We start from the raw sequence: 72,089 nt of genomic DNA, 5'->3' as shown, positions 1-72,089 counted from the left end.
TTTTGCTTTTTGCTGTTTCTCCAACCTGGAATGTTGCTCTTCACTTGCTACCTAGCTAAGTGTACTTCATCCATCACTCACCTTTTCCTGAAGATTCTCCAGGTTTTATTCTAGCTCACAGTACTCCACCCCTCACACATCTGACAAATAATAACATCACATGTTTTATTAGGATATGTCCCATGTTATTGTTTTGTTATATGCTGATGTCTTGTGACTGCAATTCCTTGAGGGTGGGGAACATGTTTTATGTGTTTTTGTATCTTCTGTTTGTTATTTAATGACAACAACAACAGTAATAGCTAACATCGGTTGATCATTTATGCGTGTGTTGAGTCCTTTATACTCATTATCTTTCTTAATACTCAAAACGACTCTATGTAATGAGTAGTATTACTATTTCCATTCTTCAAATGGGGAAAATGAAGCTTAGAAATGCTAAGTAATTTACATTCAGTTGTCTAGAAAGCGATGGAATCTAGCTCAGTTTTTACATATAGTTGTTGTTGGTTGCTGTTGTTTTGGCTCCAACTCATGGCTACCCCATTTACAACAGAACAAAACATTGCTCTATCTTGCACCATCTTCATAGTCACTTGTATGCTAGAGTCTGTTGTTGTGGCCACTGTGTGTTTTGAGCACTTTCCAACCTACAAGGCTCATCTTCCAACACTATATCATACAATATTCTGGTATGATCCATAGAGTTTTCACTGGTTAATTTTCAGAAGTAGATTGTCAGGCTTTTCCTCCTAATCTGTCTTAGTCTGGAAGCTCTACTGAAACCTGTTCACTATGGGTGACCTTGCTGGTGTTTGAAATGCCAGTAGCATAGCTTCCAGCATCGTAACAACATGCAAGCCACCACAGTACAACGAATTGACAATTGAATAATTAATTATCAGGGGATGTGTCTTGTGTTTTTTCCTCCAACTGGCTGAAGCAAAGGTGTTGATACGTTAGACAGTTTTAGCTTCGGCACCAGAACAACCTTGGGGAGATTTTGGAGAAGCCAGTAGCAAGCAGAGCAGTAGGCCTGCCAGTGAGGGTTAAAAGATTGCAAGACAGAAAAAAAGATGTTTCAGAATCAAATAGACCCTTATCTGGGAGAATAACAAAACGTAAAAATGATCAATAATCTATGATTATTGATCTATTACTGATGAAATATATCAATAATCTATGACAAAGGAGGAATTTTGGAATGTACATTACTGCCAGACAAAGTTTCTATGTTTGTTTAGCTAGGATATTGGGTAGCTTAGAAAGTTTTCAGTTAGATTTTGAGGAGTAAGCATCTTAGTTAAAATTAAGACAATACTTTGTAATGGTAAAATTCTAACTGTATGTAATATGATCCAATTACAAGGATTATGTTGTATATGATGGTGTAATGTGTCTAGGGCATAAGAGGGTAGTTCAGATCACATTCTGGGTTCACTCTTGCCCTTGGGAACCACAAAGTAGGAACAATAAACTTCTACTTTCTATCCAAAAATACCTACCAGGAGTCTACAAAAACTGCTCAGGGTGGGATAATGATAACAGAGATTGAAAAGACTAATAATTTCAGGACTTGAATGAAGCATTCTCCTTGATGGAAGGGACCCGCTGTGGCTTTCAAAGCCACAGTCCCTTGGTCTCTTCTGGCATTGTGACAACTGACACCCAGGTTACAACTCACCAAAGGATGCAACCTTAGGGAGCCAGGAGCCCACCAGTCTCTTTGCTCTGGAAATGGAGGAGGCAATCATAATCACAGGTTTTGGTCAACTACCTGGGAGGGAGCTCAAAGTCTAAAACCAAGGAGTCATGAACTACAAGGGATGGCAATGAACACTTAATGAGCACACAGGCTATGCAACAGTGCAGTGTTTGCTAGTTTATACACTCCATCTCATTTAATGTTCACACCCCATGAGGAAACAACTCAGGGAAGTTAAGTAACTTATGCAAAGCCACACACCTAAGAAGTGGCAGAGCAGAAATTCACAGCCTTGACTCTGAAGTCCATCTATGTTATTTTCTACTTACCAAGAAGTAGACCCTACTCTCTGGGCTCTAACACCAGCTCTGGTACTAACTGACTCTGTGGCCTTGGTAAGCCACTTAAAGAGATGATGTTGACTAAGGTTGCTTCCAACATTTCAAATCTTTTTCTGATTATATTACCTAATGAAGGAATGGGAAAGAATCCAAGTGCTAGGAAGCAATAGTGCACCCAGTCCCAATCTGATCACTCAATCTAAATATTTGTACCATTGGGATCAGATATCAGGGCATAGAAAGAATCATGAGAGAGAGTTCATGGGAAGCCAAATCCCAGAGGAGCAAAACAGATAATTTTCATGTAGATAAATACACAAAGACCTTACCCAGCAGACTTAAGAAGTGCTAACTTCTTCTAATCTGGCCTGTCCTCCCATGTGTGCTGGAACAGACCTGGGATCTTTGGGGCCTTTTGCCATTGATTTATAAATGGGTGATATAGTCCCAAGCCATTTGGCCTGAGAACTCAAAACAACATGGAATCCTTAAAAAATACAATATTGATTGTTCTCACATAGGGGCTGCAATAATTATACGGGAATCATTATTAACAAGAAGAGCTAATAAGACAAACATGGGAGAGGATATTCAATGGTGATGACATCTTTCACGAGTTTGAATTAGTTTTATCTTAAGTTGAGGTAAATGAAGTACTGATACCTGCTACACTTGGATGGACTTTGAAAACGTTATACCATGTGAAAGAAGCCTGACACAAAAGGCTGTATATTGTATGATTTCATTTATATGAAATTTTCAGGATAGGCAAATCCATAGGAAGTAGATTAATGATTTCCGGGGGATGGAGGAAGGAGGTAGGATCTAAAATAAACCCGTATACATGGGGTGAATGAGTAGGGACTGCTAATGGATATTGAGCTTCTTTTGGGGGTGATGAAAACCAAAATTAGATAGTACTGAAGGTTACACAACTCTGTGAATATGCTAAAAACCATTGAATTGTACAGTTTAAATGGATGAAATTTATGGTAGATGAACTATATCTTAATAAAACTATTATTTAAAAAGTCAATGTATGTATTTACTTGTAGATATGAGTTATTTACACAATTGCTATAGATAAATGATAATAAAAAGGCTAAAGGTATAGTAGAAAAAAGAATGGATTATATAACCAGATTGATCTGGCTTGGGATCTTAGATCTTTCTCTTAGTAGCTGTATGATCCTGAGCATTTACTTATTGGCTCTGCACCTTTATTTTGTCATCGGTAACAAGGGAGGATAATCATGGCTACCTCATAGAATTTTTGTGAGGAGGAAATGGGGTGATCTGTGTAAAACACTTAGCATTTACTGGTACACAGTAAGTTTTCAGTCAATGATAGCTATGCCACTACAATTCTATCATGATTGCTACTACTTCTGTAAGTGAGAACGTATATGAAAGGACCTCCTTCACAGTGTCTAGCTTATGGTACCATTAAAAAAAAAAATTGCCTTTGAGTGAACTCTAACTCATGGCGACCCCACGTGTGTCAGAGTAAACTGTGCTCAGTAGGGTTTCAATGGCTGCTTTTTCGGAGGTAGATTATGAGACCTTTCTTCCAAGGCACCTCTGAGTGGACTTGAACATCCAACCTTTTGGTTAGTAGCTGAGTGCATCGATCGTTTTCACCATCTAGGTACTCCATGGTAGACTCAATAAAATGTGAGTATCCTTTCTCCTAGTGAGAATTGTGTTCTTTCCTTTTTGTTGGAAAATATAATAAGTAAAAGCCATTTATACTAGCAAAACAGGCACATCAAAACTCCCATCCTCACACTAATTCATCCAACTGAAATGGAAACATTATTAAAATAAATCAGAGGGCTGTTTCAATAGGTAATTTTTCCTTTTCTAAGAAAACACATGTTACCCCCTTCCTCTTGTCCTGGAATGGCCTCAGTTCAGTGACTGTATCCAGAACTAAGGACAAATGGAAGCACTCATCCTGGTCATGATGTTACAGAAACCACCTGCTTGGTTTATCTGGAAATTTATGTTATTTTTCTTTAAAAGCTTTTCTGTTATAGACCACATGGTTCCTGATTTAGTCAAGTTTCAGTTCCTTAATAATTTAAAAGCTTTTGATTCAACCAAAGTTAATCATGTGGGAGGCCTCCCCCTTCTACTCAGTAAAATCCCCAAAGAAGTCACCAGCTTTTGTTGATTTTATTGTAGACCATTTATCTTGCTGTTTACTGGAAGAAAGAAAACTACTGAAGATTTGATCCAGGAAACAAGATGGTTAAGACTTTTGCTTCTCCAGTTCAAGTTTCAGCAGTTTATTATCTTTGTATTTCCAACCCAGAAAGCAGGTATTAAGTACCTTTAGTTGCGAGAGACCTGCTTTCAGAGAGCTTTACATGGGAGTTCAGACAAGTTAGATAAAATATGTGACACATTTAATACCCAGAGGATATAAAAAAAGTGCATGGATAATAGAGAGTGGAGGCTCATTGCCCCCTCACTGCTTGTTTGTTATTGCTTTCAGAACTCTGATTTCGGTAGCTGTGGTCATATGAGGTCTTAGAAGTAATTGAAAGAAAGCGAAAACTGTTGTGACTTACAGAATCTTTGGATATTTTATTGATTTCTGAATATTTGGCTAGACCGTATGGCGGACAAGGGTCATGGGCAACCCCATCCTGGCTCTAAATAGACAAAATGAACAGAGGTTTACATGAGAGAGAGAGATCCTTTCCTCCATCTTGCCACACCAGCCTGCATTCTTCATTGGGCTTTTGGTTCTGTGACATCTCCTCTTTTTTGCTTGTGATTTCTTGGCGTTTTGTGTCATTCAGCTTGGTCTCATGTCTAGACTTAAAAGGTTAAAGGTATCAGAGAGGGAAACATGTATCTTTATTTTTCTCTATTTATATGCTTCTCTTATCTACTCCATATTCACAGAGTTGTGATTAATAGCACTCAAGCTGTCTGTCTCTAGAACTCAAAGGAAAGAAACCACACAGAAGTTGTTACATAAACAGAGTAATAGAATCACTTCATTTCAGGAAAGTATCCTGCACAAAGGAGTATAGAAGTGGGAATAGTGTTGGACATCTCCCATCTATGGCATATGCTATGGTTACTTAGTGTACAAAAAAAACCAAACCCATTGCCATTGGTCAATTCTGACTCATAGCGACCTTATAGGACAGAGTAGAACTGCTCCAGAGGGTTCCAAGGAACGGCTAGTGAATTGGAACTGTTGACCTTTTGCTTAAAGACAAACGCTTAACCACTGTGCCACCAGGGTACTAATTAAGACAACTTTAATCTCCCAAACACTATTGATTCTCCATTACAACTTGGATCTTTCTTTTTCTTCCTATTCCCAATGCCAATAATGTAGTTCAGAATCTTATCAGTTAGGACTTACACTGGCTCAGTAACCCCTATCTATTCATCCTTACTCTTGTCCTTAACTCCTCCTATAGGTAGAGGCCATGTTAAAATTCCTCGAATATGGTTTTCATTATATTGAGCCCTGGTGGCACAGTGGTTAAGAGCTCAGCTGCTAACCAAAAGGTCAGCAGTTTGAATCCACCAGCCACTCCTTGGAAATCTTATGAGGCAGTTCTACTCTGTCCTATAGGGCCGGTATGAGTTGGAATCTGCTCAAAGGCAACGGGTTATTTCACTTGCTGTTCATGAAGTAAAACCACCAAATCAAACCAAACCTATTGCTGTCGACTCAGTTCTGACTCATAGCAACCATATAGGACGTAGTAAAACTGCCCCGTAGAGTTTCCAAGAACCAGCTGGTGGATTTGAACTGCCTACATTTTGGTGAGCAGCCGAACTCTTAACCACTGCACCACCAGGGCTCCTGTTCATGAAATGTTGTTGTTGTTAAGCACCGTTAAGTTGGTTCCAACTCACAGTAACCCTATGCACCCCAGAACAAAACACTGCCCAGTCCTGTGCCATCCTCACAACAGTTGTTATGCTTGAGCCCATCATTGCAGCCACCGTGTCAATCCACCTCGTTGAGGGTCTTCCTCTTTTCCGCTGATACTATACTTTACTAAGCATGATGTCCTTCTTCAGGGACTGATTCCTCCTGACAATATGTACAAAGTATGTAAGATGCAGTCTCACCATCCTTGCTTCTAAGGAGCATTCTGGTTGTGTTTCTTCCAAGATAGATTTGTTCGTTCTTTTGGTAGCCCATGGTATATTCAATATTCTTTGCCAACACCACAATTCAAAGGTGTCAGTTTTCTTCAGTCTTCCTTATTCATTGTCCAGCTTTTGTATGCGTATGATGCAATTGAAAATACCATGGCTTTGGTCAGGTGCACCTTAGTCTTCACGGTGACGTCTTTGCATTTCAACACTTTAAAGAGGTCCTTTACAGGAGATTTGCCCAATGCAATTTGTCTTTTGATTTCTTGTGTCTTCGTTATGTAGTGCTACCATATCAGAAATACCACATGTGAATGGCTTTAACAAAGAGAAATTTATTTTCTCACAATCTAGTAGGTTACAAGTCCAAATCCAGGGTGTCGGCTCCCGGGGAAGGCTTTCTTTTCCTGTTGGCTCTGGAGGAAAGTCCTTGTCCTCAATCTTCCCCTGGTTGAGGAGCTTCTCAGGTGCAGGGACCCCATGTCCAAAGGATGAGCTCTGCTCCTGGTACTGCTTTCTTGGTGGCATGAGGTCCCCTAATTCTCTGCTTGCCTCCCTTTCATTTTTTCTCTTGAGAGATAAAAGGTGGTGCAGGTCACACCCCAGGGAAACTCCCTTTATGTTGGATCAGGGAGGTGACCTGAGTAAGGGTGGTGTTACAATCCTCTTAACATAAAATTACGATCACAAAATGGAGGACAACCACACATGGCCTAACCAGGTTGATACACAGATTTTGGGGGGGGGTGCATAATTCAATCCATGACGCCTTGACTGCTGCTTCCATGGGTGTTGATTGTGGATCCAAGTAAAATGAAATCCTTGACAACTTCAATCTTTTCTCCATTTATCATGATGTTGCTTATTGGTCCAGTTGTCAGGATTTTTGTTTTATTTTTATGTAATCCATACTGAAGGCTGTGGTCTTTGATCTTCATCAGTAAGTGCTTCAAGCCCTCTTCATATTCAGCAAGCAAAGTTGTGTCATCTGCATAATGCAGGTTGTTAGTGAGTCTTCTTCCAATCCTGATGCCCCATTCTTCTTCATATAGTCTAGTTTCTGGGATTATTTGCTCAGCATACAGATTGAATAAGTATGGTGGAATGATATAATCCTGACACACACCTTTCCTGACTTCAAACCACACAGTATTCCCTTGTTCTGTCCAAACAGCTGCCTCTTGATCTATGTACAACTAAGTGTTCTGGAATCCCATGCTTCACAATGTTATCCATAATTTGTTATGATCCACACAGTCGAATGCCTCTGCAGAGTCAATAAAACACAGGTAAGCATCTTTCAGGTATTCTCTGCTTTTAGCCAGGATCCATCTGACATCAGTAATATCCCTGGTTCCACACCATTTTCTAAATGTGGCCTGAATTTCTAGCAGTTCCTTGTTGATGTACTGCTGCAGCCACTTTTGAATGATCTTCAGCAAAATTTTGCTTGTGTGTGATATTAATGATATTGTAATATTAATGATATTGTTCGAGAATTCCTGCATTCAGTTGGATCACCTTTCTTGAGAATAAGCACAATTATGGATTTCTTCCAGTTGGTTGGCCAGGCAGCTCTCTTCCAAATTTCTTGGCGTAGACAAGTCAGCACTTCTAGCATTGCATCTGTCTGTCGAAACATCTTGATTGATATTCTTTCAATTCCTGGAGCCTTCTTTTTCATCAATGCTGTCAGTGCAGCTTGGACTTCTTCCTTCAGTACCATCAGTTTCTGATCATATGCTACCTCTTGAAATGACTGAAACATCGACCAGTTTTTTTGGCATAATGGCTCTGTGTATTCTTTCCACCTTTTTTTGATGCTTCCTTCATTGTTTAATATTTTCCTCTTAGAATCCTTCCTGCTGCAACTTGAGGCTTGAACTTTTTCTTCAGTTCTTTTAGCTTGAGAAAAGTTGAGAGTGTTCTTCCGTTTTGGTTTTCTGTCTTTGCACATGTCATTATAATACTTTGTCTTCTTGAGCTGCCCTTTGAAATCTTCTTTTCAGTTCTTTTACTTCATCATTTCTTCCATTTGCTTTAGCTGCTTGATGTTCAAGGGCAAGTTTCAGAGTCTCTTCTGACATCCACTTTGGTCTTTTCTTTCTTTCCTGTCTTTTTAATCACATCTTGCTTTCTTTACATATGATGTCCTTCCACAATTCGTCTGGTCTTTGGTCATTAGTGTTCAACGCTCAAGTCTATTCTAGAGATGGTCTCTAAATTCAGGTGGGATATGCTCAAAGTCGAACTTTGGCTTTTATGAACTTTTTCTAGTTTTCTTTAGCTTAAGCTTAAACTTGCGTATGAGTGATTGATGGTCTGTTCCACAGTCGGCCCCTGGCCTTGTTCTGACTAATGATATTGAGCTTTTCCATCATCTCTTTCCACAAATGTAGTTGATTTGATTCCTGTGTATTTTCTCTGACGAGGTCCATGTGTGTAGTGGCTGTTTATGTTTGTGAAAAAAGGTATTAGCAATGAAGAAGTTGTTGGTCTTGCAAAATTCTATCACTCCATCTCCAGCATCTTTTCTATTACCAAGGCCATATTTTCCAACTACCAACCCTTCTTCTTTGTTTCCAACTTTTGAATTCCAATCACCAGTAATTATTAATGCATCCCGATTGTGTGTTTGATCAATTTCAGGCTGCAGAAGCTGGTAAAAATCTTCAATTTCTTCATCTTTGGCCTTGGTGGTTGGTGCGTAAATTTGAATAATGGTCATAATAACTGGTCTTCCTGGTAGGTGTATGGATATTATCCTATCACTGACAGTGTTGTACTTCAGGATAGATCTTGAAATGTTTTTTTGACAATGAATACAATGCCATTCCTCCTCAAGTAGTCATTCCCAGCATAGTAGACCATATGATTGATTCAAAATGGCCAGTACCAGTCCATTTCAGCTCACTAATGCCTAGGGTATCGACCTTTATGTGTTCCATTTCATTTTTGATGATTTCCAATTTTCTTAGATTCATACTTCATACATTCCACATTCCGATTATTAATGGATGTTTGCAACTGTTTCTTCTTATTTTGAGTCGTACCACATCAGCAAATGAAGGTCCTGAAAGTTTGACTCCATCCATGTAATTAAAATCAACTCTACTTTGAGGAGGCAGCTCTTCCCCAATCGTCTTTGAAGTGTCTTCTAAGCTGGGGGGCTCATCTTCCGGCACTATATCAAACAATGTTCCACTGTTATTCATAAGGTTTTCACTCGCTAATTCTTTTCAGGAGTAGACTGCCGGGTCCTTCTTCCTAGTCTGTCTTAGTCTGGAAGCTCAGCTGAAACCTGTCCACTATGGGTGACTCTGCTGGTATATGAATACTGGTGGCATAACTTCCAGTATCACAGCAACATGCAATCTCCCCCAGTATGACAAACTGATAGACACATGGAGGTTCATGAAATAGAGCCCTGCTATTCTCCTGTTTATGAACCTAGAATGAATCTCCAGTATCCAAGCACTTTAGACTGACATTCAAGGCTCATCATAATTTTGCTCCAGCTATCTTTCTAGATTTTTTTCCTTATTGTTTTCTTAACCTTTAAAAAGCCTTCTCTTCAGCATTATTGATTTAGTCACCATCATCCTACCCCCAGTACCATTTACTTTCTACTTCTATGCCTTTGGCATTGTTTTTCTTCCTTCTTGGAAGCCTGATGCTCTTCTCTATGTATCCAAATGTCATCTATTCTTCAAGGCTCAGCTCAAATCCCACCACCTCTTCAGAAGCCTTTCCTGACCACCTGTACTTCGTCAGATCTTGTATAAAACTTAATCATTGTTTGCTCTTTTTTAAATAGGTATTTTATTATTTTGAAGAAGAAGGAAGAGGAATTGTGGTTATCACAATGGCTACTCCTTTTTACTTGAAAGAAATTTCATTCTGAATCTCTCTGGTAGTTCTGGAAGAAGAGAAGACTTCCAAAAAATGGGACAGTGGGAGCATGCTGAATCTAAAAACTAGATTTAAAAAAGAAGGAATAAATTTTAATTTATTTACCTTCATCTTCTCAGGGATATTTATCTTATCTCCCTGACTAGAACATAAGCTCCCTGAGGGTTGTGGCCATGTCTTACAGTGCCTAGCATTCCTCACAATTTTAGCACTACTAGGTAAAGGTAAAGGTAGGTGTGAGTTCTTGCTATATCATCTATCTATCTTTATCTATATCTTTATTTATTTATCTATCTGTCATGGATTGAATTTTGTCCCTCAAAAATATTTGTCAACTTGGTTAGACCATTATTCCCAGTATTGTGTTGCTGTCCTCCATTTTGTGATTGTTGTAATTTTTCCTGTTATAAATCCTAATCTCTGCCTGCGGTTAATGAGGCAAGATTAGATTATGTTAGAGGATTCGGGTGGGATTGTAACACCCTTACTAACGTCACATTCCTGATCCAACATAAAGGGAGTTTCTCTGTGGTATGGCCTGCACCACCTTTTATCTTACAAGAGATAAAAGGAAAGGGAAGCAAGCAGAGAGTGGGGGACCTCATACCACCAATAAAGCAGCACTGGGAGCAGAGCATGTCCTTTGGACTTGGGGTCCCTGCACCTGAGAAGCTCCTTGACCAGAGGAAGATTGATGACAGGAATCTTTGTCCAGAGCCAACAAAGAAAGTCTTCCCCTGAAGTTGACGCCCAGAATTTGGAATTGTAGCCTACTTTACTGTAAGGAAATAAATTTCTCTTTGTTAAAGCCATTCACTTGTAGTACTTCTGTTATAGCAGCACTAGATAATTAAGATACTATCTATCTGTAATCTATACCCATCACTCATCTGTCAGTTTGTTATACTCTGGTGGCTTGTATTTTGCTCTGGTGCTGGAAGCTATGCCACTGGTATTTCAAACACCAGTAGGGTTACCCACGGTGGACAGGTTTCAGTGGAGCTTTCAGATAAGACAGACTAGGAAGAAGGACATGGCAGTCTACTTCTAAAAAAATTGGTCAATGAAGACCTTATGAATAGCAGCAGAATGTTGTCTGATAAAGTGCCAGAAGTTGAGTCCCTCAGGTTTAAAGGCACTCAAAATATGACTGGGGAAGGGCTGCCTCATCAAAGTAGTGTCAACTTTAGTGATGTGGATGGAGTCAAGCTTTTGGGACCTTCATTTGCTGATGTGGCATGACTCAAAATGAGAAGAAAGAGCTGCAAGCAACCATTAATAATCAGAATGTTGAAGGTATGAAGTATGAATCTAGGAAAATTGGAAGTTGTCAAAAATGAAATGGAATGACTAAGATGGATATCCTAGGCATTAGTGAGCTGAAATGGACTAGTGTTGGTCATTTTGAATCGGACAATCATATGATCTACTATGCTGGGAATGACAAATTGAAGAGGAATGGCATCACATTCATTGTCAAAAAAACATTTCAAGATCTATTCTGAAGTACAACAACACTGTCAATGACAGGAAAATATCCATATACTGACAAGAAAGACTAGTTAATAAAACTATTATTCAAATTTATGCAAGACATAAATTTAGTAAGGGTTTTATGTCAAAGATGAAGAAATTGAAGATTTTTACCAACTTCTGCAGTCTGAAATTGATCAAACATGAAACCAAGATGCATTAATAATTATTAGTGATTGGAATTTGAAAGTTGTAAACAAAGAAGGATCGGTAGACGAAAAATATGGGCTTGGTGACAAAGAGGATGCTGGAGATCGCATGATAGAATTTTTCAAGACCAGTGACTTATTCTGTGCAAATACCTTTCCTTTTTTCAACAACATAAATGGCAACTACACATGAGGACCTTGCCAGATAGAATACACAGGAATCAAATCAAGTACGTCTGTGGAAAGAGATGATGGGAAAGCTCAATATCATCATCAGTCAGAATAAGGCAAGGGGCCAACTCATAGGCAAGTTCAAGATGAAGACAAAGAAAATTAGAACAAGTCCATGAGAGCCAAAGTACAGCCTTGAGTATATCCCAACTAAAGTTAGAGACCATCTCAAGAATAGATTTGTCACATTAAACACTAATGACTGAAGACTAAAAGAGTTGTGTGACAACATTAAGACATCATACATGAAGAAAGCCAAATGTCGTTAAAAAGACAGGAAAGAAAGAAAAGACCTAAATGGATGTCAAAAGAGGCTCTGAAAGTTGCACATTTTGTTCGTGGATCTTTTTTTTTCATTTCTTTTGTTTTTGTAGATTTTGTGTTCACTAAGACTTTATGTTTTTCTTCTTTATTTTGATGAGTAGTTTTGCTAAATTTCTTTGTGGTTACCTTGAAATCTACTCTTATCATCCTAAATTTAAACCAGTCTTTTATTACTTGGTATCACCTTGACTTCCTCTCCATTTGAAAGCTCTATATCTATACCATTTATTCCTTCTTTTGTTGTTCTGACATTGTTGTCATTTACAGATTAACCTCTCTGGTTCCCTGTTCTAAATATTTTAGTTTTGATTTGTTCTTGAGAGTTCATTACCTAGGTTGGTATCTGGCTGATGTGGTCTTGTGTCCTAGATTCAGTCTGTCATCTGATGTTGGTTCTCAACTGAAGGTCTCCCTTTAATAATTCTTGTAAACTTGGTCTGGTTTTTACATATTCCCTTAATTTCTGTTTGTCTGGAAATGTCCTAGTTTCACCATCATATTTGAGTGAGAGTTTTGCAGGATGTATTATTTTTGGTTGGCAATTTCTTTCTTTCAAAGTTTTATATATGTCATCACGTTGCCTTCTTGCCTGCATGGTTTCTGCCGAGTAATCAGATGAGCTTAGTCTTATTGTTTCCTCTCTGTATACAACTTTTCACTTTTCTCAAGCCGCTGTCAGGATTCTTTGTCTTTGATTATAGCAGGTGTGATTATGATATGCCTTGATGATTTTCTTTTGGAGTCTACACTATACAGAGTTTGTTGAGCTTCTTGAATGGTTAGCTTTTCATCTTTCATGATACTAGGGATGTTTTCTGCCAACAATTCTTCAATGATCCCCTCTGTGTTTTCTGTTTTTCCCCCAGAAAGAGACAAGAAACTGAGGAAAAAAAAAAAAAAAAAACCAAAGGAGCTCATTGGCTTCTCGGTTCTAAACAGGGAAGCGGCTCCCAAGCTGAGCAGCACTGCACAGCCCATCTAGAAGGAGCAGAGATGGCACACAGCACCAGATATTCAGGAGACAGGAAAAGAAGGAAGGTAGAGAGAGATGAGAAACCAAGAAATGAAGAAAAACAGAAAGGAAAAAAAAAAAGTGCCCCCAGGGAGCCCACCAGCATGGAGGTGTGGACCGAGGAAGTGGTTACCCAGCTGAGCAGCACTTCACAGCCTGTCAAGGAGGAGTGGAGCTGGGACACGGAGCCAGGTGTTCAAGAGAAAAGAAAGGAAGGAGATGAGAGAGAGAGACAAAATCAAAAAAAGCAACAACAGCAACAACAAAAAAAATGTCACTGAAGGAGCTGGCTGGTGTGGGTGGGGCGAATCCAAGTGGCAAGGAGCTAGTGTCTCCCCAGGAGTACAACCATGGTCTGCCAGAAAGTGGTGGAGGCCAAGCAGGGGGAGGAAGAGGGGGTGGGAAAGCGCATATGCTGGTTACTGAGTGCTCTGTCTCCTGCTGGGAGCTCTGTGAAGCTGCCTTCTTGTACGCTCTTTCTGTAGATCTCTGACAGGAGTCCAAGATAACAAATCACTGCCCCATTAGCTGATAGGAGACCTCCACTCTGTTTCTCCCCTCACCCTCTGTTCTTTGCCAGTTTCTTATTCCATTCAGTGATCGGTTGAGTTCTTTAATCCTTCATTTGACACTTAGGGTCCCAGGATTAATGTTTGTCTCTGTTTTACTCAGTTTTTTAGGCTTTTTCTGTGGGTGGATGGTGTGGTGCTTCTGTCTATAGTGATGTTTTGGCTCTGCCATTGAAAGTTGCTCTTGAACTCAGAGTACCTAAAGCAAATGGAAGAAATCATAAAGTAAAAGAGTTGAAAAGAAGCTTTCAAAGGGTGGCTCAAGGAGACGAAGTAAAGTGTTAGAAAAGAATTTGCAAAGACCTGGAATTAGAAAACCAAAAGGGAAGAATATGCTCGGCATTTCTCAAGCTGAATGAACTGCAGAAAAAGATCAAACTTAGAGTTGCAATACCAAAGAATTCTATGAGCAAAATATTGAATGGTGCAGGAAATATCAAAAGAAGAATACACAGAGTGATTGTACTGAAAAGAATTGGATGACGTTCAACCATTTCAGGAGGTAGCATATGATTGAGAACCTATAGTATTGAAGGAAGAAATCCAAGCTGCACTGAAGGCATTGATGAAAAATAAGGCTCCAGGAATTGACCGAATACCAATTGAAATGTTTCAATAAATGGATCCAATTCTGGAAGTGCTCACTCATCTACACCAAGAAATTTGGAAGACAGCTACCTGGCCAACCAACTGCAAGAGATTCATATTTGTGCCCATTCCAAAGAAAGGTGGTCCAACAGAATGCAGAAATTATTGAATGGTATCATTAATATCACATACAAGTAAAAATTTGCTGAAGATAATCCAAAAGCCGTTGTAGCAACACATCGACAGGGAACTGCCAGAAAAATTCAAGCCAGATTCAGAAGAGGATGTAGAATGAGTGATATCATTGCTGACGTTAGATGGCTGAAAGCAGAGAATACCAGAAAGATGATTACCTGCGTTTTACTGACTATGCAAAGGCACTCAACTATGTGAATCACAACAAATTATGGATAACAGTGCAAAGAATGGGAATTCAAGAACATTTCAGTTGAATGGGGATTACAGAGGGATGGAGAAGGAGTGAAGTTTGGCAGAAGATTAACAAGCCAAGACGCTGAGAAGATGGTTATGCTCTGAGCTTTTCACAGTGGAAGTGACCACGAAGAGTATAGGAACATAAGATATTAAACCATGGATCCAGTTCTGGGGAGAAAGCTGGTAGAGGGTACAGAACATAGGCTTCATTTGCAGGAGCAGTGGGACCAGTGTTGTATAAAATCAGATGATTTCTTGTGTGATTTCCTCTTACAGCAGATAAGAAGGAGCCTGTTGTTCTGGACCTCCCCTACCCCCAGGTACCCGTGCTGGATTGAGGGGTTGGGTGGAGGGCTGGCCCTTGTACTATGATCATGGAATTAAGAGTGATCCAAGAAACTGTTTTCAAAGAAAAGAGTTGGACTGGATTTTTTCAGAGGCTTCTTTCAGCTCTAAAATGTTAAGATTCCATGATTAATTTGCTAAATAAATTTATAGTGCAAACAGTATTTCAAGAAGAACGTTTAAGTTACTTATGAGAACAAATTTCAAAGTACCCTCAAGCATCATGAAAACATCCACTCCCATAGAAATAATTGATACACCAGTTATAAATCTTTCTTAGCTAGTTGTTTGTTCAAGCAGATTTCTGGAGTCCTATTTTTGGCCAAATTCTATTTACCTAGTTTAAGTTCTTGTTTGTATTTCAAAGTCATCAAACTGCAGTTCTTTAAACAACATGTTTCAGCTTGGCCAGGCCTCCAGTAGGGCTGAATTATTAAAGTTTTATGTTATGTGCAAGACAGGTTCTTGATGAATTGGATCATCTCTGGAGAAATGCCCATCTTCTTCTTAATTTAGGGCACAGCTGTTAGAATCGCAGACTTCATCAAAAATGGCCACATATAACTCAGACAACTCACAGAAACATTTCCTCTCAATTGGCACAGTCTTTGAGGACAAACCACACTCTAAAATGTTTGTGTAACAGGAAAATGCGGTGTCAAGATGATCAAAACAAGATAGGAAATGATATATTTTCACAAAATTTGCATATATTATTAAAAAATACTCGACAGTTCACCTATAAAATGAGGACACAACATTAAAGGGAGACGGCCCTAATAAAAAATGCAGGCAGATTAAATGTGAGTGTGATTGATGTGCCTAACGTTAATAACAACAAATTTTATTTTCTTCTTAAAGTTGGGGAGAACATTAGTGATGTTCCCTATCACAGCAAAAACAGAAGAAACCTCTCTTATTCATCTCATTCTTTGGTTATTTTATTCTTGGATGGAATGTGTAAGTTATTTAACTACTCTGAACCTCAGTTTTCTGATCTGTAAGATGGAGAATATCAGGTGGGTCTGACCCTCCAGCCTCTCTTTTATAAGGACCACTGTGATTATAACAAGCCCACCCAGATAATCGAGGATAATCTCCTCATCTCAAGAACCTTAACTCAATCACATCTGCAAAGTCCCTTTTGTTCACAAGCTCCGTGGATTAGGACATGGACAGTTTAAAGAAATACCAAACCCATTGCTGTTGAGTTGATTCTGACTCATAGCGACCCTATAGGATGGAGCAGAACTGCCCCATAGAGTTTCCAAGGAGTGCCTGGTGGATTCCAACTGCCAACCTTTTGGTTAGCAACTGAACTCTTAACCACTACGCCACCAGGGTTTCCTGGACAGGTTTAGGGGCCCATTATTTAGCCTACCACAGGGAGATCCAAGATTTCTGTAGAATTTATTTGCTGTGTGAATAAATAACTGCTTTAACATGACTCACAACATACAACTGTCTTAGGCCAGGTTCCCCACAAAATAAGAACCTAAGAAAAGGGTTTATGTGCAGGTAGTTTATTTTGGAAGTGATCCTGGAGAGCATGAGTGATGGATCGGGAAACAGGGAAGGAGGGAAAGCCATCTCAAGGATGTATTATTGATTTGAACAACAATGTGGGCACCTGGGGCTCAAACCAGCCAGGGCCTTCTGAAGAGGATTTAGAATGCCTTCCAGAGTAGTCTGTCCAAGACAGTTGGGATGGTGGGAGAATATTATCTCCTGCCAACCATTGGTCAAGAGTTGCCCTACAAGACACTAAGCCCCTTGCATTTCCAAACTGCACATGTATGAGTCCAAGCAGATTCCTCCAGGTGTCCCATGACACATCAGAAAAGTCCCAGGCTAAAAGCTAGAGATATATGAACAACTAATACAAGGTTATACAAGCTGACTGCTGCAGCAATGGCTAGAATAAAGAATGGTCTGGGAGGACATGAGATGGGGCGCATGAGATGGGTCTAGTATAGCCAGCAAGGCCAACATTAGAGGCTGAATGACCTTGTATTGGGATGGATAGATGTGTCTCATTCTGCAATGCTACTGTGAGACTAGGTTATTTCCCAATTTTGCCTAAGTCTGCTATTTTCTTGGAGGGAACATAAAGTCCATTACATGTTGTTATAAATAAAAATCAGAAGTCCGTGGTACAGTCTGAAATGCAAAGTTCTTTTAGTTTTATAGTCTTGTGGAGAGAGTCAGTGTTAGCATTAAACAAGTAATTATACATGAATAATTAAATATTCTCAAGTATTCCAGTGCTTTGTACCTAGTCTGGGAATCAGGGGAGGTTTTCTTGAGAAGTTATGTTTAAATTGAGACTTAAAGAATAACTAGGAGTTAGTTAAGTGAATAAAAGGAACACCATTCTAGGCAGAGGGAAGAGCTTATGAGAAGTCTCTGTGTAAGACCAGAAGGTAACATATCAAGGAACTGAGAGAAATCCCACATGGCTGGAGTGAGGAGGAAGAGTGATGCAAGATGAAACTGAGAAAGTAGGAGGTGGTGGGGCAGAGGGAGATCATGTAGGGTCTCATAGGTTGATAAACATTTTGGACTTCCTCTTGGGAATCCACTGAAGTATTTTTGTTTTTTTGAATGAACAGGAGATTGACAAGATTAAATCTGCATGTTTAAAAGGCTGCTGGGTGGAGGAGGAGGGATTTAAATGGATGCAGGGAGATGAGTGAGTCCTGGTGAGAGATAATGGCTGATATATTGAGAACAGGAGCCACTGCAATAACAGCTGATTCAATCATTCATGGATTCCAAGATACACCAGGTTGGAAGTGCCCCATGCCCATGAGATATTTTGTGACATCTGAGAAAAATTGAGAAGTCTTACTTCAGATTATGGATATTAGGAAGGAAAGAAAGAAGGAAGGAAGATAAGAAAGAAGGAAAGAAGGGAGGGAGGGAAGGAAGGTGGGATGGAAGGAAGAAGGAAGGAAGGAAGGAAGGAAGGAAGGAAGGAAGGAAGGAAGGAAGGAAGGAAGGAAGGAAGGAAGGAAGGAAGGAAGGAAGGAAGGAAGGAAAAGAAAGAGAGAGAAAGGGAAGGAGAGCGATAAAAGGAGGGAGGGAGAGAAAGGGAGGGAGGGAGGGAGAAAGAAAGAAAGACCTATAGCAAACCGAGTGGAATGGGGTTGGTGAATTAACGTCCTAGACCAGGATTTCTCAACCTTGACACCATTGACATTTTGGGTTGGATAATTCTTTGTTGTTGGAGGAAGAGAGGGAGGAGCTGTCCTGTGCATTGTAGGGTGTTTAGCAACATCCCTAGATGCCAATAGTACCTCCCTTCCAAAACATGTCAACCAAAAATCTCCAAACCAAAACCAAACCTATTGCCATTGAGTTGATTCTGTTAGGGGGTGGAACTGAGCACCATAGTGTTTTCTTGGCTGTAATCGTTACAGAAGCAGAACACCAGGCCTTTCTTTGGTGGTGCCACTGGGTGGGTTCAAACCTTCAACCGTTTGGTTAGTAGACAAGCACAAACCATTTGCACCACCCAGGGTCCAGACACTGCCAAATATTCCCTGGGTGAAAAATCACCCCTGCGGAGAACCACTATGCTAGAACTTGTGTGTCTTTGGTGCCATCAGAAGGAACATGGACTATTTAAGGACCCTAAAAGAATTTTATTTCTTCTTTTTTTAAACCTCACTTTATGGGTAACCAGAGACTCTGGTAGCATAGTGGTTAAGAGCTATGGCTGTTAACCAAAAGGTTGGCAGTTCAAATTCATCAGGCACTCCTTGGAAACTCTATGGGGCAGTTCTCTTCTGTCCTATAGGTTTGCTGTGAGTTGTTACCGACTCAACGGCAATGGGTTAGGTTAGGTTTATGGGTAACCAAGGATATACACTCCAGTTGGATTATCAGTTTTTAATCTTTGAAAATACTTTATTTACTTCCAGATAGTTTTGTTTCATGGTATTTTCGTTCAGACAATAAGAGAAATGTTTTATTACAACCCGTCTGAGATCTCAGCCACAATGTTTGTGGTTGAGATCGCAGACGGGTTGTAATAAAACGTGGAAAATAAGTCAAGTTGAAAAACAAGTTGAGTCAGTAGGTCACCAAATCTGTGTGTGAGTAAAACTTTATGCAAATTCATCTGCATTTTGTCCTGAAAGAGAAACATTGAGAAGATAAAAAGGTTGACAGTGATGAAATACAAATATTCATTTTGTCTTCATTTTCCATAAGCCAGAAAGAATTTAAATTACTCTTCTGTGATGCAGAAAAGAAACTTTTACTTGCAAATCATCGAGTCACCCATTTTCCCTCTTTTAAAAGAATAATCTAGTCGTAACTGGAAATTCCCCTCATCTTGCAGTATTGTATGTCCCCATCTACTTCATTTTCAAGACCTTAGCTGAAGGGATATATTTTTTTTTCAATATGTAAATCTGATATGCTTTAAAGCTTGTCAACAGCTTCCCATGACTCTCAGGTTAAAGACCATAATCCTTAACAAGGCACCTACCAGGTTCACCTGAAAACCAAAACCTGTTGTCACTGAGTCGATTCCAGTTCACAGTGACCCTATAGGTCACAGTAGAATGGCCCCATAGGGTTTCCAAGAAGCAGCTTGTGGATTTGAACTGCCAACCTTTTGGTTAACAGCCGAGCTGCTAACCAGGGCTCCACCAGGTTCACCAGCCACGTATTAAACCAAGTATGCCTATGTCATGCGTGCTTTGGCCACACCAGTCTTCTCTCAATTTTTTGAATATATGCATTTCCTCTCATTACAGGGTTTGCACGTGTTATGCCCTTTGCTTGGGAAACTCTTCCACAACTTCTTCAACCTACTCAATTTATTCCCATCCTTCAGATCTCACCTCAAGCAACATTCCCTTAGAGAAACTTCTCTAGCCAACCCCACCAAGCATACAAGTTAGCCAACCCCACCAAGCATACCAGTAGACAAACAAACAACTCTTTGTCAGATAGTCTTATTGAGCCATACAATTTTTCTTCATAGTTCTAATCACATTTGTAACTTTATACTTACACGGGTTTTTTTTGATTAATGTCCCTCTCCTTCATTTAGCTGTCATCTCCAAGGAGCAGGAACTGTACCTCTTTTTCTAACTTTTGTATTCTTAGCACCCAACACAGTAGTTCTCAATAAATATTTATTAAATTAATAAATCAATTAATCAATATGATGTCTCAGGCATATTTGGCCACCACTTTTCTTGTAAATAAAGTTTTATTGGAACACAGCCATGGCTATTTATTTATTATTTCCTAGGGCTGATTTCACTCTATACCGGCAGTATTGAGTAGTTGTGACAGAGATCATAGAGCCCACAGAGCCTAAATATTTACTATCTAGCCCTTTTCAGAGAAAGTTTGCTGAGCCCTGATAAAAATCACTTACTTCTTATTTGAATTAGTAGTTACTTGAGATACAACCTTGTCCCAGGAAAATACGAAATAAAAGTGACATGTGCATAAAATAGTCTTTCACTGCCAAAATATTTAATAACAGCAATCTCTCAATGAGCACTTGCCATGTGACAGCCATTGGGCTAAGCATGTTACCTACATTATCTCATGAAACCCATTTTACTTGAAAAAGGAAGCATTCAACTTAATTCAGTTTCCCAGCATCATAAATTTGACAGGGAGAAATATAAACGAGCATCAGCTTTCTGTTTGTGACTCAGCTATTGGCTGAATGCTGGGGAGGCTGGTGTGTGCAGTGATTCGTGTTTGAAATGTTCTAGGTGCTACATTCCCTTGGAGTGTTCGAACAGCAGGGGTGAATGGGTGAATATAGGACAGGATGAGGTAGTAGTGGGATCCCTGAAAAGTAGTGAGAAGTAGCTGTGGCTCTTAAATTCAGCAAGATTGAGCATGACACCATATTGCAGGGTCCTTGGTGGCAAAAGGCGAAAGTTGACTAGGAAGGACCAAAACTGGGAAGCTGGCTGGGGACATTGTGGAGAGGGCACTGGAAAGATCCACAGGGTTCCTACAGGTCCTAAGAGTCTAAAGACGTGAAGCTTAACAGGGAGAAAATGATAAGCAAGGAACTTGGGAGGTCAAGATGGAGGATCAAACACCCAGCACAGGAAACTTGAAAATAAAAGTTAAAAGGTAAAGCCCATGCGGCATAGGATCAAGAATCTAAGACAAAGAATCTGGGCAACCAAAGTTTAGGATCAAGGCAAAGGGTCTGACAGAATAACAATGAGGTACAGAAATGAGATTGTAGCTTGCTGAGAACCTGATGTTCTGATGACCCCTTTGTCCAGGGTCAGAACCAGATTCTCTGAGTGAAAGCACCTAGTCCTGATGGTAGAGGCAATTTTATCTACCTGGCTACGTGTGGGGAAAGAAGATGATTCTTGGCAGGTGTAAGAAAGCCAAGACCGCAGTTCATTGCCTCCATGGGCCAGCTAGCTTTGTTTTTCCCTTCATACCTGTGCCTCCTTCTCTCCTCTATGTTCTGAGATATGCCTCAACTGTCCAAGTTTTGATTACTGACATTATCGCTGATTCCTCTTTCTCCTCCAGCAACCTGCTACCCTACAGTCACCAACTAACACAACCAGGATATTGTATGCCCTGCCCCATGTTTCCCAAACACACCTAGTTCTTTTTTCCCTGTTCTTTTTCTCATGCCATTGGTGTTATCCGGAATGGCTTTATCCAGTTTCACCACCTGGAAAACACTCACTCATCTGATGAGGCCCAGTCTGAATGTCACATCTTCTTGATAGCTTCTTCTGGCTCCCCATGCCTTAGCAAGAATTAATTACATCCTCTCTATGCCCATAGCTTCTTATATAGAACTTTTATAAAGGACTCAGGGCTCCCCATAGTTTGTAGAATAAAGACAAATCCCCTTTGTGTGGCTTACAAGGTCCTGCATAGTCCGGTGCATTTCACCAGCAGCATCTTGCACCTGACCCCTCCCACCACTCCCTGATCCCAACAGAGCCATTTCTTCAGTCTAAAAGACTTTTTTCTCCTCTCTTTGTCTATTAATCCGTAGCCTTCTTTTAGATCTCAATCTTCCCAGAGTTCTCTAGTTCAAATCCCTCTTACAAGCTCTCATAGCTTACTGGGCCTTTCTTTCATAGCTCTGCAACACAGGCAATTCTACAATTGTTTGTGTGATTATTTGGTTGGCTGCCTTCCCCACATACCACATGCACCAGAAGTTGAGGAAACACTTGTGTTATTGCTTTCCCTTGTATTTCCAGGTGCCGAGCCTCATGCCTGGCTCAGAGTAGGCCCTGAACACAGTGGTCAAATGAATGGATCGATATTTATTATATTTATTTGCTTATGAGTCTTTCTCCTTGTCCGGATGGAGAGCTTGTGGGAGACAGGGCTGTGACTCATAGTCATTTATACCCTTAGTGTGAATCACAGTACCTGCCATATAACAGGTGCTCATTTAATGATTTTTGAATTACATTGTATTTGAATTATATCAGAACCAAATAGATTGGTTTCAGCTATTGTATCCAAAGTGTTTTTTTTTTTTTTTTAAATCACAAAGGTGGCAAGACAAGAGAATATGTGTGAAGATGTATTCCCATGGAAATTTCTTTGTTATGCAAATTTCTTTCAGTTCTCTTATGGTCTTCATCAACTTATTCCTTGTTAATAGCACTCTTCCATCCCTGAGACTGTAGTTTTCTGGGAAGAATCCTGAGTGGCTTTTTCTTCTTCTTCTGACCATTAACTTTCAAGCTTTCTTTCTTGATAATTTTATAAAAATCACATTTCTGCACCTCCTCCTCCTCTTCTATCCTAAGGCTTTTGCTACACCACAGGGACCATTATTCACTTTCTTAACTCTACCAACTTGTCTCTACTCTCATCCTCCCACATAGATTTCTTTCAAGGAGCAAAATAACACTATAAACAGAATGCCAAAGAAGGAGAAATTGTGTTCTTCCACTTAAAGCAAAAGAATTTTCAAGGCAAATGTAGGAGGAATGGATTTTTTTTTAGAAAATAGAAAGGTGAGCAAATTTTGCTATTCTTTTTTATCTAAAGTAATAGAGGAAAGTAGCTGATGCAATTAAACTTTATGATACTTAAGTTGTAAAATGCCACATAAATATTTTACCTTCTGCCCTCAGTGTCCTTATTTTGAATGAGGCAGTGAGACTAGATCAGAGGTCTTCAAACTGTCTCCATGAGCCTCAACATATGTAGAGGCTGCTGGAGGAAGGTGATGGGGTTTGCAGATGAGTAGGGAGAGGTTCCTGCGACTCTCCAGGCTCCACTTGGGCTTCAACAAGAGCAGTTCTGAGGGAGTTTGTGTGATTCCTGCCCTGTCTCAGTGCATAGCCTTGTGTCTGGAACATAGTAGATGCCCAATAGGTATATATTGAATAAGTGGCACCATTTTACAAGATTTTATTTGGGAGAAAAAAAGAGTTTTATTGATTTAAAAAATTAAAAAATGATTTTGAAAACCACTGGATTAAGTGCTCCATAAATTCTCCTCTATCTTCTAAAAATAATTCTATGAGGTTTAGAATTTCAATTGAAATAATTAATTTTTCTCCAGATCCAGTTGCAGCAGAAGCCCACTCCAACAAGTTACATGAAATAGTAAATTTTCCCTTTAAAGCTAGTTTGTGTTAGATTTGTATCACTTGAAAGCAGAAGGGGCTTGAATAACACAGAAATTAGTATCTAGAAGTAAGGCATTGGCATTGACAGACACTATAATGTGGAGTTGCCTGAGTTAAGGTAAAGTGGGGGACTGTAAGTAGTTCTCATCCTATGCTGGCAAGTCAGACTCTTTGCTACGTATTAGCAAAGCAGCTAACCCCAAAGCCTTTGGGATTTTAGGATTCAGGCTATGAACCTATTAAGGCTGAATTCTCAGGGGATTTGCTAGAAAAATATCAGAATGATGGAAGATGTTGGCTACATTTGTAGTCTTCAGTATTACCCTGAAAGAAGGGACAGGGTGACAGTTTGAAAGCAGAGAAAGAATAGCATATGTCCCTTGAAGGCCACTGTGGGTCATGTATTTGTAGAATTGCAAATGCCAAAATATTTGTCCCAATCTCAATTTACTACAAGAAAAGATATGAGATTATATTGAAACTACGGAAAGGCCAGAGAATACAGGAACCCATCCCAAATACTTCCTGCCCTGTGTCACATCTGCTAAAATAAAGTTAATAATTATCCCATACTAAGATCCCATCCAATAGGGTGCAGTCTGGGGGGAAGTGGTATATGAGCTATGCCTCACCACCCAATTGTCCTGAACCATAAACTAAGATGGATACAAAAAAAAAAAAGAGAGAGCTAGGAGCATGGGCAGAGGACCAAGGCTTGCTGCTAAGAGACAGAAATAGAAAGTCAGAATTCAGATTTACAGAGGCAGAGCCAACATGGTGCTATAGATAGAAGCACCATGTCATCCCTCTGCAGCAGAGGCCCAAAAAACTAAATAAAACAAATACAACATCAATCCTGGAACCCTAAGGATCAAATGAAAGGATAAAGAACTTGATCAAGCACCAAATGGAAGAAGAAACTGACAGGAAACAGAGAACAAGAAAAGCTGTGGAGTGGAGGTCCCCTACCAACTAACGCAACATGGATTCACAATCTTGGAATATAGCCACCAAGAACCACAGACAAGGAGTACAGGAAGGCAACTTCATGGAGCTCCCAACAGGAGACAGAGGACCTGGTAACCAGGGACATATACTTTCCCACCTCCCGCCCTTCTTCCTTCTGTGAGGCTTGCACTGCTTTTCAATGGGCCACAGTCACTCGGCTGGAGAGACACCAGTTCACTGCCACCTGGGTCCACCCACCTCCAATGGTTGATTTCCCCACAGCCATTTTATTTTTTTCCTCTCTCCCTTCCTTTGTTTCATTTTTCCCATGCAGGTAGCCCACTTGCTGTCCCTGCCCCTTCTGGATAGACTAGGCCACATCATTAAGCTAGACAGCCACTGGCAAATGGCCTTCTTGGGTCCATGCTGCCCTCACTGACCAGCTCCCTCAGTACCATTTTTTTTCTTTCTGTTTCTCCTCTCTCTCCCTTCCTTCCTTTACTTTCTCCCACCCAGCTAGCCCTGCCTGCTGTCCTCCCCCTTTTCCGATGGGCTGTGCTGCACTGTTTGACTACAGAGCCACAGCATGTGGCCTCCCTAGGTCTGTGCCACCCCCACCAGCTGGCTTCTCCATGAAGACTTACTGGCTGTTGAGCAGAGACTGAAAGCCCTATGTCCTCAGGATAATGAGGCTATTTCTCAAGGCTGTTTAAGGAATTAAATGAGATAATGCATGTAATGTGTATAAAAGGCCTATTATGGTGGCTGGCACTCAATAAATAAGAGTTATCTTAGTATAGGGCCCCAGAGAAGATGGCAGTGTGATTTACTGTAATAAAAAACATAGGAAGAGCAGGTGGAGAAGAGAAGGTGATGAGTTCCATTTGGACATGTTGAGTCTAAGATATCCATGAAGTTGAAGATGGAAGGACCTGAAAGCCATTGTCAACATGTATCTGTAGTCAGCATATACAGGATACAAACCATAATTAACAATATACAAACACCAGAAGATAAGCTAGACAACTGGAATCTTCTAAAAATTAAACACTTATACTCATCAAAAGACTTTACCAAAAGGGTAAAAAGAGAAGCTACAGACTGGGAAAAAAATTTTGGCTATGACAATTTGAATGTGCATGATTCAGAGAACCTGGACTGGAATGTGATTTTGGGTTGCCTTCCTTGGGAAGGAAGTAATGGAATTCTCAATTAAATAGGGACACTTTTGTAATTATGAATATCGGATAAAGATTAAATGTACACACTAGGAAATCGAAGGGTGAAATATAGTGAATGTCAGTTGTTTTTGTTATCACAGAATCTCCTCACTCTTTTTCTGGCAATACCTCCCTCCTTTTCTTGGGGAAATTTCCACTTCCCATTCCATGAGGTGCTATTGGTCACAGTACTCTCTGGCCTTCTAGAAATAGTGATTGCTCCAAGGAGCACACATGGACCAAGCAAGCCAATCACAATCTTTTCCTGAGATTATTATGTGAACTATGGAAGAAATAAACTTGCCCTTTCAACTGGATTTCAGTACCAGAATGTGGGGTTCTAGCGGCCACTTTCCCCACTAAGGGGAAGGGGATTATTTGGTTGGCTGCCTACCCACATACCACATGTAGGAGTAAACAAGACCTACATGGAAGGAGAAGCAGCTAATGGCTCTAGCAGCTTCTGTCACAGGAAAGCAGATCTTGGCTGTGTCTTTCTGGATGCCCCAGTTTCCCTAGATCTCAGGGTGGCAGTAGGCCCTCCAATCTCAATTCTCTTATAGGTCCAGGAAAAGCATTGATTTTTAGTTTTCATAGTTGTTCCTTGTTCTAATAACAGGAGTGATGACTTATAAACTCTTTTATGTCATAGCTAAAACAGGAAGTCACAAGTGAGCTGTTGTTTGCAAGTTCCTTCTCTGTCCTCCAACCCTTAGCTCCTTCCTTGGTTACCAAGCAGTGGGAAGGAACGATGAGCGGCCACAGCCTTCACGCCTTATACTAATGACTCGTTGGATCCCTGGGAGCCAGACTGTGGTGGAGAAAGTCAAGTTTTGCTGCTCAGTTCAACACTCTGTCCTCACTGGGCACAGACCAGGACACTATCGATCTCTTAAACTCCCTCAGCACTTGTCAAGTGACATCACTTATTAATGAGTGATATAAAAAAAACATCTTTAACAAGAAAACATCTTTCACTGCAGCTTCAGTTCTACCTCACAGTAATTTACCAAAAATCACTCCTCTCACTTCCCTTTCACCACTGTCTTCAATTTGGTAAATTCTTCTGCCTTTTTTTTGTTGTTGTTTTTGCACAGTTCCAGGCTTCTAAAAAATAAAGCATCACAGATCACAGAGAAGCAAAGTACCTGAATATTTTAACTTCATGATTGCTCAGTAAGGTCCCTGAGAGCATTTAAAGAAAGTTTGATTCCTGGGATGCCTTGAAATATGACCTGACACACTCCAGGGTGTATTCAGCCCATAGACCATGCAAATGCCCCATTCACGATGCATTCAAACAACTTACAAGAAGCTAGCGTGTGTGTGTGTGTGTGTGTGTGTGTGTGTTTGTGTGTGTGTGTGTGTATTGGTGGGGGTAAACTATTGCTGACATATTGAGGAGAAGCAAAGGTGAAATCAAATCGAAATTTTCTGCAGTTGAAATACAGTCTTAATAGTTGTATTGTTATTTAATTACATGACTGAATTGAAACCCTTTCAGTGTGTGTTGTTTAATCATGACAGTATTGATAGGTCAAAACCTCATGTGCTCTGGAGAAGGGTATAAGATAAAGCAGACACTTAATTTTTTCCAAATCTTTTGAGGTTATGTTGGCTGGTAGCTAATACGTTCTTCAGCTTCTCTGAATGCTAGAAGACTTTGGAAGAAAGTGTAGACAGACCAGTATTTTCTATTTTTCAGCCCTAATTCTATACATCCCACCCTTTTTTTATTTAAAAGGCTGATTTTAAGCATTTTTGAAGGGATGTGTGTGTGTGTGTCTGTGTGTGTGGCTATGTAAGAATGAAGTTTGAAATGTCAAACTTTCAGGAGCAGTTTCATGTTATTGTAGCTGTATTACACACTAGCACATTTCACATGGAGAAGAAAAATATGTTCACATTTCCTTATTTGCCACAAAACAAAAAGTTGAATTATACCCATGATAATAGTAATTTGAACTAACATGCAGCTTAAAAAGTCTATGATTACAAATTCAGTTCTGGCTCACTATGTAGGGAGCAGTTATATCCTAAGCTACAATATGAGAAGCTATCTGTATCATCCCTTTAACCTCAAACAAGAAAGTGAATCAGGCTAAAACTTGTGTGTCCCTCCAATGTAGTCACTGGACAAGTTTGTGAATTGTGAAAGTGATTTATGAATAGAATATGTTTTCTTGGTGTTGCTTTGTAATTGTGCCATACCTAACCATTGAAGCTTCTGTCTAGCTAGTTAATGTTTTGCCTTTCCATTAGGCTAGACAATAGAGTGGGTTTTGAGTTCAAGAAGGAGAAACAGTGAGGGCTTGGATTTAGTTCAAGGCTTCTTTTTCACAAGTGTTTCCATAAAACAAGGAAAAGATACAAGTCGTTGGACATGACTTCCTATTTCACCTGTGTTTATCAAGGGGACAGACTTGAGGTTGGTTGTCTTGGCTATGTGGGAGAAATGAGATGCCTACCAGCTCAGTGAAGCATAGACTTCTGCCTTTTATATTCACAGTTATGTCTCTACTCAGAAAACCTTTAAACCATCATATAAAGCAATAATTCTGCTACTTAGAACTAATACAGATTCTAGACCTTGAAATTCTTGTTGTGCCAGGGTAATTGCTCCTTAACTGCACCTACTCTGCACAAACCAGGAATCTCTCACATATAAGTCCAATCGGGGACTTTCGGTGGGCTGATCCAGACATGGCCTATCATAACCATGGACATCAGACATGTAATTGTCTCAAGGAAGAGCTCAGTTTGGCTCCTCTCAAATATATAAGCTTCACCCAACCATCCATCTTTATTTTCAGTGTTTAATAGTGTCTGACTTTCAGCCACTGCCTGCTGTGGCAACTCCTTCAGCGAGCTCATCTTAGGCATCTTAGGAAGTACATGTTACCTCAATAGCATTGGCTTCTGAATGGCTTCATTAATGTCTTATCCCTTTCTCTAGGTAAACTTGCAGGTCATCTCCATGCAGAAATCGATTGGTCTTCCATTGGGTATTTGAGGCATCTTGATTATTCTTTCAAAATTTTCTTGGCGCCAACCAACGCTTTGGAGGCTTTGACCATCTTCAGTTACAATTGGACAGTTTATCACTTGGGGCCTGAGCCAAGTACCTCTCACTTTTTGCTCTGGTGCTTCTCTGATATTAAGAAGTCACAAGTCTCTGATATTACAGCATGGAAATCCCAAGAACCTGCTTGGCACTCACATTTGTTCAACCTGAAAATGCAAGGAGAGGATGGGGACACTCTTGACCAATGAGGGACAGGTGCCATTGATAAAAGCCTCTATCTTTCATTCCCTGGATAGATGGTCTGAATTATATTCATAAGGGCCTTTGAAAAGTCTAGGTGAGATCAAACACCAATTGCCTATGTTGTTGCTGTTAGGTGCCATCAAGTCGGTTCCAACTGATAGCGACCCTATGTAAAACAGAACAAAACACTATGTGGTCCTGTGCCATCGTCACAATTTTTATGCTTGAGCCCATTGTTTTAGCCACTGTGTTAATCCATCCTCTTTTTTGCTGACCCTCTACTTTACCAAGTATAATGTCCTTCTCCAGGGATTTGCCTATAGTTAACTCAATAGCACTCCCTCATGATGATTTTTTCTCTGTCCCTATTTCACCCTCCCTGTCTTATGTTTCTGCTCTGTGCAGTCACGTTCAGAAATAACATCCCTGCAAGCATGTCTTTATCTCAGGCTCTGTTTTCAGGGAAACCCAAGCTAAGATACAAGGATCCAAATTGGATTCTTTAAGTCTCATACTAAGATATAAGCTTTGCCACTTCTGTGTCATCTACCTTGTGGAGAGTAAGGATCTCCTTTTAACTTCACTGGAAACTCTTTTGAAAACCTGAAAGAAATATCATATGAGTGGTGGTCGAGAAGAAATAACCTTGACAGGATAAATTAAGGACTATGATGATTATATCAGGATCCTGAGGGAAAACAGATGGCACATTCAAATCAGGATAATTTGAGGATGGCTTATTTTTTTTTTTATAGACAAAAGGATTCATTCCAAAGGTGTAGGCAGGTGTAGGGAAACCATGAGAGTACAGCAGGAACCCAGGGTTAGCAGCTGACAATACCCGTAAGCTAGGGTTGCCAAATAAAATCCAGGACTCCCTGTTGAATCGGAAATTTGGATAAACAATGAATAATCTTTTAGTATAAGTATGTCCCAAATATTGCATGGGACATACTTATACTTAAAAGTTCATTGTTCATCCAAAATTCAAATTTAACTGACCTTCTTGTATTTGTTATTTGCTAAACCTGCCATCCCTATCTTAGGCTCAAAAGCAAGGCGGAAGATAATAGAACCCATAAGGACAGAGTAGTGTAGAACAGGCTGCCTTGAGAGGAGTAGTAAGCTTCTGTCTAGGGATGGAGACAATTCAAGGCAACCACCCAGGGGGGAAACAAGAGAGTAAATACGGGGATCTCAATCTCTGCCTTCCTCCAGTCTTCTGCCAGGGTTCTCACTGGCTGAACTAAACCAAAAGCCAGAGGGCAGGAGAGCCTGCTAACACCAGAGGCTATCAAGTCAGTCTCTGAGGGGAGGAAGCAGGGTGGAGAGGGCTGTGAGAGCACGTACAGGGGCAAATAGGAGCTATCTAGCCCACTGACCACTCCTCCTTCTGCCCTAAGGGTACAACCTGTAAGTATTATCTCTGATTCAGGTGAAATCATAGCAAGTGACATTCCTAGACCTTGAGCCAGGTGATCTGATTATAATTATTCTTCCCTCTCAACTTCCCCCTTTCACTATTCTTTTACCCCTGTCTCAGTGCTTCTATACTTTTGTTATTCCCGTGCCTTTTGTTATAAAAGTATTGAGTTTTTTGGAGGGAGTAGGTATGAATAAAATAAAAATAATTACTTTTACAGCTGTTATTCAGCAAAGAGGTGTGTAGCATAATTTCTGCAGGTTCTATTGCACCTTCACTTTTTAACTTTTTACTGTTTTATTACTTCTAAATTTTGCCTGTGGATCATATACTGTAACAGGTCCTTAACATTGTAACTGATGCATTCTGAGGCATTTGAAAACCCTCCTATTAGAAATGATCCACATAATCTATAGCTCTGTCTGCGTGGAGCATACAGTGGGCATCTTCCTGTCATGGTTCAGAACCATTGCCAAAATGTAGGATACTTCACTTAATTTCCGTTTTAGACGTTTTCATATTTTCTTTGTTGCTGTCACTAGTACTGGCATTTAGCTTTTTTTTAAAAAAATTAAAGAGTCGTTTGCGTGAAGAAGCAATGTTTTAGTCATACCTTGAGCATGTTGCTGCATATGCGGAGTGAGTAGAAGACAGCAGATAAGCGCTGAGAAGCAGAGGCCAGACTCCCAGACTAGCCAAATGACTCATTTCTCTGCAGAGGGCATGATTCAATTTCATGCTTCAGGAAATTTAAAAATTAATACACGCTGAGGAACTTCCCAGGTACCTTTTCAATTGTGGAAACTGTGACTGATGTATACTCAAATGTCAGGGTCTCTATAAGAGCTATAGATTGTGTTTGTTGAGTGCTTACTATGTACAGGTTCTTATTCTAAATACCTTGCATGTATTAACACATTTAACACCCACAACAACCCTATGAGTTGGGTACTCTTATTAACTTCACTTATACGTGTGGAAAATTAGGTGTTGAGTGTTTAAAGTCCATAGTCATATAGCTGCTTATGACTTTAGGGACTCCAGTTCTAAATATATGCATGCCATCATAATATACCACTTCTACCCTCATGGTTATCTCAGGGCCCAAAATGCCTACTGGAGTTCTAGGCAACACATTCACTTCGCATTCACAGGGCAAAAGGCAGAAGGGCAAAAAAGAGCCATCTACCCTATTTGTATCTCATTGGTTTAACTTTAGTCCCAAGGTCACAATCTAGTCCCATGGCCTCACCTAGCCATTATGGTGGCTAGAAATTAGTCTTTTAGTCTAGGTGGCAATATGCTCAGATGAAAGTTTATGGTGTTCTGCACAAGGAGAAATGGGAAAACTCGTATAGGGGTTGGCAACCAGAATTCTTGGCTACAGTGATGGGCTGGGTTTGAACTTGTATGAACTGAATCTAGGGGAGTCCCCACTCAGTGGCATCACTAGGGTTGGTGTCACCCAATGCCTCCCCCACCATGGACCTCCTCCCACACCAGACCAATACAGAATCCTAAGTAATATTTTTTGTATTAATGTTACTTATAAATCATGATTCCTGTACATCACTCCTTCTTTTCCTGTAATTACTACTGTATTCTAAAAAAAAATTATTGATATTGGCTCACAAATACTAATTGCCATGATACCATAGCTAAAACACCAGAAAGTTTGTCAAAAATCCCTGACTATAAAAACACCAGTAGCAACAAAAACAACAGTGCGGGCTTGCAGCGCTTGCAGATGAAACCACACGATTCGAAGTGTCATTATAATCGGGTAATAACGACAGCTCTGATTGGAAGGCATTAGAAGATTCAAAAAATAAACCAGCATAGAGTTTTAGCCTTGTAGGTATATTGATACATGTAAGCTGGGCTTAAGAAATATGCTTTTGTGGTTATAACTACAGGGATATTTCTACAAAAAGTAATACATTTCCGATGAAACACTGCACAGAAATTTCATAGACAGTCATTTTGGTGTCACCCCCTCTGGCAGTGTCACTTGGTGCAGTCTGCACTCCCCACGTCCCCCTAGTGATGCAATTGTTTTTACTTTTTAGCGATTATATCATACCCCCTCTTGGTGCTATTTTATAATGTTAAAGCCCCAACCATGGCATTGTTCCCAGTAAGGTCTCTTCCTTGATTTCAGTATCTTCACTACTGGTCATAAGCATCTAGATGGTATGGGCTGAGATAAAGGGCTAACTTCCTGGCAGAATAGGAGTTCTGACAAATGATCAGTGAGACTGGGGAAGGAGCTAAGCATGTCACTCAGCTCTAGGCCTCACTCAACCACAGACCTGAAATGGCCTGCCTGGCTATGTCTTTGTAGAAAAACTGAAGTCTCAGGCTCACTGGACCTCAAAGAAACCAAACAGTATGAAGTCTTATCATCTTTCTGTCTTGGCTTACACTAATCATTTCCTTAAATAAACTAATTCTCAAAGGAAAACATAAAATGCAGAAATTTCACAAAACCCATGCTGGTAACGGTAATGAAAATTCTATCAGCAAAAGTACATTTGATTAATCATATACATGCAGGATTTTTCTCTTCTACCATCTGTTTAGAAGATGAAAAATGTATTCTGCTGGTAGTTTGGCAGAAAGTATATTTATAGAAAGGTTTTATTTATAGTCTGTCAGTGGATTTTGAGCCTGCCATGACACAGATTTCAGAACTAGGCATGCTGAAACGTTCAAATATTAATGCCAACAACATTCTTCTCATTAAAACATGAAAGTTAAAATGTTTTCATATTCAGTTCATATTTTGGAGTCTGTGGTTGCAGACTGAACAGTCTATTTGGAACTAGGCTTAAAAAATATTAGAATAGAATTCAATAGCCTTGGTTAATCTCTGTGATTGATGATATCTAAGTGATTCTGGTTAGCCAATTTTATTTTCTGACTATTCAGCATTAAGAAAACAAGTCTTAGAAAACATTCCCACTGAAAGAAATATATCTAATCACTGATTTCTAGCGATGAAGAGACAGCATTATGGGAACTCCAAAGTAATCGAGTCAATGAGAAACTCTACAGGGTGGAATTGAGGTATTGGATCTGTGACTTTAACATGTTAGAAGCAGACAGGTGATTAAAGAATAATACTGGATCCTCTAAAAAAAAATATGCCCCAACCCATTGTCAGATCCTTATTGTTGTTGTTGGGGGTGCCATCAAGTCAATTCTGACTGATACCTACCTAGTGCCGTTGAGTAGATTGCGACCCTATAGGACAGAGTAGAACTTCCCCGTAGAGTTTCCAAGGAGAGCCTGGCGGATTCGAACTGCCAACCCTTTGATTAGCAGCCATAGCACTTAACCACTATACCTCCAGGGTTTATATAGGGACCCCCCAAAAACCAAATTTGTTGACTTGAGTTGATTCCGACTCATAGTGGTCCTACAGAACAGAGTAGAACTGCCCCATAGGGTTTCCAAGTGCCTAGTGGATTAGAACTGCTGACCTTTTGGTTAACAGACGTAGCTCTTAACAGCTACACCACCAGGATTTCCATAGTGACTCCATGTGACAGAATAAAACTGCCCCATAGGGGTTTCTTGGATGTAATCTTTACAGAAGCAGATTGCCAGGTCTTTCTCCTGTGGAGTTGCTGGGTAGTTCACCAACCTTTTGGTTAGCAGCCGAGATTTTAACCATTGTACCACCAGGGCTCCTTGTCACATCCTTATCCACACGCCTATTGCATAAGTTAAAATTTCAATTGCATTTGATCACATTTTAAATCTCAAGGATGCCTGTGTAAGCCAATGGGCCTCTTGAGTCCAAAGCAAAAACCTGTTGCTTTTGTGGGTTTCGTGATAAACAGATGGGACGATTAGACTCTGGCGGTATTTGGAAGATGGTTGTCCTGCTCCTCTTGACCACCTACCTCAAGCATCAGTGATGCATAACAAAACTATCCTCAAGTAGTCTTTTTATGATCTGTACTGTTTTGAAATGTGTTATACTAACCCACAGGATGAGTCAGATCTGCAGTAGACTAATGCATATTGAAATGTGAGAGATCCAACATAGAAGAACTGATAATTTCTTGTTATTCACAAAATCAGGTCATTTCTAACCTTCCAAGCAATAAGCCTAAAGGACAAAGGATACATTCACGAATCACATGAGGGAAACAAACTTTATGCTATATCAAATCTATCTTCAACCTCTGAAGATTCAAGGCATTCTGAGTTAAAAAAAAAAAAAAAAGTCTTATTACAAGGGAAAAATATCTTATTCATGGAAAGTCTCTTCTCTAAGAATCCCAAATGGCATTAATAAAATAATCAATACCTTGTCTCATTTGCACATAACAGCTAACATTTACAATTCTTCAGGTGGTTCGTTGGCAAAGTTGTGGTAGGAAAGGACATTCTAATCCTTTAAAAGAGGAGTTCCTTTTGGTCTTGTGAAAAGGACCCTAATGTTAGATAAAACAAAGACAAGCACAGATAGCAGTGCTGTAGAAATTTGCAAAGATTCTCAAAGAATTCTCATTAGCAGAACCCCTGAGTCCATGTTGACACAGGTCCCACCAAAACTGAGCTAGATTTGACTCGGTGGGAACTGTGGGAAAGATTTCGATCTTCTTGTCTGACTTTGCCCAGATCTGCAGGGCCTGTCCCCAGACAACAAACCTCCTGGTGTGTGAATACGGTGAGGAGGTCAGCTCAGGCTCAAGCTGGGTCCTTTGTTTCACTTACTGAGACATTTGCAAGAGAACCAAAGATGAAATGATCACCAATATTTGTGACTAATGTCTATTGTGTACAACCTCGCTGTAGGCCCTTGTGCTGAGCACATCACAAATGTTATCTCATTTTAATCCTCACAACTCTATGAGGGATGTTTTAGGGGAATTTTTTGTCAAAAATAGGGGGAGACTCATTTCAGGCCCCAAGCTATCAGATAAAAACATTATTTTTATACGACAGTGAATGGGAGTTTCAGACTGTGAGATCCATATTAGAGTCAGAAGGTGTTTTCGGCAAACTCCCTTTACTTCTGCGTCAAGATTGTATTAATCAGATGTCACATGACCTGGGTTTTCAGCTCTTCTTAAGGGTTGAAGCATTTCAAATCTCTGAATAGAGAGAGTAGTCTGCCTCTGCCTCTTCCACCCCAAACATCCATCCTTTCTTGGGCAGATGAGGAAAAAAAAAAAAGATGTTTGTCCATGAAGAAGCATTGTGAACACAACACAGTTACAACTTCTCTCCCTTGAGGTGAATTTCTGACACTAAGAAGATCAACATTGATGGAATCAAGCTGTACTTTTTCGTTTGGGGAACTTAGAGACAGGCTCTCAGAAAGTTGCAAAGATGAGGAATTTTCTCATGACAATATGAAGCAAAGCTGAAGAACACCCAGTGCTCTCTTCTAGTTCCCTTATTTGAACTTAATACATTATTGTGTTGGAATGGAATGGTTTCCCCTACACGTCTGTCAGTTTGTCATAATGTGGGGGCTTGCATGTTGCTGTGATGTTGGAAGATATGCCACCGGCATTCAGATACTAGGAAGGTCACCCATGGAGGACAGGCTTCAGCTGAGCTTCGAGACTAAGACAGACTAGGAAGAAGGACCCAGCAGTCTACTTCTGAAAAGCATTAGCCAGTGAAAACCTTATGAATAGCAGCGGAACATTGTCTGTCACAGGGCTGGAAGATGAGCCCCCCAGGTTGGAAGGCACTCAAAAGATGACCTGGGAAGAGCTGCCTCCTCAAAGTATAGTAGACCTTAATAATGTGGATGGAGTAAATCTTTTGGGACCTTCATTTGCTGTTGAGGCATGACTCAAAATGAGAAGAAACAGCTGCAAACATCCATTAATAATCGGAACCTGGAAAGTACGAAGTATGAATCTAGAAAAATTGGAAGTCGTCAAAAATGAAATAGAATGCATAACCGTCGATATCCTAGGCATGAGTGACCTGAGATGGACTGGTATTGGCCTTTTTGAATCCGACAATCATATAGTCTTCTAGCTGGGAATAACAACTTAAAGAGGAATGGTGTTGGCATTCATCGTCAAAAAGACCATTTCAAGATCTATTCTGAAGTACAACACCGTCAGTGATAGGATAATATCCATACACCTACAAGGAACGCCAGTTAATACAACTATTATTCAAATTTACACACCAACCACTAAGGCCAAAGATGAAGAAACAGAAGATTTTTATCAGCTGCTGCAGTCTGAAATTGACCGAACATGCAATCAGGATGCATTGATAATTACGGGTGGTTGGATTGCAAAAGTTGGAAACAAAGAAGAAGAATCGGTAGTTGGAAAATATGGCCTTGGTGTTAGAAACAAAGCTAGAGATTGAATGATAGAATTTTGCAAGACGAATAACTTCTTCATCGCAAACACTTTCTTTCACCAACACAAATGGTGACTATACACATGGACCTCACCAGATGGAACACACAGGAATCAAATTGACTACATCTGTGGAAAGAGACGATGGAAAAGCTCAATATCATCAGTCAGAACAAGGCCAGGGCTGACTGTGGAACAGATCATCAATTGCTCATATGCAAGTTCAAGCTAAAACTGAAGAAAATCAGAGCAAGTCCACAAGAGCCAAAATATGACCTTGAGTATATCCCACCTGAATTTAGAGATCATCTCAAGAATAGATTTGACGCATTGAACATTAGTGACCGAAGACCAGATGAGTTGTAGAATGACATCGAGGACATCATACAGGAAGAAAGCAAGAGGTCATTGAGAAGACAGGAAAGAAAGAAAAGACCAAGATGGGTGTCAGAGGAGACTCTGAAACTTGCTTACGAGCATCAGGCAGCTAAAGCAAAAGGAGGAAATGATGAAGTATAAGAGCTGAATAGAAGGGTTTAAAAGGTGGCTTGAGAAGACAAAGTAAAGTATTATAATGACATGTGCAAAGAGCTGGAGATGGAAAATCAAAAGGGAAGAACATGCTCAGCGTTTCTCAAGCTGAAAGAACTGAAGAAAAAGTTCACGGCTCGAGTTGCAATAGTGAAGGATTCTATGGGGAAAATATTAAATGATGCAGGAAGTATCAAAAGAAGATGGAAGGAATACACAAAGTTATTATACCAAGAAGAATTAGTCAATGTTCAACCATTTCAAGAGGTAGCATATGATCAGGAACTGATGGTACTGAAGGAAGAAGTCCAAGCTGCTCTGAAGGCATTGGAAAAAAACAAGGCTCCAGGAATTGATGGAATATCAATTGAGATGTTTCAACAAACAGATACAGCGCTGGAGGTGCTCACTCATCTATGCCAAGAAATATGGACCAACTGACTGGAAGAGATCCACATCTCTGTGCCTATTCTCAAGAAAGGTGATCCAACCCAACACAGAAATTATCAAGCAATATCACTAATACCACATGCAAGCAAAATTTTGCTGAAGATCATTCAAAAACAGCTGTAACAGTAAATTGACAGGGAACTGCCAGAAATTCAGGCTGGTTTCAGAAGAGGATGTAGAACCAGGGGTATCATTGCTGATGTCAGATGGATCCTGGCTGAAAGCAGAGAATACCAGAAGGATGTTTATCTGTGTTTTATTGACTATGCAAAGACATTCAACTGTGTGGATCATAAAAGATTATGGATAACATTGCGAAGAATGGGAACTCCAGAATACTTAATTGTGCTCATGAAGAAACTACATAGATCAAGAGGCAGTTGTTCGGACAGAACAAGGGGATACTGATTGGTTTAAAATCAGGAAGGGTGCGCGTCAGAGTTGTATCCTTTCACCATACCTATTCAATCTGTATGCTGAGCAAATAATCCGAGAAGCTGGACTATTTGAAGAAGAACGGGGCATCAGGATTAGAGGAAGACTCATTAACAACCTGCATTATGCAGATGACACAACCTTGATTGCTGAAAATGAAAAGGATTTGAAGCACTTACTAATGAAGATCAAAGACCACAGCCTTCAGTATGAATTACACCTCAACATAAAGAAAACAAAAATCCTCACAAATGGACCAATGAGCAACATCACGGTAAATGGAGAAAAGATTGAAGTTGTCAAGGATTTCATTCTACTTGGATCCACAATCCACAGCCATGGAAGCAGCAGCCAAGAAATCAAACGACACATTGCATTGGGCAAATCTGCTGCAAAGGAACTCTTTAAAGTGTTGAAAAGCAAAGATGTCACCTTGAAGACTAAGGTGCAGCTGACCCAAGCCACGGTATTTTCAATCGCATCATATGCATGTGAAAGCTGGACAATGAATAAGGAAGACCAAAGAACTGACGCCTTTCAATTGTGGTGTTGGTGAAGAATATTGAATATACCATGGACTGCCAAAAGAACTAACAAATCTGCTTTTGGAATAAGTAGAACCAGAACGCTCCTTAGAAGCAAGGATGGTGAGACTGCGTCTTACATACTTTGGACATGTTCTCAGGAGGAATCAGTCCCTGAAGAAAGACATCATGATTGGTAAAGTACAGGGTCAGTGGAAAAGAGGAAGACTCTCAGCTAGGTAAATGGATACAGTGGCTGCAACAACGAGCTCAAGCATAACAACGATTGTAAGGATGGCGCGGGACTGGGCAATCTGTTGCGCATAGGGTCACTATGAGTTGGAACCGACTCAACGGCATCTAACAGCAAGAACAACAACGGAATGGTTTAAGCTCTGCCTCTTCTCAAGATAGTTTTAAAAATTCAATCTGTTCAAAGATGTGGGAACAACTGCTAGATAGAAAATAGTTTTAAAAAGTGCCCCTTATCTGTGTCCACAGGGTTGCCCCAGGAAGACACTGTTATCACCCTCCCTTTCACAGAGAAGGAAGTGAGGCCCAGAGAGGTTAAGGAATTTGACTGAGATTCACATCATTAGGAAGTGGCAGAGGAGGGAATTAGAATTCAGTTTCCAACCAAACCAGTTGCCCTGAAGTTGACTTTGACTCATGGTGACTCCAGGTGTGTCAGAGTAGAACTGTGCTCCATAGGCTGATTTTTCAGAAGTAGATTGCCAGACCTTTCTTCCAAGGTGTCTCTGGGTGGATTTGAACCTCCAATTTTAAATTTGGTTCTCTGATCTACCAGAGCATACTGTTTCTTGGAAGCCAATGCATTTGCATTTTTATTTTGACCAGCGCCAAGGTAATAATACATTAAATGAGAGACAAGAAGCCCAAAGAGGTGGCTCCAAGTCCCCAATTGTGCTAAGGGTCCAGGTAAAGAAAAAACTCTATTTTGCAAGTATCAGGCTATAACCACAGAGAAGAGTTTGTTGCTAACACTCTTGGAATGAGCCAGGTAAAATGCTCTGAAAGTCTCTTACACTTTCTGGAATTGTTCATTAGTCAATTGATTTTCTTTCGAGCTAACTCCTAAGTAAATTTTTTAATTTGGGAGTTAGGGGTGAAGTTCACAACTAAACATATTATTTGTTCTATATTAAAAAAAAAAAAACTCTAAGCCTACATTCCTGGAACTAGAATTAGGCAGAAAATTGGACTGAATTCAAAGAATTTGTGAGATAAACAATTAGGAGTTTGGCAGAAGTGAGTAACAAGGAAAGAGTAAAATTACTGAATGTGCTTAGTTAGATTAAGGCAGGGTATGAGGTGGGGACTGAGGGAAAGACAGAGTTCTCTGAGATTTGTGATCCTCAAACAGGGCCAGAAGGGATTGGATGGCAAATATTCTATCATGGTGACTGTGTGGATTTAATAATCAAAACCCATTCTTTAAACTCAAGAATAAAAGGACAAATAACCCATTTAAAAAATGGGCAAAGGACTTGAATAGTCGTTTCTCCAAAGAAGATATACGAATGGCTGAGAAGCACGTGAAAAGATCCTCAACGTCCTAGTCATTAGGAGAATGCAAACCAAAACCACAATGAGACACCAATTCACACCCACTAGGATGGCTATTATCAGAAAAAAGGGAAATAGGAAATGTTAGCAAGAGTGTGTGGAGAAATTGTAACCCTCATGCAGCATAAGGGGGATCGTAAAATGGTGCAGCCGCTACGGAAGATAGTGTGGCAGTTTTTCAAAAAGTTATACACAGAATTATCATATGATCCAGCAATTCCACTCCTAGGTACACACCCAAAACATTCAAAAGCTGAAACTCAAATAGATATTTGCACGTCAATGTTTGTTGCAGCTCCATACACAATAGCCAAAAGGTAGAAACAACCCAAGTGCCCAACAACAGAAGAATGGATAAACAAAATGTGGTAAGTACATACAGTGGAATAGCGTTCGGCCACAAAGAGAAAGGAAGGTCTGATACATACTATGACTTGGACGAACCTTGAAAACATTATGCTAAGGGAAGGAAGCCAGACATAGAATGACAAATATCGTACGGTCCTACTTATACAAAATATCTAAAATATGCAAATGTAACAGACACAAAAGTTTATTAGTGGTTACCAGGCACTAGGAGGGTTGGGGAGGGGAGTTAGTGCTTAACGGGTACTGAGTTTTTAATTGGTGTGAGGAAAAACTTAGAAATGGACAATGGTATTTAATGGTTACGTAACATGGTGCAATTAATTTCACTGAATTGTGTATTTAAAAATGGTTAAAATGGCAAAAAAAAAATGCTTTGTTATATATATTTTACCACAATGAAAAAAAATATATATATATACATTCTTCATTGTGAGCTATGTGAAAGTAAAGAAGGAACTGCTTCATCAAAATGGCGTTACCTTGGAAAACATATTGTAAATAAAAAGCAGGAGCAAAGCAGGCTGTGTTTATAAGTATCACAATACATGTAAAGCGTGAACACAAAATAAAGTTTGTGCTGGAAAAAAAGGCAGAAAAAGATTGTTGGTTACATCCCAAGTAGAACCAAATTGTTCTTTGAGATAGACTGGGCTTGTTCAAGCAGAGGATGACCTAGATATTCTTTTCCTGGTTCCTAACTGCTGCTGCTTCCTGGAACAATTTCTTTTTCCTCCACCTTGTTCTTTCTTCCTCAAGAGGGCACCAACACCCCATCCCTAGAAAGGGTGTTGCTACATGTAGGTTTCACACTGAATGTTGAAAACATCTCTGTACAGGAAAGAATCTGGTTATAGACAGATAAACCAATAATGAAAAAAATAATAATAATAATGAGACTTCCTATTTTAGTTTCAAATATCTCTGAAAAATTTTTTTTTTGTTTAAACCATTTTGTTTAAACCCAGACTGATCATTAAAAAATCTGGTGTATTTGGTAGTGGAGATCTGTGAGACTGTGTTCATGGGAGAGACAAAGTTCAACTGAACTTCAACATTTAAGCACGATTGTGCATTCAGATTTGCAGGGTATTTTTCTTAAGTCTTGGTGGGAGCTGGAAAAGCAAGAGAGACCTTATATTGTACATAGTGCTGGTATACAAATCAGCAAGCATACATTAACTGCAGTCTTTGTTAAAACCCAGGCAGCAGGCATGTTAGAGGTATGCCAAAGAAAGCTTAACACTTCTCTGTTGAACACGTAACACTGTAATTTTTGTCAAGGAATATTATATACAAAAGGATATATCACCACTGTTGACTTGCTGTGTTTTTTCAACATTAGCTTTCATATGTAGTAACTGGGCTCATTTCTACTAATCCGTGTTGTTAAATCTACGTCCGGGTGGTAAAATCCATAAATAACCAGGCTTCATGCTGTGTTTTCTGTGCTTAATTGAGTGTTCTGAAGCAATGTTGCCTATAGATGTGTTTTTTCTTTTGTTTGCTGTTTGTTATGTTTTGTTTCATTTTTAGGTTGTGAGCTAATGATGCTATAGTAAAAAAAAAAAAATTTTTTTTTTTATAGAGGAGTTACTATTTATAAAGGCTGTTTGCTCTATAACCAAATACAACATATAATAATTTAAATATATTTAATGATACACATAATTGTTACCGTGCTGTGTTATTAGGTATAAATGGCAAGCAGTTTGCGTAAGTAATACCGTCATATCCAGCAGAGCCAAATTTTGGTGTTTCGCCCCTCATTCTACTTTGAACCTAGCTGTAGATATAAAATAAGTAACAATGTTGATGTTCTTCTCTAAAATAATACATTTGTGCACTATCTCCTTCTTTCCTTTGTCTTTTTCTATTCTTTCCCTTTTTCTCTATCATAGTAGCAGTTGCTGTCATCATTGTTACCATCATCATCTTCCCCACACACTGACATACTCTGACATCTGTATACGTGGAAGAACAAGCCTTTGGATCAGGCTCCCAACAATGGAGGATCCTTGGTCCCAGATTCCCCAGCCTCCTGTGCCACGGGGTGAAGTTCTCACAGCTTTGCTTTGTCCGTCAGTACCTAAGCCCCTTGATCCCCCAGTTCTATCCCACCTCCTTTTTGAGGGGTCTTTGGTCTGCTGCCTGTTGTCACTCCCCCCTAAACTGCCTTATGTGTTGCCATTTCTCCAGCATCAAGCACAGAGCTTGGTATGGCTTGATAAATAGTTGTTAAAGGAACAATACCCCAGAATCAAACTTTCTAGAGAGCTTGAAGTTGTAGTATCTTCAGATCTAACACTGTGGATTCTCTGAAAAGGGGAGTTGACAGTATCATTGTATAGAAAAAGGGGAACCTAGGCCAATGACAAGCCACAGGCAACAGAGAAGCCCTTGGGGGAAAACTGAACACCTGGAATCCTAGACCAGAGGATTGAAAATAAAACAATTGACTTCAAGGAGAAGGGAGGGAAAGAAGCCAGGGTTGCTGGGACACAATTCTTCTGCCCTGGAGCTATACCCACAGGAGACAGGAAGGGTGCCATGTGAGACAGAGAGAGAGAGAGATCTAAAACCATTCATTCTATTCTATTCCTTTCATTTCCTATCCTGGTTATTTTCTCACCAAGAAAATTCTCCACTAACTCGTTGTTGCTTTTAATGAGAAAGAAAACAATTAAAAACCCAAATACAGCCTGGACATTTAAATCTGGATAAAATCTGGCAGAAACTTACATGCTAATATTGGTTCCTTTGCTCTTTTGCTTGGGAAATGGGCAAGCAAGACAGAGGACACAAGAAATTATGTGGGATCCTCAGGAGAGATGGTAGACCCCTGATGGAAGAAAGGGAAAATGAAGAGGAAGCTGTGGCCTCATGGTTTTGCTGAAAGTCTGGCCGGCTTATCTCTATTTCTACAGGGACATGTATAGAAGTGTTTCATATTTAGAGCAGCTGGGCTGACCTACATCTCAGCAGGTGTTTCCTGTGAAAAAGGCCTTATCGATAAGTATTACCAAATCATATGCCCAGAGTGGTAAGATTCATGGATGACACACGAATATCACAGAATAATTGTCATTTTTATTAGAGCTTTGAGGCCATATTCATTGAGGAATTTTGGTCATCACAAAAGACCCTTCAAATGAACTATGCAAGGTGATGAAAAGAAAATCTGAATAAGCCGTATTTGAAGGCCAGAGCAGGAATTTTAGCCAACCAGATGTCTGGGCGGGGCTTGAGGTAATCTTAGAGTTAGGTTCAGCTATCTTGCACAAACTCAGAGGTGGTTAGACCAGGAATATCCTGAAATTTCTCCAGTCTTCTCTTTAACCACTGAGAAAACAGGCCTAGAGAAAGGAGGTGACTTGCCCAAAAGTCACACAGATGATTTGATGCAAAGCCTAGACTCAAACCCAGGTTTCCTGAGCCAGATGCTCTTTACACTCCATTGTGCTACAAAATTTTCACAGCCACTTTAAGCTTAGCTACCATTTATCATTCTTCTGGGTGCCATCATGATGAAAGCCTTTGGGTTTTTCAAGCAAAGGCAATATATAAACTGAAAAGAAAATGAAAATAAGAAAATATGTTATTTGTCAAATTATTCACTGGACCAATATTTATTTTGTGCCTATTTGGGGCTTAGATAGTATGCCCATTACTGAGTCATTATTTGAGCATCTGATCCAAAGACATAATGTTGCACTATTGGGTATCACAATCTCAATTTTGGTGAGCACTAGTTTTTAGCATTATTTTTAACTCAAACTAATATTTTCTACAGGCCTTTCTGCCCTGAAGTAAGATACTTAAATATATATATATACCACACACACATATATATATATATACATATATATATATTTGATAGTAGTGGGTGAGGAGAAGGCAGGGGTGGCGGGTATTGGTGAGGCCGCTGAACTAAGTTAGATCATAACATAGGTCCTGAAGCCCAAGGTTGATGTCAGAGCTCCTGAATGCCAATGGGACTGAAATAATCACACTAACATTTGGTTATTTGGTGATATGGTCATGTAGGAACCACTTCCTGCAACCCCTCCATACCCACCCTTCATACCCTCTTAGGGAAAGATACATATTTGAAGTAAAAGGTGTTATTGTCGTTGTTAGGTGCCGTCAAGTCAGTTCCGACTCATAGCGACCCCATGCACAACAGAACGAAATACTGCCCGGTCCTGTGCCATCCTTACAATCGTTGTTATGCTTGAGCTCATTGTTGCAGCTACTGTGTCAATCCGCCTCATTGAGGGTCTTCCTCTTTTCCGCTGACCCCGTACTCTGCCAAACATGATGTCCTTTTCCAGGGACTGATCCCTTCTGAGAACATGTCCAAAGTAAGTAAGACGCAGTCTTGCCATCCTTGCTTCTAAGGAGCATTCTAGTTGTACTTCTTCCAAGACAGATGTGTTCGTTCTTTTGGCAGTCCATGGTATATTCAATATTCTTAGCCAACACCACAATTCAAAGGCATCAGTTCTTCTTCGGTCTTCCTTATGCATTGTCCAGCTTTCGCATGCATACAATGCAATTGAAGATACCATGGCTTGGGTCAGGCGCACCTTAGTCTTCAAGGTGACATCTTTACTTTTCAACACTTTAAAGAGTTCCTTTGCAGCAGATTTACCCAATGCAACGCGTCTTTTGATTTCTTGACTGCTGCTTCCATGGCTGTTGATTGTGGATCCAAGTAAAATGAAATCCTTGAGAACTTCAATCTTTTCTCTGCTTATCATGACATTGCTCATTGGTCCAGCTGTGAGGGTTTTTGTTGTGGTCTAAACTGAAGGCTGTGGTCTTCGATCTTAATTAGTAAGTGCTTCAAGGCCTTTTCATTTTCAGACATCAAGGTTGTGTCATCTGCATAATGCAGGTTGTTAACAAGTCTTCCTCCAATCCTGATGCCCCATTCTTCTTCATATAGTTCAACTTCTTGGATTATTTGCTCAGCATACAGCAGTAAAAGGTAAGTCTTCCAAATCACTCCACCCACTTTCTATTTCTTCTACCTGGCTTTAGCTCTGAATTGTGAATATGTGTGTACTGGGCAGGAGAACAAGGTAATGAGTTATACCGCTGGTGCTGGCCTACCGCGTAGTACGGCTGAAATTTACGTGCATTCTTTGTAGCTAATGCCTACATTTTTAGGAGTTCTTTCATAGCCTAGCAAGATCTGTGAGTCCCCTTCAGCTTTCTTCTCTATAATTCTGTATCAGTCACAAAGTCCCATAGATTATGCCTTTTAATTAGATGAAAATTTTCTCTTATCCTCTACTTCTATTGCCACAACCATAGTCCAGGCCATTGTTACCACAATAAGAGAATGCAGCAATCTCTCTGTTTCAGGTTTTTTCCTGCACTAATCTCTGCTGTCGAGAATCACAAGTGGCACCTTCCTAAAACATCAGTGACATTACAACATTGTCAAGTAGATGTCTTCTGAATACCACCCAATCGTTGATACCCTTCTATATCTAGGAATTTGCTCATCAACATTGCTTGAAATTTGAGTTATTATATCATTTATTTTCAGGAATCTACAAAGATTTCTGCATTGTTTTTTGGATAAACCAGAATCTAAACATTGAACACTTTTCTATCTAATTTTATTCTCATTTATTCACCTTAATGCCCCCTCACTTCCTATCAAATTGGCCACTATTGACTTACTCCTGCCCCATGTGATATTTTTATTTATGGATTTTTGCTATTGGTTGTATAGTTCTTGCCCCCAACGCCCAAACTCTTCCCATCCAGACATTGTTTATTGGTTTAAATCTTGCCTGTTCTTTTAAATCCATTCCAAGCACCAGCTCCTTCATGATGCCATCTCTAATCACTATATAGTCAGTAATGATTTAATTCCTTCTAGACTATACTACTTCCTGAGAATCATAAGCTATAGAACCTGATGATATTCAATGTGAGACAATTATATACTAGCTTGTATTATTTTGCAGTTGTTTTCATGCACATTTTATTCTTAAAATAGAAATAAGATCTTTCCTGAAATATTACAGGGTTAAATGCAAAGTGCTTAGAACTGTGTCTGGCATGTAGTTGACTCTTGATGAGTGTCCATCTCCCTCTCTTGACATTTGTTGGGGGATTTAAGTAATAGCTGATAATATTGTATCCTCCATAACAGTTATTAGAGATCTGACCATACAGTAAGTAGACTCTTCACAACTTTTTAAAAATTTATTTTGTTGTTGTTGAGAATCTATACAGCAAAACATACATCAATTCAACAGTTTCTACAAGTACCAGTTAGTGACATTGATTACAATCTTCCAAGTTGTACAACCATTCTTACCCTCTTTTTCTGAGTTGTTCCTCCCCCATTAACATAAATTCACTGCCCCCTAATGTAGCAAGTAGTTTCTTAACCAATGCTTGTTGACTAGAACAGAGTTGACCCAGAGACCTACCCCATGAATTCTGACGTCAAATATCTATATTTATGTACTTTGGATGATAATGTTACCAATTTCCAAATCAATATTCTATACTTACGATATTGAGAAATCCATTGCTGCAAACTTTCATCTTACCTCACTCATTGATATTTAAAGTTAAATATTAGTCTGAAACAGGTGCAGGCTAAAAGTCTCTCTCTAGATAGTACAGTGTAGACATTACCCACTATATCCCTTGCTTTGAGAGATGTGAAACCTGCAAACCTCACCGAAAAGTATGTATTTCCTACTTTCACATATGCTTGGCTTTTCCGTTGGCAGAAGAGGAAACCACGGTTCCAGAAATTAGTAAGCCTGGCTGATGTGAGTCCAACTTTCCTATTCTCAACGCCCCTAGTCTGGACAGCTGCCCTTCTGCGGGAGTGGTCAGCTTTTAGTCTTGCTTTCAAGAGCACCCTTGTTCTATGCAGATGTTCTTTCACAAACTTTTTTACTTGCTAAAATTAAAACATTTGTCTCTAACTTCCCAAACACTGTTTATAGTTCTCAACTGCTGGCCAGAGACAGTGCACAATTGTTCCCTGGAGTAAAAGCACTCTAAATCATATTTATTTCAGTTACAGCTACTATCCATGAAAGCTTGCTTGACTTTTCTGTATGGCAATAAAATTCATACCGCACACAATTATCCTCAGCCATGTATATTCTGAAAACAATCCTCAGTTTGGCAATAGTTGTCTCCTAAAGCAATATCCCTTTGCTAGACGGTGTTGTATCATAAAACAGCTGTTTGCAAAGTAGTCTAATCATCTGAACCTGAGACAACTTATTATTTATTTCAAATGGTCAGTGGTGTTCTAAATGCCACTGCAAATTAGATTAGAAATTATCCAGTTTGCGTGTAAACATTCTGCTAATTTACCTAGTGTCTGGCTCTTTTATTTGATATTTAGGAATTTAAATAATTTAAGGTTGTTTAGCTCTCGGTTCAATCTTTGCTTTCTGGATATTTACTTGGAACTTCTCCGTATTTATTTAAGGATATTAGAAGCGCTTGGGGAGGATTTTTTTTTTTTTTTTTTTTTTTCTGCCCAGGAGGCTGGTACAGCAACGTGGCAGCATTTGCAAGGATAATGTGGTAGTAGGCTTGCAACAATCTCGCCTGCTTGGGTGGAGTGGTGGTTCTCTAACTTTCTTCTGCCATGAACCTTCCTAAGGAGCTCAGCTCTACTGAGAGATCACCACCATCAGGGACAGACAGATTTGAACAGAATGGTTGAGACAACCAAATTCACTTACAGAACTCCCAGCATTCCCTTTTTTAAAATTCATTTTTTGGAAATTTAGGATCACATAAATCTAGACTCTTCCACTTTTTAGCTGTTAGGCCTTGGACAAGTTACTTAACTTGTCTAAGCCTCAGTTTTCTATCTGTAAAATGGGACTAAGAAACACCTTTCTTGAAAGATTATTACAGGGGTTACGTGATGATATGTGAAGGCAGCTAGCAAGATTTTTGGTTGTTTTGCTCTCGAAACAATCTCTCCTTCTTATGTCTTTGCTTTAAAAAAAAAAAAGTTGTTGTTGACTCGATTCTGACTCATGGAGACCCCATGTGTGTCAGAGTAAAAGTGTTTTCAATGGCTTATTTTTTTTTGGAAGTAGATCCAAGTAGTAGATGCCTCTCGGTAGACTGAAACCTGTAACCTTTTGGTTAGCAGCTAGCATGTTAACCATTTGTATCACCCATGGAGTTTTGTATATTCACTAGGAATCTCTATTTATTTAAAGACACGAGAATTTACTTAAAGATAAGACAATTTGCACTAAAAAAGCATTGTTTTCCCTTTTTTCTTTTTGGCACCCTGAAATTTCATTCAGGATCTTCCTTTCCCGGTTATAACCTGTTCTCAAGAAGCTGGAAGTCATCACACTAAAGTATAAATTACTGATAACACTTTAAATTCTTAATTTATAAGTGGGAATTTTTTTCTCAAATGAGTTTCCCAAAGCTTTAAGGTAAAACAGTGTCAGAACAGCTGCAGAATTACAGGCATGAGATAGTGGATTCTTTCAAGCAGTAATTATTTGAGCATCTCCTTTACCTTAAAGCTATGTGCCAGGGGCTTTTCTAGCTTCTGGGAATATTGCAATGAACTGTAAAACAGATGAAAATCCCTGGCAGTCCTTCAGTTAACCTCTGTGCATTAGCAACTATGATGTTTAATTTGACCATATCCAACGTGACCACTAGAAAAATAGCAACACAGTAAAACTTGGCAAAAATTAAGAACGGAAAGAAATCCAGATATGCCCAAGGCAGAGACAGAACCACCTTTTCACATGGAACCCTCTGTGCTCCTTGTAGCCTAACAAATGACTCATCTACAGCCAGGTGCGGTTAAGGACTACATTTACCATTTAAAATGTTCACACTATAGCCGGAGGTGATAGGGGATTTGGTTTATTGGTTCGTTTTTATGTATGAGAGAAATTGCAGTAGGAAAAAAAAATTGCCTTCATCTTTGTCAGTTTTGGCGTAAGAGATTTTAGGCATTAAAAGCTTTTTTAGTTTCAAATGCTCCAACTCTAGTTGTATTTGTGTGATGCCAAACCTAGTAGACGAAAAATTACAAAGATGGGAAATCAGCTGCTGGGGGACAGCCCCAGCAAGGAAAGACCCTTGTTGTGCGTCCTGGCAGATAATATGAAGAACTGACACATAGCCCTTTCCAGATTCATACGTTTATTCAGGGAAACTTACTTACACAGGCAAGCAGCTGATTTCTCCAGTGGCGGCCAGCTGGAGTATTTTCCGCAACCACCTAGCAAGAGACCCAAGCTTATATACCACTCCAGCTGGGACCAAGGCTCATCGTTGTTCTCCCATGTCCTTGGGTAGTCAGTGTTCCCAGGGACTTCACATCTAGGCCCAGATGTTTTCCTTCTTATTGCTAAGTCTTTCTTCAGCCTTGGCCACTGGCCCAGTCGTGCCACTCCCAGCCTTGTACCTTAGCCCGAGCCCATCCCGAATTCATCCCCAGCATGCTTTGGGGAAGAGCAAAGCTGACTCCATTATGGAGGGGATGCATATAGCTGAATAGCATTACCCTACATCAGCCAACTCTTTTGTCTGCAAACTGCCAACCAACCAGGTTGCATGAGTTTTTTTCTTCACCCAATTGTCCCATCAGTTGATTGAATTGCCCCCTCTACTCTATTACTATTTTTTTTGTCTTTTCCAGTTTGATAGGTTTAAAAAAAAAGGTTATCTCATTGCTTTAATTTATATTTCTTAAATTACTATTGAGAATGAACATTTTTCATTTTTATTGGTCATGTATTTTTTGTGATCATAAATGTTTTCTCTTCAAAATGAGGAAAAGCAAATAGGAGCAGATTAAAGTAATCTTTTTAAATTTTTAAATTTCCATCGCCTGGAAAAAAAAAAAAGCACTTTAATCAATGTTTTATTCTTCAGATGGACTAAAAATGAAGTGTTTGACTCATTTGACCTTTTAGCAATTATTTTTGGACTTACTAGCTTTGTTCTTATGAAGAAATTTTAATAATACTGGAGCCAGGCTGAAGATGTTTAAAAAACCAGTTTTCTTCCAAGTGTGTGAGGGTTTTGATGCCCTGTTGTCTGATGCATGGATTCAAATGGCATTGATATCTGATGGCCATGTGGGCTTATCTTTTCAATGCTGCTTCCTACCACCTTGCCTGAAAAGGCTTGTGGGAAAGGTACTCAAGCTTGAAAATACTTACTGACTGCTTCCTTGAAGCCATTAGAAATTTCATCTCTTTTAAGTAGTTATTCAAGAAATTAGGTAAGGCAAAATTAACAATTATGCTTAATTACTTTCACTCCTGTGTTCATCAAAATCAAGTGATGTCAGCCCATTTTTTATTATGGAGTCATAACCTTCAAATGGTCATTTCCTTTGATTTTGCCTAAATTTCCTTTCCTTTGTGCCAAAATAAGCTGATCACATGCTCATTCATAAAAAGCAAAATCTGGTGGTATTTCTAAAAAAACCAAACTATATTGTCTTGAAAGAAGCCTTTCTTGAGATTTTTTTTTTAGATGTATTTTTTTTTTTCTACATTGCTATAAATTTTAAGCAAGGAAAAGTATCAAAATCAACACACAGCTAGTGTGTCTGGGCCCAGGTCCAATAAATAACCATGCTAGCTAGTCCTAATGTGGAAAAATGGAAAACCAGATCCTGTTAACAAAAGGAAAATTCCATTTTTCATGAATGGTACTGCTTTTACTCTTGGCCTGGTAAGAAACAAGCACTTTCTTTTTCTCAGTATTTATTACAATAATATGTTGGCAATACAGGTGTTTCAATCTTTATAGTAAGGGCAAAAATCTATCACCATGCTCATTTCACACAAAGTTCAGTTTCTGCAGAACCAAATTGGTACAATAGCCTGTCTTACATTTTTCTTGCTCTCTTTTATGCTGGAGGTGGTGATCCTGCCTTACAGTCTCCAAGTCAGACCACAAATGGGCAGGACCCTCCTTTTTAGACAGGACTTGGTCAGTAGAAAACGGAGAAAGAAACATGAAAAAAGAAAGTGGTGAAAGTGTGATGAAGTATAACTAGCTCTGTCTTTTGGGGAGTATCTTTGTCATCTCCCCACTCCCCTCTATGGAATAATTCCATTTATAAACCGGGACTCCTTATGATGAAGGAAAGTAAAAAAATCACTCCTCTATGCAGGAAAGAACTTTGCCAGCACCATGTTTTCCCCACCCCAACATTTTATGAAAATTATCAAGTATAGAGTAAAGTTGAAAGAATTTCACAGTGAACACCTGTATAGCCACTACCTAATTTTACCATTAACATTTACTTTACTTTACTACATATGTATCCATCTATATACCCCTCTATCAGTCTATTAATCCCTCTTGTTTTCTGATGCATTTAAAAATAATTGCAGATATCAGCATAAAAAACGTCATCCTAAATACTTCAGCATGCATATAATTAAGAAAAGTTTGATATTTGTTTGCAGTTTTTTCATTTGATATAAAATGTATATACAATAAAATGCACAGATTTTAAACATACTTTTTTGGAATATTACAAATGCATACACCTGGGTAACCCAAACTCCTATTAAGGTATAGAAAATTACTGTCAACCCAGAAAATTCCCTCATGCTGCCTCCCAGTCATCCCTTCCCCCATTTCTGAAGCAGCTACTGTTCTAATTTTTTTTCCATCATAGATTTGTTTTGCCTACTCTAAAATGTCATATAAAAGAACTCATACCATATGTTCTCTTTCGTGCAAGGCTTCTTTCACTCAGCATGGTGTTTTTTATATTCATCCATGTTGTTGCATATATAGGTTGGTTATTCATTTATATTGTTGAGTAATAAACCTGTTGAAACCAAACCAGTGGCCATCGAGTCAATTCCAACTTATAGCAATCCTATAGAACAGAGTAGACCTACTCCATAGGGTTCCCTAGGCTGTAATCTTTATGAGGGAGCCCCAGTGGCACTGTGGTTAAGCACTATGGCTGGTAACCAAAAGTTCAGAATCCACAAGCTGCTCCTTGGGAACCCTGTAGGGCAGTTCTACTCTGTCCTATAGGGTTACTGTGAGTCGAAATTGACCATAATGGGCAATCTTTATGGGAGCAGATCACCAAGTCCTTTCTCCCATGGAGCCACTGGTGAGTTTGAACCCGACTTTTTGGTTAACAGCCCAGTGTTAACCATTGTGCCACCATGGCTCTTACAAGGTAAAGATACTACCTGTACTATAAATGAAGGTTAAAAAACTGTCCATGACCACACTGCTACCAAAAGGCTTGACTAACTCACAAAGAAACAGGAGCTTTAAAAGGCCAACTAATTACTAGACTGCTAAATTGAATGTCAACAGTTCAAAACCACTAGATGCTCAGAGGGAGAAAGATGTGGCAGCCTGCTTCCAAAAAGATTTACGGCCTTGGAAACCCTATGGGTCAGTTCTACTCTGTCGTATAGGATTGCTATAAGTTGGAATTGACTCATGGCAATGGGTAATAAATAGGAAGTGTTAAGTAATAAATAGGAAGTACGTTTTCCAGCAACTGCTAAAGACATTCATAATTTCAATGACCCTCAAAAGGGCAAGCAGAAGAAAGTGTTTCTTTCTCTCAGCATTATCTACAGCATTCACACAAAAAAACTGAGCTAATTCATTACCAGACCTCAGCATAACCCCTTAATGAGTAATTCAGCTTTGGTGTAATTCATTATCTTTTACTTTCTTTTGTTTGCTTCGCCGATGGAGCACTTTACAATGCCTATGAAAAATTTTCCATCTGGATTAGATCAACCTCAAATGGAAGTCAAAGAGAAGAATATGCTCCTGTTCATTCATTGGGATCATCAAGGTAGGAAGGCTTTTCCAAAAACAACACAAGTTCAGTTTTATAAATTGGACAACAGGGAGAACTGGTATAGTGAATAATAATCACTTATGTAGTTTTCCTTTGGTAGCTTCTGATTGGGTCTTTCTCAGGTATTATTATACCTTTGTAAGATGGCTGTGGTGATAGCCAATGGACTGTCAGTTGGACATTCCTTTGAAGTATTTCTTACCTTTGCCTGCTCACATTCCATATTTATCTTGTTGTCATTCTCTTCTATGTGATTATTGGTGATACATTGCATTTTAATGGCATTTTTACCAATTTTCATTTATTTTATTCTCACAATGGCTCTTTAATAGGGACGTGAGAAAGGAAACTGAGGTGCAGAAAATAATTTATTTACTCATTCATTTGTTCAACATTTAAAGATCCCTATTTAAAAAAAAAACTTTTTTTTTTTTTATTACATGTCAGTCAGTCACAGAATGGAAAAAGACAGGCCTTTTCTTTCAAAAAGCTTATGGTCTATGGACAGAGACAGATAATAGATAATTACCTTCAGATGTGTACAGTGCTATAAGAGATTTCAAGGAGCAGAGAAGAATGGATGAACAAAGTTATGTTACTTGCTGTTGGTAGTAAGGTCTGAATATGATACCAGGTAGTCTGATTTTTTACTAAGGTTTCTTTCGTTAAAAAGCATAGAGTACATAATTTTTGTTAAAATACAGCCTTTCTCTCAAAAATATTTAAAAAGGGTTACAAAAATATACGTAAATATGAATTATTTGTACTTTTTTTTAACCTTTTCAAGTTGGATGCAGAAGAAAGGTACTTTTCTTCTGTCTTTTTCTTACATTGTTTCCCTCATCAGCCTGAACACAAAGTCCATCCTGTGATGTCAAGATGCTTGGGAAAGTTTCCAAGGGAAAGAATCCATGGCTGCCCCCTTGTCAATTGTTACATCCCCCTCCCCCACAATGACCAATAAGCAAAAAAGCGTGGAGGTCCCCATAGGCCAGCAAATAAATGCCCCACTGCCCCTCAGCTTTGTCTAAACCTGACTTAAATATCCTCTCCCCTCAATTCCAAAGGACCCTGGGGACCATTTCATATAGAATCATTTTCACAAACCATCACTGGAATGACCGGTTATTCGGCATTTTCCTTTAAAAGTTAGTAAGAATTCTCTTTTCATTTTTTGGGATGCAGTGTCCAGGAAAGGAGGAGGAAGAGGAAGAGAAGAAAGCAGAAGAAAGGCCAACAACGGTCTCTGAAAGAAAAGGAAAAAAAAAAGGAGAGTAGGGATTTGGTGTAGCAAAATCTCATGACAGTTTTGGATGAGGGTTGGACAAGGTACTTTATCTGTTGGACTAAATTAAGCCAAAGGAGAACAAGCTGTTACTGAGCTTTCAACTAAAATGTCTAATTTTTGTTATCCTTAGCCTCTTTCCTTAGAAAATGGACTACATTAATAATAGCTCCCCTTTCCTTAAAAGAGGTGCCTATTTTATTTTCTGATCCAATTTTCCATTCATCTTCACTTCCTAGCTGTCTCAGAGCTTTGAGAAATGTCTTGCTGCCTAGAAAAACTCCTTCCCTCAACTTGCCATCAGTTCTCCATTCCATTCATTTAGGTTTTGGTTACTTGAGTTATGGAATCTATTGTACCCTTAACTATCACACTGAACACACTTCAATTCCAGGAATGAACTATGTGCTGGACTCATTCTACATTCATAGAAAATCGTTAAAAAAAATGGTGTTTGGAACACTCTGCTGGCAATTCTAGCTCCATTTCTGGTATGTTTCAACAAAAATTTATTTGGGGATTCTTTTTCTCTTCTTACACCTCCCTTTTCCCTTCCCTCTTAAAAAACTGGAGATCCTATAAGTTAAATTAGTGCTTGATGTAATTTCCTGTAATAGAAGACACAGGCTCCAGTACTAACTACCCTTTCATGGAAAAACAGCTCATTGCCTCTGGTAGTGGAGTTATAGCCTTGAATTATGAGTCTAGATCATTGCTGAGTAGATCACTTCGGAGCCAGAAATCAGGGTGGTAGCAAGAGAAAGAAGTTGGAAGCTGGAGGGGAGGGAAAGGGTTTGTTAGGACTGAGTGCCAGGATGGTGTTTAAGAAAAGCAGAAATGCAGTGGAGCCAAGTGAAAGACACTTAGGTTATGTGAAGAGAACTGAGAAGCCAGGAGAGATTCAGACTGTTCTGGGCTAGACCTCAGCTTGCTCTGCAGCAATTTAATTTCCAATGTTATTGATAAATAGAAAATCCCAGGGTTATAATGCTTTTCCAGAAAGGATGCAAACCACAGTCTTTGAGATGTCAGGTGGGCAAATAAGCTGTCAGGCAAAGGAATTCTATATGTGGGATGGGTTAAATGCAATCTGTATACATTTGTAGGTCTGTGCTTGTATGTCTTGCTGAACTCATCTCTAATCTCTTAGGTCTGGAAATTAAGCCTACATGCTAGACATTCCTGTATTGATTTACCTGTTTATCTTGATTGAGGTCAGGTCAGATTCCTGTGCAAACAGGATTTATCTGGTAGTGGATTTTTAGAGCTTACATTGCTTCCTGACTCAGCCTAAATACAAATACAGAAATATTCACTCAAGTTACTGTGGTTAGCTCTTCTAAACTTTCAGGGACCTTGGGTTTGAGTGGGTCTGATATTTGAAAAAAGGGTCAAATTGGTGGGTTAGGTCTCTTTTGGAATAACCTTAAACTCCATTTTACTGCTGAAGGTAAGATATAGTCATAGAGAAATGCCTATTGTGTCCTTGTTACTTGAACAGCAGAAAGTAATAAATCAGACAGCACGGTGAGGTGTGTGTATAGCAGGAGGTGGGGCTAAAGATGAGCAAAGGGACTCCTGGGAATAGTAGTACAATTTAAATCCATGATATTTAATTTAAACTCTTTTCTAGAGATTTTTTCAAAGACACAAGTGCTAGAGGAAAAAAAAAGATAAGAAGGTAGTTGGCATTAAGGGAAAGAGAAATTTTGGTTTCTGAAACACTAAAGAAGGGAAGAAAATAATGAGTTCCTTGCAGCTAACACAGGACTGGCACAAAAACTGGTCTGCATTACAAATATGGGGAAGCTCCATCCCTCACACACTAGAGCAGGGTTGCCCAACCTCTGCACTATTGACATTTCAGACTGGATAATTCTTTGTTGTAAGGGGACTGTTCTGTACACTCTAGGATGTTTAGTAGCATCCCTGGCTTCTACCCTCTAATTGCCAGTAGCACTACCTCAGCAGTGACAACCAAAAATGTCTTCAAACATTGCCATGCCAAATGTCTGCTGGAAGGCAAATTTACCCCTGGCTGAGAACCACTGCATTACAGCAACACTAAGACCAGCCTAAAAGTTAAATAATCAGACCTGTATTTAATAGCATATCAAGCAAAATGTTGTAATGACAGACAAAATGGTATCGTGGAAAAGGCACAGGCTTTGGAGTCAGGCAAACATGGATTTCAAGTTAAGATTATTTTATCTAGGTCACAGAGTTTGTCAATGAGAGGCTCTGGAGATTGTGGAATGTGAGAGAACTGAATAGAGAGAAAAGTGAACACAATAAATGTGTGGTGTAATAGAATGGAGGCTCTTTTATAAAAAGAATTCCATTCTTGTATTTTCCAAAGGATGTTGTGTACGTGTGTGTGCGTGTTTTACCTGAACTTCTAGAATATAATACCATTCATAAAGCGAATCACATAAGTTGCTTAGTTTATTTGGATTAGGAATTGATTACTTACCATGTGCCATGCACTGTGATAAGCATTAAGGATCAATGGCAGGGAAACAGTTTGGCCCTTGCCTTCCTGATAATCCTAATAATCTTCCTGGTGGGTCATCAATATAATTGAGTAGAAACCCATGAGTGAGCAAACCTGGGGAGTGCAGAAACTGGGTCTAGCAAATGCAGTGTTGGGAGAGGCATTATGTGTGACCCTGAGAGTCCCAGCATGTTCTTGCTGTGTATGTCAAGAATATGAGGCCCTGACTGATCTTTCTTTACCTGAGCCATCTCTCAGGGTTGTTTCTGCAGTGAACAACCTTAAGAGATAAGGCAATGTCTCCCTCTGGGACAAAGAATAGGCTTGATTACTGCCTGCTATAAAACAATAGGTTTTCAAGCTCAGTGTTTCTCTTTTATGAGGTAACTCACTGTACACAGCATTCCTCCATGTTGCCCCTGTGGGACTTGGGGGCCAAGGAGAACTGACACAAACACGAGGCTTATGCTGCTGGCTGTGCCATGGGTAATAAAGTCCTTTTTCTCTGACCCAGAATCTCTTATCTTCTTCCAGCATCCTGTTTTCAGTAACAGACAAATTGATTATCTTGTAAGTCGGGTAAAACAAAGGGTGGAATCAGGGGCTATGTTTTTCATTATAACCTTTGTGGAGCTATCTGTCAACATATTTGATAAAAATTAAATAGAAAGAAAAAATGAGGAAAGTGAAAAATGACTAAAACTTTGGAAAAAAGCTCAATGCTACTGAGCTGTTAATCAACACAAAGACTGAAAACTTGCTTTAAGAAATAAAGCTTTAAAAAAAAAAGAAAAGGACTGAAATGTGCCTACCCGGTGTTGTAGTGATTAAGAGCTCATCTGCTAACCAAAACGTCAGCGGTTCAAATCCACCAGCTCCTTCTTGGAAGCCCTATGTGGCGGTTCTACTCTGCCTTATAGGGTTGCTATGAGTCGGAATCAACTTGAGGGCAACAGTTTTATCGGTGGCCTCAGTGAGAGTTTTAGTGGAGGGGTAGGGGTGGAGACAAGAAGGAGGTGAAAAAATGAGTGAGTGTATTTGAAACTGCTCTGGAAAGAGTTAAGCTCTATGTATGTAAGGTGATTTAGATTATTGATTTTCTAAGATCCGTGATCCATTTCCTCACATGAACGTCACACTAATGTGTGAAAAGAAGAACAAAGATAAATGAGTATGATTAACACTGACATGAATCTTCTCCCATACTTCTGGAACACAGGCCCAAAGGGTGTTGTGCAGCCCTGAATGCTTAACCAAGAATCCTGAGGCCAAAACCACTTGTAAGTTTAGCCTTGATTGATCATAAGACTTCTGGGATGATCCTTCACCAAATGCTTCCATCTAGCGATTATTTATTTTATTTTCTATCTAAATGCCAATAAGACAAAGCCATTTAGAATGCATCACCCTAAACAAATAAAATATGATTAGACACGAAAACACAACATCCATCTTCACAGTAATTAGTCCTTATGTGTATTAGCTCTGATTGCTTTTCATAGGTAAAAAAGATTTTCTAATGACTTTCTAAATTTTACACAGACATCAGGAGAACAGAAACTCGAGGGACTCCCTGTTTAATGTGGAAAGAAAGAAAATTAAAAATTCAAAGGTAAGAAGAGGGTTTGCATATTTTCACAAGGGAAAAAAGTAGACCATAAGTCCTCTTACCACTGCTATGAAATGTGATTCATTTCTGTTTCTTTCTAATTCAGGTTTAAGGGGTATGCTTTTTTCCCATATAAAATAGAGCTTCTTCCCATTCTCAAGAAAGAAAAAATATGTGAAGAATTTTTAAAAAGAAAAGAGAATGCATGCTTCAGTTAAGCAAGAATATGAAAGTTTAAAAGGTAGCATATCAAGAAGAGAGAGCTTATGGAAATGAATTTGCAGGAACAAGACAAGCTATTTTGGAAACATAACTGGGCTCTGATTTCCTTCTCTCCAGGTGGCCTGTTTCTTTAAGATAAATATTCTTGCTTTGGGTAATCTGCCTGTTTTATAGATGCCCTGAGAATCACTCCCTTATTTACCTCTTGGAAAAAGTCCTAGATTAGACATTCACCTCAATAACTTCCCCATAAATTCTGGTGCAATTTTTTTTGAGCACCCACTACGTGTTAGGAACAGTAAAAGGTACTTTGTATACCTCCTCCCATTGATTCATCCCAACAACCTGCTGAGGCGGGTACCATGATGCTCATTGTTCTGTTAAGGAATGTGAAGTCAAAGAGTTTACATTACTTTATTAAGATCAAAAGAGTTCTAAATGATAGAACCAGGATTCGAGCCAGACTTGGTGACTCCGAAGCCACTGCTCATAAGCTCTGTACAGTAGAATGTCATCACTGCATCCAAAGATGGACCTTTCCCTCACTCCTGAATTACCCAGCTTGGTGTGTCTATAATTCTCATCTAAACACTCAATACCACTACCAACTATGCACCATCTCATTTCCTCTTCTCCACTCAAATACTTGTCTCTGTACGTGAAACACTTTCTTTTGTGCAAAGTTTAACATCAGGATATATTCTTCTTTTAGCCTCTGCCTAATGGCCTTAGTGAAGGTCCCATGTTCTTCTGTAAATGTGACCTCTCTCTCGTTCCTGTGTGTGTGTGTGTATGTGTGTGAGAGAGAGAGAGAGGGAGAAAGAGAAGAATATGTGTTCTAAATGTGTTTTCTGTTTTTTATCCCAAGGTTCAAATGTAGGTGTAGTAGATTTAGATACGTACAGACTCACAAAGAGTTTGTGGTAGCCAGCCCTTGAGATTACCTTTAAGTCCCTAGTGAGCTAATAGGAATCTGGTGGTTCCTTATCCTTACCAGTGAGTGGAGATGCATACTACGGGTGTATGGATGAACTGTTGGACTCTGGTGAACGTATACAATCACAGTTATCATTTCCAAAAACCATGTTCCACATGGTAGAGGTTCTGTTTATACTGGGAACCCTTATACAACTGTGACCCACACGACCCAGTCCTGGAGCGATGTCACTTTCAAAGAAGCACAAACAGAAATCTCCATTTATCCACATTTCTCAAAACGACTTAAGTGTACTCAAGGATATGATCAGCAGCAGCTCTAGGCTCAGAAAATGTCACGAGGAGCCTCTGATTACTCTCCCGAGAGCTCTCTCTGGTTGGCATACTCCCTGTCCCACCATCTTGCTTTTCTGATCACTTTGTGGTGTACCTGTAGGCACAATGCACTCGAGACCTGGCATTGCTCCTGCCTGTCCCAGTGCCTAGAAAACATCTGTTCATGCATCTTTCACCCGTTTCCAACACAGGGAGAAGCTAAGCAGGAAATGCCTATGTGTTGCTGGAGTACATAGCAATATTTTTTACCTTATCACACACTTTTATTTTGATGGGACTGGAGCTCAGTCTTGAACCCTGGTAAGCTTTACTGGGACTCTGATCACCAGTCTTAACAGATATCTTTCCTTCTCTGTCTGGTTTCCATTCCTGTACCCTTCAAGTTACTTATTGAATCCTGCTTCATCTTGGATGGATCCTTCTTGCGTTAACATGCTACAACCCAACTTCCTTCGATTTTCCTACTATTTTAAGATTTTCCACTACCACTATATCAACAACATGGATATTAAAGCAAGTTTGATCGGTATTAACATTAATAGTTAACATTTATGGAGTTTATACTCAAAGCGTTTTACATCTCTTATCGTCTTTAAAATCCAAACAACCCTATGTGGTTGATACTACTATTTTTCCAATGTCATATTAATTTATTCAGTCATTCAACAAGTATTTATTGAACACTCAGGATACGGCAGTGAGAAAACCAGATAAAGTTCCTACTGTCATGGAAATTACCTTTTAGTAAGGGGATATAGACAGTTAATAAATAAACATGCATATGTTAGGTGTAGATAAGTGCTAGAATGTACTAGTAGGGGAGATGGGGAGCATTGGGGGAAGAGGTAATGCTTTATACAGGAGGTTGGGGAAGCTTCTTTAGTAAGGTGATATTTGAGCAAAGCCGTGAAGGAAGTAAGAGAGTTAACCTTATGAATATCTAAGGAAAGAAAGTCTCAGGCAGAGGGAACGGTTTTGTTGAAAGTGGAGGCTTCCTTGGCTTGTTCTAGAAGCAGCAATGAAGTCAGTGTGACCACAGTAAAGTGAGTGATGGAGGGAATGGTAGGATTAGAGGTTAAAGAAGTAGTAAGAGATCTGGTAGTGTCTTGTAGGTCACGGTAAAGGTTTGGATTTTACCCTGAGTGAGATGGGAATTGATTGGAGCTATTTGGGCAGAAATATTATATAATGTGACTTGAGTTTTAAAAAGATTATTATAGATAATCTGAGAAGGAGGGACTATGGGGATAAGGATAGAAAAATGTCTAGTTTGGAGGTTATTGTAATAGTCCAGGTGAGAGGTGATGGTGAACTAAGCTCCTGGAAATAGAGGTGGTGGGAAATGGTCAGATTGGGAATGCATTTCTAAGGTTAAGCCAGCAGGATTTTGCCAACATACTGGAAGTGGGATAGGAGGGAAAGTGAAGAGTCAAGAATGACTCCAAGATGCTTTTGGTAGAATGACATTTTCTTTGAGCTGTGGGAGACTGTCCTTGGTTAGAAGCTAGGCCTGCTGCTTGCAGAACCTTGTTCCATTCATTCCTCTGACTTTACCAGGTTTAATAACATCTCTGGATATCATCACCACCTACATGCCCCTGAAACCTTGTAGCTCTCACAAGCTGTGGCCCATTTTGCAGCTGTTCTGAATAGGTAAATCCTACTGAGAGGCAATACCTCCAACTCAATTTATAGATTTTCTCTGATCTGATCATGTAGACATCTCCCTTGAGTGTCCCAGTCTGTAGAATTTCTGACTGTCTGCTCTCCCAACCTGTTCAGTTCATTATGTCATAAGTATTCAGAGCTTTGTCTCAGTCCATCAAGAGTTTATGTTCTATGAGAGAGTTTGAGATCGACTTCTTCACCGTTACACTTAATGTGAGAAAGTGCCAGTGGAAATAAAAGAGCTCGTACATCTAAATGATTTAAATTAAGTAAAATAAAATTTTCCAGTCTTTTGAATTAGGCCATTAAAACTATAGCTTAGTCTAAGTACAGTATTAATGAGCAATATCGCAAGGAGAGTATTAATTTTGCATTTCCCGGCATAAAAATTTAAAACATGCAGTTTTAGCTTTGCTTTAGGTAGTATTTTGTATTCCCTTGACTTTTATTTGGGGACACCAGAAGTTAGGGTAAAAAATGGGATAAGGACAAAATCTGACGTGCTGAGTCCTTATGTTGGTATATGCTCTCTGCTTGTCTAGGTGCTATAGTACAGGCTTAAGCCAGATCTAGGATCATGCAGCACTCCATACCATCAAAGCATTAGTGGTGACGGTGGAAATGAAGCAGACCTTTTAGACCTGTTAGTTTAATATATTTAACACTTCTAAGTTTAATAAAGGATGGTTTAATAAAGATGGGCAAGGGTACAAGATTGTAATGATATCCTCAAGGCAATTTGGACTCCTACTGGTTGGGCATATAAATCAGTTGCTGTTGAGTCAGTTCCAACTTACGGTGACCCCATGTGTGTCAGAGTAGAAGTGTGCCCCATAGGGTTTTCAACTACTACTTTTTTTTTTTTTTTAAGTAGATCACCAGTCCTTTCTTATGAGGAACTTCTAGGTGGCCTTGAACCTCCAACATTTTGCTTAGCAGGTGAGATAATTAACTGTTTGCACCATCTATTAACTGGGCACCCATGTTGGCACAGTCTGATGTTTGTCCACCCAGGACAGCTTTTCTGATCCTAAATCATGTGTAAGCCTCAGAATCTAGGCTCTGCAGAGTTCTGGCAGACCTCTGAAGCTGTGGAAAGACTATAGGATCTCACTAGTATAAGTAAGTGCTTTGAAAAGTCTTATGGTTTTCCTTTGGCTTTAGACACCAGTAATTCTGTCAAATCAGAGGTGTGGGATTACATACCAGAGGCTTTTCAAGCCACCAGAGGACCCCAGTCAAGCAATTGCTATCTTGGAACAATGGCCAAGACCTTTAATCAGGCAATCCAATTAGCCACACGCAAATTATGAAGTCAACATACCTAAAGTAATTTGTCTGCAAAAAATTTAAAACTCCCGTATGAATTTGCAATCAAGGAAAACCCTCTTTCTTCTTCTTATTTTTTTTTAATTTTTTAAATGGAAAGTTGGACGCAGGACAAAATAAGGCAAACATTTTCAACTCTGAGTGTTGCCTAAATGATTCTGATGTATCAGCCAAAATTTTGTTTGAGTAAGTTGTGAGTGAGAGAGGAACACAGAGGGTAATATTGGTAAGTTTAATTGTATCATGTTCCCTAACAAGAGGTGGCAAATATTGAATTTGAGAAAAAATAGAGGATGTCTTATTTCCATTGTTATCTAGATGTGCAATGAAAGATGGCTTGTCATAGCCTGCAGCACCGTCAGTCACACAAGAGCAAAGTTAAACCTCATTTTCCTGATATTTGCAACATCCAGCTTCTCTGAGAATCAAAGAATAACTCGGAGTCTGAATGGCAGAACTTGTACGCTTGCTTATCTTTCCAAATTATCCACACATTGTTCTTTATCATGTATAAATCATGGTGGATTAAAGACATCTAAGAATTCTCACTGGATCCTCCCATACTCCAACTTTTTATCAGAAAAGAAATACTACTGCCTTTGTAGGAGGGCTTTCCTAAGTGGTTTATATAATTTTAGAAATGGAAGAGTTCTTAGAGACATAGATCCAAACTTCACTGTACAAATGAAGATTCTGTGGCCCAGGAGATAAAATGATGTGTTGAAAATTATACAACTAATTAACAGCAGACTAAAAAAAAAAAAAAAAAAAAAAACATTGTCATCAAGTTGATTCCAACTCACAGCAACCCTACAGGACAGAGTAGAACTGCCCCATAGAGTATCCAAAGAAAGCGTGGTAGATCTGAACTACTGACCTTTTCATTAGCAGCTGTAGCACTTAACCACTGCACCACCAGGGTTTCCAATAGCAGACTAGGGATTACGTTTCAATGCTCTGGACTTTTAACATTGCTATGAACCCACTAGAACAGGAAAATTGGTCAAAGGTAAGGGCACAATATCCAGGATCTTGTATTTATAGACACCTCTTTTTCATGCAGTGTAAGGAGCCCTGGTGGCATAGTGGTTAAGTGCTCGGCTGCTAATAGAAATGTTGGTCGTTGCAACCCACCAACTGCTCCTCAGAAGAAAGATCTGGCAGTCTGTTTACAGCCTTGGGAGGCGGAGCCAAGATGGCGGAAGAGACAGACTCTTCCAGACAGCTCTCTTTATAACAAATACCCTAAAAAACAAGTGAAAGTAGTATATTTGTGACAAGCTGGGAGCCCTGAGCATCAAAGGCAAGCTTAGACAATGAACTGAGGGGCAAGGGAAGGAAGAGACCATTCAGAAGTGGAGAGGAGTTACCAGACCTGAACTGCGGCGAGCCCTCAGGCACCACTCCCAGGGTGGCGGCAGCAGCCGTGGAGGGCTGGTATTAGTGTTCAGCCGCAGTTTCCTCAGGGAGAAGCAGCCAGCCACACAGCCTACTCACACCTCCGGAACCTGAGGAGAAAGGCGTTCTCAGCAAAAGCTAAGTACTTGCGTATATTTTACCACGCCTCCCCCGACCCCAAGCCGGCCTCAGCGGCTGAATCCCTGGGCCTGAGATAGACCCTGGTGTGCACCTAGAGCCATCTTCCCGGTCTTGGGGAAGGAAAAAAATTGCAACTGGGGGGAAAAGATAATTTGCTAGCTCCGTTAACTGGGAGAGCTCAGGACAGAAGTGGCTCCTGTCCAGGCATAAACCGTCTGTGGACCTTGAGCACATTTCCCTTCTTCATGGACCTGTGTGGGCCTATTTCAGGAGAATAGGCCCTAGTTGGCAGACTCCAACCATTTCAGCTTTGCAGTGGAGAGGGGGGTGTTTGACATTTGACGTTGCTTTGCCTATTAAACAAGGTCCTCACCTTACCCACATCAGGGACCGAAGGACTGGTAGCTCCACTCAGGTCACACAGCCACCCGTGACAGGGGTCCAAAGATAACTGGTACCTCCCAGTCCTTACAATCAAAAACTTTGGGTGTCCTCGTCCCTCTGCAGAACCCACCCACCAGCACGCTGTAGGGAACAGAGAAGCATTTTCTTCAGAGACACGTGGGAGTTGGTTCTCAGCCCCCTGCCATGTTCAGAGTGTGACCCCCTGCTGCAATCAGATACCGGTATATACGCCAATCACCCCTGCCCCTCTAAGACTGTAGGACAGAGCCTGTACCACACACTTGATGATCAGCTACCTGGGAACGTGAGCTGAATTCATACAAGAAAACTGAATGGACTCCCAGACTGATATACCTGATAACAGCTCTAGCCAGCTGGGGACAGGACACCAGAGCTCCAAAGGCGAAAATAATCAAGCTAGCTCACTGAAGCAACCCATAGGGGTATACCAAAACAAAACAAAGCAAGCAGCTACGACACAGTAAGCAAGCATAACTAATACAATAACTTATAGGTGGCTCGGAGACAACAGTCAATATCAAGTCACATAAAGAAACAGACCATGATCACCTCAACAGGCTCTCGAAACAAAGAGTGCAGGGATCTTCTAGATGAAAGTGCATTCCTGGAATTACCAGATGCAGAATACAGAAGTTTAATATACAGAACCCTTCAAGACATCAGGAAGAAAATAACACAATATGCAGGACAAGCCAAGGAACACACAGATAAAGCAACTGAAGAAATTAGAAAGATCATTCAGGACCATAATTAAAGTTTAATAAGCTGGAAAAATCCATAGACAGACAGCAATCAGAAATTCAGAAGATTAACAATAAAATTACAGAAGTAGAAAACACAATAGAAAGTCAGAGGAGCAGAATTGAGCAAGTAGAAGCTAGAGTTTCTGAACTCGAAGATAAATCACTTGGCACTAATATATTTGAAGAAAAATCAGATAAAAGAATTTAAAAAATGAAGAAACCTTAAGAATCATGTGGGACAATATCACGAGAAATAACCTATGAGTGACTGGAATTCCAGGACAAGGAGGGATAACAGAAAATACAGAGAAATTGTTGAAGATTTGTTGGCAGAAAACTTCCCTGATATCGTGAAAGAAGAGAAGATAGCTATCCAAGATGCTCATAGAACTCCACATAAGGTAGATGTTAAAAGAAAGTCACCAAGACATATTATAATCAAACTTGCCAAAACCAAAGATAAAGAGACAATTATAAGACCAGTGAGGGATAAACGGAAAGTCACCTACAAAGGAGAGCCAATAAGAATAAGCTCGAATTACTCAGCAGAAACCATGCAGGCAAGAAGGCAATGTGATGACATATTCTAAAAATTGAAGGAAAAAAATTGCCTTCCAAGAATCATATATCCAGCAAAACTGTCTCTTAAATATGAAGGTGAAATTAAGCCATTTCCAGATAAACACAAATTGAGGGAATTAGTAAAAACCAAACCAAAACTACAAGAAATACTAAAGGAGTTCTTTGGCTGGAAAATCAGTAATATCAGGTATCAACCCAAGACTAGAACTCTGAGCAGAGCAACCAGAAGTCAACCCAGACAGGGAAATCCAAAAAAACAAAACAAAAAAAGATTATAAAAAAAAACTCAAAACAGGGTAACAGCAATGTTATTATATAAAAGGAGACAACATTAAAATCGTAAAGAGGGACTAAGAAATGTAATCATACACCTTCTACATGGAGAGGAAGATACTGCGATACAAAGAAATAAAAGTTAGGTTTAAATTTAGAAAAATAGGGTAAATAATAAGGTAGCCACAAAGGAGACAAACTCTCCTACTAAGCAAAGTAAAATACAAGAAAAAAATAGAGACTCAGCAGAAACAAAATCAACAACAACAAATATGAGGAAAGGACAATATATAATCTACTCAGCGCATAAAATTAAGTGGAAAAAAGAAACTGTCAACAACACACACACACAAAAAAGACATCAAAATGATAGCACTAAATTCATACCTATCCAAAATTACCCTGAATGTAAATGGACTAAATGCACCAATAAAGAGACAGAGACTGGCAGAATGGATTAAAAAACAAGATCCATCTATATGCTGCCTACAAAAGATACAACTTAGAGACACAAACAAACAAAAACTAAAAGGATGGAAAAAATATATCAAGCAAACAACAATCAAAAAAGAGCAGGAGTGGCAATATTAATTTCTAACAAAATAGACTTTAAAGTTAAATCCATCAGAAAGGATAAGGAAGGACACTATATAATGATTAAAGGGACAATACACCAAGAAGATATAACCATATTAAATATTTATGCACCCAGTGACAGGGTTGCAAGGAAGATTAAAAAAACTCAGCATTCAAAAGTGAGATAGACAGCTCCACAATAATAGTAGGAGACTTCAACACACCACTTTCGGTGAAGGACAGGACATCCAGAAAGGAGCTCAATAAAGACACGGAAGATCTAAATGCCACAATCAACCAACCTGACCTCGTAGACATATACAGAACCCTCCACCCAAAAGCAACCAAATATACTTTCTTTTCTAGTGCACATGGAACATTCTCTAGAATAGACCACATATTAGGTCATAAAGCAAGCCTTAGCAGAATCCAAAACATTGAAATATTACAAAGCATCTTCTCTGACCACAAAGGCCATAAAAGTAGAAATCAATAACAGGAAAAGAAATCAAACACTTGGAAACTGAACAATACCCTGCTCAAAAAAGACTGTATTTATTATAGAAGACATTAAGGATGGAATAAAGAAATTCAGAGAATCCAATGAGAATGAAAACACTTCCTATCAGAACCTTTGGGACATGGCAAAAGCGGTGCTCAGAGGCCAATTTATATCAATAAATGCACACATCCAAAAAGAAGAAAGGCCCAAAATCGAAGAATTATCCCTACAACTTGAACAAACAGAAAGGGAGCAACAAAAGAGACCCACAAGCACCAGAAGAAAACAAATAATAAATATTAGAGCTGAACTAAATGAAATAGAAAACAGAAAAACAATTGAAAGAATTAACAAGACCAAAAGCTGTTTTTTTGAAAAAATCAACAAAATTGATAAACCACTGGCCAAACTGACAAAAGAAAAACAGGAAAAGAAGCAAATAACCGGAATAAGAAATGAGATGGGCAATATTACAACAGATCCAACTGAAATTAAATGAATCATATCAGATTACTATGAAAAATTACACTCAAATTTGAAAACCTAGAAGAAATGGATGAATTCCTAGAAACACACTACCTATCTAAACTAACACAAACAAAGGTAGAGCAACTAAATAGACCCATAACAAAAAAAGAGATTGAAAAGTTAATCAAAAAACTCCCAACAAAAAAAAGCCCTGGTCCGGACAGCTTCACTGCAGAGTTCTACCAAACTTTCAGAGAAGAGTTAACGCCACTACTATTAAAGGTATTTCAGAGCATAGAAAAGGACGGAATACTACCAAACTCATTCTATGAATCCAGCATATCCCTGATACCAAAACCAGGTAAAGACACCAAGAAAAAAGAAAATTATACACCTATATCCCTCATGAACATAGATGCAAAGTTCCTCAACAAAATTCTAGCCAATAGAATTCAACAACATTTCAAAAAAATAATTCACCATGACCAAGTGGGATTCATACCAGGTATGCAGGGATGGTTCAACATTAGAAAAACAATTAATGTAATCCACCACATAAATAAAACAAAAGACAAGAATCACATGATTTTATCAATTGATGCAGAAAGGGCATTTGACGAAGTTCAACACTCATTCACAATAAAAACCCTCAGCAGAACAGGAATAGAAGAAAAATTCCTCAGCATAATAAAGGGCATTTATACAAACTCAACAGCCAACATCACCCTAAATGGAGAGAGCCTGAAAACATTCCCACTGAGATCAGGAACCAGACAAGGATGCCCTTTATCACCACTCTTATTCAGCATTATGCTGGAAGTCCTAGCCAGAGCAATTAAGCTAGATAAAGAAATAAAGGGTGTCCAGGTTGGCAAGGAAGAAGTAAAAGTATCTCTATTTGCAGATGACATGATCTTATACACAGAAAACCCTAAGGAATCCTCCAGATAACTACTGAAACTAATAGAAGAGTTCAGCATACAAAATTCAGTTGGATTCCTCTGCACCAACAAAAGGAACATCAAAGAGGAAATCACCAAATCAATGCCATTTACAGTAGCCCCCAAGAAGATAAAATACTTAGGAATAAATCTTACCAGAGATGTAAAAGACTTATACAAAGAAAACTACAGTACATTTCTGCGAGAAACCAAAAGAGACTTACATAAGTGGAAGAATATACCTTGCTTGTGGATAGGAAGACTTAACATTATAAAAATGTCTATTCTACCAAAAGTAATCTATATATTTAATGCAATTCCAATCCAAATTCCAATGACATTCTTTAATGAGATGGAGAAACAAATCACCAACTTCATATGGAAGGGAAAGAGGCCCCGGATAAATAAGGCATTACTGAAAAAGAAGAACAAAGTTAGAGGTTTTACTTTTTTTTTTTTTTATACCGTCACAGTAGTCAAAACAGCCTGGTACTGGTACAACAACAGATACATGGACCAGTGGAACAGAATTGAGAATCCAGATATAAATCCATCCACATATGAGCAGTTGATATTTGACAAAGGCCCCCAAACAATTAAATGGGGGAAAAGACAGTCTTTTTAACAAATGGTGCTGGCATAACTGGATATCCATCTGCAAAAAGTGAAACAAGACCCATACCTCACTCCATGCACAAAAACTAACTCAAAATGGATCAAAGACCTAAATATAAAATCTAAAACGATAAAGATCATGGAAGAAAAAATAGGGACAACATTAGGAGCCCTAATGCATGGCATAAACAGTATACAAAACATTATAAAGAATGTAGAAGAAAAACTAGATAACAGGGAGCTCCTAAAAATCAAACACCTATGCTCATCCAAAGACTTCATCAAAAGAGTAAAAAGATTACCTACAGACTGGGAAAAATTTTGAGCCGTGACATTTCTGATCAGCGCCTGATCTCTAAAATCTACATGATACTGCAAAACCTCAACTGCAAAAGGACAAATAACCCAATTAAAAAATGGGCAAAAGATATGAACAGACACTTCACTAAAGAAGACATTCAGGTAGCTAACAGATACATGAGGAAATGCTCACGATCATTAGCCATTAGAGAAATGCAGATCAAAACTACAAAGAGATTTCATCTCACTCCAACAAGTCTGGCATTAATCCAAAAAACACAAAATCATAAATGTTGGAGAGGCTGTGGACAGATTGGAACACCTCTACACTGCTGGTGGGAATGTCAAATGGTACAACCACTTTGGAATTTGATTTGGTGCTTCCTTAAAAAGCTAGAAATAGAACTACCATACGATCCAGCAATCCCATTCCTTGGAATATATCCTAGAGAAATAAGAGCCTTTACACAAACAGATATATGCACACCCATGTTCATTGCAGCAGTGTTTACGATAGGAAAAAGATGGAAACAACCATGTTGCCCATCAACGGATGAATGGATCAATAAATTATGGCATATTCACACAATGGAATACTACGCATCGATAAAGAACAGTGAGGAATCTGTGAAACATTTCATAACATGGAGGAACCTGGAAGGCATTATGCTGAGTGAAATTAGTCAGTTGCAAAAGGACAAATATTGCATAAGACCACTATCATAAGAACTTGAGAAATAGTTTAAACTGAGAAGAAAACATTCTTTTGTGGTTGCGGGGAGGGGGGGAGGGAGGGAAGGTGGGGGAGGGACGTTCACTAATTAGACAGTAGATAAGAACTACTTTAGGCAAAGGGAAAGACAGCACGCAATACAGGGGAGGTCAGCACAATTGGACTAAACCAAAAGCAAAGAAGTTTCCTGAGTAAACTGAATGCTTTGAAGGCCAGTGTAGCAGGGGCAGGGGTCTGGAGACCAAGGTTTCAGGGGACATCTAAGTCAATTGTCATAGTAAAATCTGTTAAGAAAACATTCTGCATCCCACTTTGAAGAGTGGTGTCTGGGGCCTTAAATGCTAGCAAGCAGCCATCTAAGATGCATCAATTGGTCTCAATCCACCTGGATCAAAGGAGAATGAAGAACACCAAGGACACAAGGTGATTAGGAGCCCAAGAGACAGAAAGGGCTACGTGAACCAGAGACTACCTCATCCTGAGACCAGAAGAACTAGATGGAGCCCGGCACAACCAATGACTGCCCTGACAGGGAACACAACAGAGAACCCCTGAGGGAGCAGGAGAGCAGTGGGATGCAGACCCCAAATTCTCATAAGACCAGACTTAATGGTCTGACAGAGACTAGAAGGACCCC

This window comes from Loxodonta africana, chromosome 6, assembly GCF_030014295.1.
Source record: "Loxodonta africana isolate mLoxAfr1 chromosome 6, mLoxAfr1.hap2, whole genome shotgun sequence".
In the NCBI taxonomy this organism is placed as follows: Eukaryota; Metazoa; Chordata; class Mammalia; order Proboscidea; family Elephantidae; genus Loxodonta; species Loxodonta africana.
This window is presented reverse-complemented; position numbering follows the sequence as displayed.